This window comes from Lissotriton helveticus, chromosome 11 (assembly GCF_964261635.1).
Source record: "Lissotriton helveticus chromosome 11, aLisHel1.1, whole genome shotgun sequence".
In the NCBI taxonomy this organism is placed as follows: Eukaryota; Metazoa; Chordata; class Amphibia; order Caudata; family Salamandridae; genus Lissotriton; species Lissotriton helveticus.
In genome coordinates, this window is record NC_136072.1 from 237,757,728 (window position 1) to 237,829,816 (window position 72,089).

At 43.2% G+C, this 72,089-nt stretch overlaps 1 protein-coding gene across 2 annotated transcripts; it reads right to left on the reverse strand.

Annotated features, from left to right (window-relative positions):
* Nucleotides 1–6,694: 6,694 nt before the first annotated feature.
* COMMD2 (COMM domain containing 2) lies at nt 6,695–49,758 on the reverse strand. 2 transcript variants are annotated; one of them, XM_078668033.1, is made up of 5 exons: nt 49,570–49,758; nt 40,826–40,903; nt 34,465–34,547; nt 14,534–14,707; nt 6,695–7,493 (listed from the first exon to the last, which is right to left on the reverse strand). In XM_078668033.1, the coding sequence occupies exons 1-5, from the start codon at nt 49,634–49,636 to the stop codon at nt 7,296–7,298; spliced, it is 600 nt and encodes a 199-aa protein (XP_078524159.1). In that variant the 5' UTR covers nt 49,637–49,758; the 3' UTR covers nt 6,695–7,295. The 2 variants fall into 2 exon arrangements, with proteins under 2 accessions (XP_078524159.1, XP_078524160.1); XM_078668034.1 differs by lacking the exon at nt 40,826–40,903.
* Nucleotides 49,759–72,089: the final 22,331 nt, after the last annotated feature.

Sequence of the window (72,089 nt, forward strand, 5' to 3'; positions counted from 1 at the left end):
TGGACATCTGCTGCTGCCCATTGCTGGATATTAGACAGACGGGCTGCTGACCCTGTAAGGAACTGCTGCCTGGATTCCGACACTGCAAGTCAGCACGCCGGGATTGGTGAAGGGGACTACATCCCCCAGAACCCTCCAGTGTCGCGGGGTGTCACGCCATCAATCAGCGCCAGGAGGTGCTTAAATTCAACTGAGCACTCCCGCAACGCGGGACGCGTGCGGGGGCTGCCCGGGCCAAGGGCGGGCTCGTCCGCGCCCGTCAAAGCCAGGAGAAGGCAGGGTTGGGCCACCCCTCTTTACACTTTCATCTGGCGACCATATAGACTTGATTAGTGACTGTTTTTGGATTGTTTAAGAGGTAGTTTGTATCTATCTTCTAAAAGTGTGGTAATTACGTCCTGGGTCAAAAAGCCAATAATGAGTAAGACGAGTCAGAAGGGGGTCGTTGGAACACGGGATGCGTTTCTTCTACGAGCAGAATCTGTCCTCATAAAGGAAATTGAGCTTACTCAAAAAAGATGGTCCCTCGACCCCGGTAGGGTTTCAGTAGAGGCCCCCTTAATGTGTTCCCAGGAGGGGGTGGGACTTTCAGCTGATTTGTTGCAACAATTCACACCTGGGCCATCTTTCCCAGTTAGCTGACCCCACCATCCCCGATAGAGCCCATACTACAATTAACCCATCTCCCGATATGATGTTAACACGTCAGCAGCGCCAAACGCAGGCTAAAAAGGCAGAGGGCCGAACTGTAGCTTCATCTAAGAAAAGGAAAGTGGGTGGGCTTCCTTCTACCGCACACCAGGCTAGTAAACTGGCTAAAACTAAAGGGCCTGCCAGTAGCAAAAAAGTTTGCGCTCAGGAGGCTGCTATTGCTAAGTCTCCAAGCTCTGTACCTATCTCCCCTCCTCACCTTATTCAGATGCCATGTGACAAGGATGATAGGCTCTTAGCTAAGTTTGAGAAGAAATTTCAAGCAATGATTGAGCCGTTGGTAATAAAATTGACATCAATTGGCCAAAGATTAACTAACATTGAGGACCACTTATTGTTGACAAATGGTAGTTCTAGGAGTCTAATGAAGTGCTGGTTTCCGCTCATCCTGCTGCCGCTAGTGTAAATGGTGGCGATAAGGCGATGGATGGTAGTACCGTTGTAGAACTTTTGCCCCATCCAACGGGCAATCCAGCAGTACCGGATATATCCGCACCTCGTGGGAGTGAAGCCCTTGGGAGTACCATCAACACCAGGGTCTCACAGGGAGGTGTGAATAGGCATCATCCAAATGATTTTTTTAACTTACCCCCGAGTCAACACCTTACAGCATCGTACTTAATAACGTACCACATTTACATTCTGGTGCTGTAGAAAACTGGGCTTCCCTGAGGAACAAGGCTCTCCATCTAATTAATTCCAAAACTGGATTGGGTGGATCACTATTTGAGAGTTTCAAAATGGTACGTAGAATAAATTGGATAGGTAGCTCGAGGAAAACAAGCAGAGGCGATTGTGTGGTGGTCAATTTTGGTTCTCCTCACCTGGTTAAATTAATCCTTGATAGGGCTGGCTCAAGGTATTTGAATGAAGAAGGTGTAACTATTGTTCCGTTGGGGTTCTTTTACCAGGAAACACGGCGGTCAAATACGCCTATGGGTCACCGTAATCTTGCAACCCGGGTACAGGGGATGTATGAGTTTTCTGTTCCGACCTTTAACAGATTCGAACTTTTTTCCATTCTGGAGGACATTGACTGACTGGGCCCAGTGATTGCGCTCAGCAATGCCCATCAAAGTCGGGTCCAGGAAGTTAGTGGTAGTCGAATGGTTCATACAAGCAAAGGGGGCAACCCAGAGCCAATTGTAAGTGATTTTGGCTCCTCACCAATCCCGGGGGTTTTCGTCATTGATGAGGTTTTTTAGGTATGACTAGCAACCATAACCCACCAACCCTATTGACCAACCCTGCGATAGGCCAACCCATTATTGTACAAAGGGTACCCTGTCCTACTATTGTACCAATGGAGTCCTGCGCAGCTCTTAAAATAGTCTTGTGGAACATTGCGGGGATTGCAAGTAAACTTGCTACCACTGAATGGATCTAATTCATTGATGAGCAAGATATTATACTCTTACAGGAAACTTGGGCAGTGGGCCAGGTAATCTGTGAGGGTTTCAACAACTTCTCCAAACCAGCAGCACAGGGTGAGAGGGGCAGACCGAAGGGGGGCTTATTGATCTGGGTCAAACAGCTGCATTCGTACCGACTCAAGGAGATAGCTTGACAATAAGAATATCCCGAAAGTCAATAGCCATCACATGCCAACTCCCCGGATATTGTACTGATTAATGTTTATTCTATGGGGTCAGCAAGGTGGCAAGTCAAGTGATACGATTGATATGCTAGATTTCTTCTTAATGCATCACAGAGGCAACAGTAACATTATAATTGCAGGGGATTTTAATTGCACTTTTGAACCACTGGATGGTGAGGAATTGAATTTTAGCTTTGAGGAGAATGACCAGTGGTCAATTCCACCACTGGAATTACAACCAATAAAAAAATGGACCAGAGCAGCTCTCCAATTAAAAGCCTTCTGCCTGGAACACGGGTGAAGAGCAGCAAATGGCCGTACAAAGTCTGACAAAGCAGGGATTCCAACATTCAATAATGGTCACCGTTCCAGTCGTATAGACTATTTTATCATAAACAAGGAAATGTGGCCAGACTTGTTGGATATGATGGTGGTAGCCCGGCCCGAGAGTGATCACAACCCACTCTTAGTTACCATGCGGGCTATTGGCCCCAACCGTAGAGAAAGTATGCCAATTTGTCCAGACTCGGTAGATGGCCACCTAACTAATGACACAAGACGCCTTAAATGGTGCAAGGTCGCACTTGATCCAGAGAAACTGTTAGTTATGAATAATTTGGTAGCAAATACTATTTCTACTTTCCAGACAGAGGCTGAATATGGGCAAGTTAAGGACAGGATTTCCCTGACCCATGAGCATCTTTTTAACCAATTGAAAAGTTTTTTTACTGCTAAAAACAAAAAAGTACCAGCTTCATCCACTACCAAGGCGGCACCCTGGTATAATTCTATTTGTCGCTCAGCTTACAAGTCCTTGGCAGTGGCAATTAGGAGTAAGGATCAGGCCTGTATAAAAGAAAAAAGGCAGACTTACAAGGTAGCCAAATCCAAAACAAAACGTGATTGGGATGAGGCTCACTGGGCCGAACTTCTCGACGCTTGCTCGGGGAGGGATATGACGCGTTTTTGGCACCTGGTTAAATGAGGGAGTGGGAATGTCTGTAAAGTTCCCTCCAACTACGTGGAACCGGGCCAGTGGATTAGCCATTATAGAGGCCAATATCTATAAAAACGGGGATCCTTCACTACCAGGGAATTACAGGCCTATAAGCCTGATTGATTGCATTCAGAAGGTTGTGGCAAGAGTGATCTTAGGTAGAATGCAGTCATGGATGGATGACTTTCACATCCTATCAGATTTACAAGCAGTGTTTAGACGTTCCATTAGCACAGTGGATCAGGTGCTAAGGTTTATCCTTATCTATTGGCGCACGGTCACTTTGGGGAAAGGGTCCATATACGCAGCTTTCGTGGACCTCAGGTCTGCATTTGACCTAGTTCCGCGTTCTAAACTGTGGCATAATCTTCTGAGGTTGGGTATGCCATTGGAAATTTTAGCCTTTGTCATCAAATTGTACACGGATAACTTTGCTCAGGTTAGAACGGACAAGGCAGGTCATACCACTGAAAAATTAATGGTTGAAAAGGGGGTAAGACAGGGGTGCGTCCTTGCTTCCACCCTCTTTTCTATTTATATCCATGGGGTTCTGGAATATTTTGAAAACTGTCCTACCGATGCCCCTAGTTTAGGGGGAAAAAAGATCCCACTCCTAATGTACGCCGATGATACCCTTATCCTTTCCAAAACACGTCAAGGGCTTCAATGTGCCCTTCTTAGGTTTGAGGAGTTTTGTGCAGATCATGACTTGGCGGTTAATGTTGACAAAACTAAGTTTATGATTCTCCAGAACTCCAGCAAACCTATCGGTAAAGTTAGGATGAAAGAAGGTGTTTCAGAGCAAACCGAGATTTTCTCATATTTGGGAGTAACTCTAGACAAAAGGTTGAGTTGGAGGCCTCAAATTGACTGTCTTGTGACCAGACATACCCAATTATCGGGGGTGCCTCTTAGGGAGCATTGTCGTTTTTTTACCAAACCCGTAGCTCCTGTATTTCACATTTATAATGCTAAAATTAGTGCCTCAATTTTGTATGGTTCGGAGTTATGGGCGTATGTGAATTTGGACGCCCTGGCGGTGGCACAAAACAAATTTTTACGTTCATTAACGGGGCTGCCGCAATCAACTCCTTTGACTCCCATGTACATGGATTTGGAGTGCCACTCTATTCGGGACATCGCCCGGTATAGATTAGTTTCCTATTGGAGAAGACTATGGGTGATTCCCGAATTAGACACCTATGCATCGGCTGTGTTAGAAATTCGAGACATGGCTGTGAATAACAAAATTGAGTGGTTCAGGTGTATTAAAAATGTTCTTTGTGAGTTGGGTTTGAGTCGGTTATGGACTTCCCCCGCGGGTAGTCCTTTCCCAAGCAAATCTGAGCTAAAAGCAGCTTACTAGCATTTGGTCTACTCTAGGCAGTTTGCCTCCTCCAACAGTCCAACATTGTCTAGCACCTTTCTACAAATCAAATCGAACCTACCTAGGAATTGTATTGGGATCTAATCACTTCAACCCATGATAGAAAACTTTTGCACCAGTTTAGAGTGGGAACTTTACCTACTAATGTTTTTACCTCTAAGTGGTCTAACCTGCAGGCCAACTGTAGTGATTGTCCTTTCTGCACGGGCAGGGCTGAAACTGTGGTCCACATTTTATTCGCTTGCCCAGCGTACCAAAACCCGAGAAGTCATTGGTTGAAACCTTTGTGTCTATTAATGGGTACCAGGGACCACTGTGAGGCGTATAGATTACTAAAAACCGCAGTGGATGGCCCATTAGTGATTGCATCAGCCAAGTTCTGGGGTTGGGTATGGGTGATACGCTGGTCTCTAGGGAGGAACAGACAAACTCCCCTTATTATGCAAATTTTATGATCATTTCTGTATTTGTTCCTTTTTTACATTTTTATGTTTGATTGATGCTCTTTTTAAAAATGATATAGCTCTCTGGCCCGCTATTTGGTGTGTTTTTATAGTGTATTAAATTATTTATTGATTTATCTTTGTGTATTTGAGAGATTTTCCCAATCATGCGGCTGTGATAGTGTAATGTTACTGTTTAACTTAACCCATGTGTTTGTACTGTGATGACTTTTGTGATTTATTTTAAAATCGAAATAAAGTTTATAAATTGGAATTGGTTCTAATGGGCTGCCCTTCAAAGGTAGTTCACCGTCCGCACTCAATGATGGACAAGCTTATAGCATATATGCTTCTAGCAGCCAAATGGGAAATCTCTGTGTATGAGGGGACAAACTGGGCGTCAACTACAGAGACCTGTTTGCAGTAAATGTAGCATCTTCAAGGAATGGAGTAGCTTGCCTATGGGTTTCAGACAACGATAGAGAATTTACAAAGCTAGGGAGGCTGCTTCTGATGAACTTTACACATGACTTCTGTGAACTGTGGTGACCAAAGAGGATGAGGGTGTTCCTTGAAGTAGAGGAAGGCTTGTCTTGGGCATAGCATGGGGTCTACGAAGTATCCAAACACAGGAAAGGAAGTAAAGCTGGAAAGATGTAGGTCTGTGTGATTTGTTTGGGTTATAAAGTAATTCCATGTTTCAGAGTGGCATTCCATCTTTAAAGCTATAAAATGAAAAACATAAAACAACGAGTAAAAGATAAAAACTGGAAATCAAAATTTGTCTTTACACATAGGCATTTTTTTCGGAAAGACTTTATTTCTCGGTTTCAAATGTGTTATGGGATCACGCACATTGACAAAACTCAAGTGTTTATGAATATTGATGAAAATTAAATGATAAAGGACTTTGAGGACAACCGTGAGGAGATGTACATCCAAAGTTCAAGAAGCCCTGCAATCACATTAACCCCAAAGTTCAAGATTACTACAACCAAGGTCCCACCCCTCAAACAAATTCTTTTATCCACCATAAAATGTAAAACCCATGTCTCTAAAGCTCTAGAATTCTGATTTTGTATAAACATGATCAGATAAAACTTAGTCATGTTGTACGTGGTGTAAATTTTGCACCTAACATTCAATCCCTCAAAAGACTGACAACTTTGATGCCCACACTTCTTGAGTAACAATGGTACACATTTGCTGAAGGGACAGCATGGACGGCAGCAGACTTAGGACTTACTACGTTTTAAGCCATTCACATTCATTTCAACTTCACCACTCTGGACCCTGATCCTTTCATCATTTTAGTAAGGGTGAACGGACAATACATTCTGTGGAGAGTGACGTAATCTCCATTTGGCGCATGATAAGCAGGAAGATCAAGAGGTTGTTGCAAAAGCAACCCGGAAACGTAGCCCAAAAATGCTCCTCATTAAGATAAATACATTATTTGGGCTAAAGGGTACTGTTTTTAACCAGGGAACAGATTTCATGCATAGTTACTAGGGAGACAAATTACAATATCGTTAGCACTGTGATTTTTTTGATTTAAAAAAAAAAAAGTGTTCTCACAATAAACCATTGAAAAATCCCCTAAACACACCTTTTTCGTTGCACAATTTCAGCAACTCGCTGCACTTCCATTTTTATTCTTAAAATGTTTCTTGATACAAATAGGAGATTGTTTTTAGAGAAAGTCCCTTCTATTCCTAGTTAAATGTTCTTTAACCCATCCACAAAGGCCATACGTACAGCATGATCTGTAGAACAACCTTCAAGATGGACCAGTTGAAGATACGTTACAAAGTATAAAAATAAGACGTTTTTAGTGAATGGGAATGAGCTGACAAGAGAACAATATTATTTATTCATCAAGCCTTTCTACCAAAAGGTCTACCTAGTCATCAAAATATGACAATGAAACAATACCTTTTGATAATATACATTTGAATGAAATGTTCAACGGGAAGCCATGAGCCTTCGGTTTATAAACTTGCTACGCCGAGTCCGAGGAATGCCCTCCAATTCAGACCTCTCAACTGCTGAAAAAAAGTCCTTTGACTCAGGGGCTCATCTTCGCCTAATACCCAGAAAACCGTCTATGCACGGAGCTGTTACAGACATGATGCGAAGAATTGTCCATTTAACACTGTGCTATTTTATATTCCTGACTATTCTCCTACAGTGGTTCGTCTTCATCTCTCCCAGCGCTTGTTCTAGTTCCTGAATTAGGTGGAGCAATGTGGCAGGGTCTGTTTGTAATACTTGGGTGCATGGATCCCCATTCTGCTCGAGATGAAGCTTTAGAGTCACTGATGGTTTTATCTGCTGCCTCAAGCTTCTACTGGCAAGCTGCAAGGGAAAGCAGAGCAGTTATAAATATGGGCAGTTCAGTTCGAAGCAAACACAAAGGGGAATCACATTTTGTAAAATGCAGGAAACACATTCATGAGAACTGATGAGTTTTTAATAACTTGATAGTTGTAGGTAAATTGCAAGTACAGTGAAAATGACAGACTACAATGCTACTATGTACCGTTATTAGTGCACACCCAAGACCAGGGCCACTTGAATTGTGTGGCAGGAGCAGGCCTAATTATGCGGCAGTGTGGAGTAAATGATGTGGCAAGAAAAGGCAAATTATGTAGCATAATGCGGCATGGATTGTAACAATACTACTTAATTAGTTTGTCATTTTTAAACTTGGTAACACTCTCTGTGCATTGGTTGCACCTCATTAGTACCAGTTTAACACCAAAATATGGCTTTAAGCAACAGAGGTTCTTCAGTCGAGCTTTGCAAAGAACCTTCCACTGTGCAGCAAACCGTGTTGCTGGATTTTTATTAACTTTTGAACCATTTGAGCTAGAAACTATTGTTTTTAGTTCAAATCTGCAGATTATGCAGCAGATAATGAAATGTGTGGCATTCAGCAAATCTATAATAATGAGAAAATCGCTGCAGCCACACAATTTCAGAGGACCTGTCCAAGACTAAAGTTTATAAATGCATTTTCGCTACAGTAGTGAATTCTGAGAACACAAAGTCATTAAGACGGCTTAGTGTACTTGGCACATACCTACCCAAAGGTCATAGGGTAAAATACCAGCAGGAAACACCCACCCCATATCCATCTGTAGTCGATAAAATAATAACGCTGGATAAACAGAGCTAATATTTAAGCACCTAGAGACAATTCAGTTTTTTGTTGGGACCTAAATAAATGATCAAAATTAGAACTGTTGGCATTGCGGTAACGTGCAGATGCTTCTGTGATTCATTTACTAATGCGAAAATCATGAAGTTGGAGTTTGAAGATCATGTTTCTATTTAGGTAAACCAGAGCATACATCATCAGAACGGTCTACAGAAGTGACAAACCAGTTTATTTTTTTGTTTTAATGTCTTTACAGTAATAAAGCACTAAAGCATTTTTAGCACTGAAGTTAACCTTGGCTTCTGTAACCAGCAGAAAACACACAAGCATAGCAGGTACATTAGTGTAATTAGGAATCATAGAAATGTGTGTGTTAAACTAGGAGCTTGAAATTAGGACAGGAAGTATGGGATTGATGCAAAGGCAGTGCAAACTGATATTAATGGCCTCTAAGCACTTGAGGCTCGGTGTTTCTCCACAATATCAGGGTTATAATGTGCCCCGATTAGTCTTTGAGAATTATAGAGGCTAACCTTCTCACTCTTGGTTTACCATGTTAAGGAAGCACCATACTGAAGACAGCGGGGTTACCCCAGTCTGCATGTCACACCATTTTTGATCCTAACTTACCTAACAGTTGTAACAGAACCAGATTTGAAGGTGAGCCCCATCGGAGGCCGGTAACTGGCTCCTCTGTTAAACACTGTATAGTACTGGAGCATTTATATAGTACTTGATAACACTGGCGATGCTACAGAGTGCTATGATTAAAATGAGAATCTGGTGCCCTTTTTCAAAGTGTAGTAAGAAAGGTGTGGTGTGTAGTTTGTTCTATGAAGGAGTGAGGGGCATGAGGTTTAAAGATGTGTTAAAAAAAAGTGTTAATAGTTGTGTTACAAGTCACTAACACTACCGGGTACTGTAACTGGGTCAGAATCGCATGCATATTGCGCATCACCTCTGGCTTGTATGGATATTGAGCCCAGCCGTGGTTATATGAAGGCCAATCACAAGTGGCATAACATTTTATACAAATCCAGAACTTGTTTCAAAGCTCACTTCTGTGCAGATTTGTGTCTCTGACAACCACAAGCACGAAGGAGGAAAGGGTTAGTTCCTCTTCACAGTGTAACCCTTATAAAAACTGGAGGCCAGACATCCTCATCCAGGATGATATCATGGCCATCCAATAAAGTTGACCTGAAAATGGCTTTAACATTGGGTAATATATTACCTTTTATCTGTACATCTATACAACAAAGTTCATAAGGGGAGTTTACATATTCACTGGGTGTTTTTTAACTGAATGTATTCTTGAGAGTCTAGCGAACTATGGTTAGTTCTGCTGCACTGTCCGGACCCGATTCTGTCCATGTAGCGTTCCGCATAAGTACTCACATTTTCTGAGGCATGCTTCTACTTTTATGTCAAACCAGCCGCTTTTTTTATTCTTGTAATGACCTTTTCAATCAGAACATCTCTCTTCTTGCTTTATGCTATCCTCAGCCTCACTGTTCTTTCTCAGTTTTCTGACTTGCATACTTGACCTTTCTATGATACTCAGTCAGCAGTTCCGGAGCGCCTATTCTCCTCCCTCAAAGTATAACCACCCCCTCAAGACTCTGCTGTTGGGGTGATCCAGTGCTTATTTTCTCTTAAGCTTTCTGCTTTTTCTTGGCTTCAGGAGTTTTTTCCTTTACTGTACTCCTCCCTGTCAGTCTTAAGACTTAAGTTGTGGGTGTACAAGACCAGTACCAAAGGTATCCCAATCTAAAGACATGTACACATTAAAAAATATTTTGGGAAGTTCATGTTTACACTTGTTTGAAGGAACTTCAGCCAGACACAGGCTGCCATTCCTCGAATGTTACTAAGAACTATACAAACAGTGTGAAAGTATCATATACGTGTCATACTATAATCAACTGCCGGAGCAGCTCCATGTTCATTTTGGATTTGTTTATGAACATCTAGTAATATCGTTGAAGAGGGCGTGCTATCCGTAGTGATGTATATGCTAGCATATATTGTTCCCCATGTAGTACAATTTTTTATGGGCAGCACTATTTCCAAGGGGAGACACAATCAGTATTCTATTTTTATCTTGGGATGCTCTATGAAGACTGTCCACTTCTAATTGATTCGTTTTGCAAGCAATCCAAAATGGAATTTCCTCTCGCTTATTGGGGATCTTACTGGTAGCTGTATTTATAGTTTGCGGACTAACCTGTAACAGGTACTATCTGAGTCTTCCATACACAGTCACCGATTTCAATATTAAATGCTGTATTTGAGTTGCAGTAACATTTTGCAAATATGTTTATGGTGTTTAACCTGTTAATACTGGCAATGTAGGTCTTAGAAGTCTTTATGGGCCCATTCTAATGCACTCCACTACATGTGACAATCCTTCATCAAACCATAAGGCAAGTTCCGGATTGCTAGTATAACTTCCAGAGTATATAGTATGCAGGAACTGGTATAGATTGTATGCATTAGAATTTAACTCATTAATAAAATACTTCAAAAGGATAAGCTAGACTTGCTCTCATTCTCACCACTAGAATTAGTTCACCCTTCATGATAGGAAACTCTCACACAGTCAAATGTTGAGTCAAGGGATATTGGCCCACATGTCTGAATGCTTTTTGAGGTCGCAAACAGGCCGATTCACAGAATCGGTCTGTTTGCGAATGCAAAAAAGGGATATCAAACCCACATTGAGATTTGGTAACCTGCCACTGAATCAAAATTTGGGTTAGCAATTCGGTATTAGGAAGGGGCATATTTAAGGCGTCCCTTCCTAATACCGAATCACATCAGTATGTATGAATGTTTTGCGACTGAAATGCGGTCATGAAACATTTGCATTTCACCACCTACTTCAAGTAGGTAGTAACCCATTCGCAAATGGGAAGGGGTCCGCAAGGGACCCCTTCCCCTTTGTAAAAGCATTTTTTAGGAGCAGGTTCTGTTCTCACTTTAAGGAAAACGGGCTGCTTTACAAAAACAAAAAGATTGCTTTATTTAAAATCAAATCATAGACATGGTGGTCTGCTGACCTCAGCAGGCCACCATCCCTGTGAATTTTGCGATTCCTAATGGGTCGCAAATTGCGACCTACGTCATTCATATTCATGAGGTAGGTAATTTGCAACCCACTGGGAATCGCAGAAAGTGTTTAAAACACTTTCACACATGCCGTTTGGCAATATCCTTATTGCGAATGGAAAGGATTCGCAATTACGGTGTCTTCAAACATATGGCCCATTGTTTTTACAGTTCTCTTAGAAGCCTTGATTTCCATAGGAACACTAGAGTTGCAAGTAAGAAACGATATCCCTTCAACCCCAGGGTCTGTTCATATGCAGTCATAAGCACAGAACAGAGTATCAAGCCCATCCCTATGAAAGCCAGAGAAAAAGACATAGAAAAAGATCTCTATGCAGAAATATGCTGATCCCACTTGGGCATCTTTATTGGAATCTTAATTAAGATAATAATGTCTTGTAAAGGTTAGAATGGACCTCCAATTGCCACTATACACATTTCAGGAATGGCTACGTTCCTTAATAATGCGGTAGTAGCCAACGTATCCCTTATAGAAAGGGCTCTGGGGTTACCGACTAAGGTTTTGTTAGCATTATGATGACATTTACTAAACAATCCTTCTAGAAATAGAAAATTTTAGTGGCTAAACCAGTATGAACGGGCCCACAATTGACAAAAAGATGGTTAGGCTGTCTTACATCATTAGTCTAATAAAGGTAGAACTTTAAAACCATCTTGATGTACAAAGAAAAAAAAAATGAAAGTGTGTCCTCATGTAACGTAACTGGTGCTATGTAAAGCGCTCTGATAACTGATTCGGTTCGGTTCTAGTTCGCGCTATATAAAACTCCGGAAAAAAAAAAAAAAAAAAAAAAAAAGAATATACAAAATCTCTCCGCTAAAATACAGGGATTTTGTAAACAGAGTTGCTAGGTTGATAGACTGAATGGCATGAAAGACAGACATTAACATTTGGAGGAAGTTTAGGAGAATTCTCATAAACATTTTAATTCTGTAGAAAAAGTATATGGTTCACTATGTTAAAGCGCCTGAATGTCACTAACCCCATGAGTAAAAGTGTTGGGTCAAAATATAGGTGCTTTACAATATAAATGTTGCAGAAAAGCCCAGGGGATTGGTTCAAAAGAAGAGCATACTAATTTAAAGAACACTATATTAAGTGCAATTAAGAAAAGAGGAACTTTTATCAAGGAAAACTGAAACCCCACCAGGACCAAACATAAAAGATAAGGAAGTATTGCACCCACCCGGCATCTGGTTGGGTCAATACTATTCTCAACGTACCAGAGGCCGAACCTCTTCCATTTGAAAGTGTAGGATTTCCTGGTTAATTAACACATAGCATATTTGAAGAGTACACACATCCTTGTGAAATACATAATTGCCTGTAGTGAAAGAGGTCTGGAACCAGGCTGTCAAACTCAACAATGGGAGGTTGCGATAAACAATCTGACCTCCAAAACCTTAACAGGAGATCCAGTACTCACAGCAGCCTCTTGTGTAGGCACTCCAAGAGGAGAGGAAAGTTGTTAAACCACTAATGACATGGACATACCGGAGCTATTAGAATTATCCAAGCTAAGTCTTTTATCAATTTTATGATTCATGGACAAAATGAGTAAACAAACTTTCTCAATCAGCTTTTGAAAAGAGCATTCACCAACATGCCAGGTTGTTTAAACGTAGAGGTGTACGTTTGGCTTTTTATTTGGGCTAGTTGCATTTTACAGAAGACATCATGCAGCACTTGTTGTGTAGTACCTAGTAATGATGGTCTTGAAAATTCCTGCTGAGGAAATTGGTCTCTGAGTTTTGAACACATGAAAGATGGACTACGGAGATCTGTCGCAACAAGCCAGTTCAAGATATGAAAGATTTGAGAGGCAAGGAGGGATCGGATTGCTGCTTTTGAGAATTGGTCCTGTTGCCTGAGGAGTGACACCACTGGTCCTACATACATTCTTGTAATAATGGTCTCAACCAGGGCTGTGATTAAGTATTGAGAGGATACACAATCCATCAACATGAGCAGGGCAGAGAACTGATGTCGGATGCAATCTCTTCAGAAGATTGCAGTATTTCAATTGGACAGAAAAAAATATGTGATACATTTTTTATCTTTGTGTATCTTGGAACACTCCCAAATAATGAACGGGACTGAAACCAATGTGGATTTTTGTCTGAATTATTGTTAGACCCAAGCATTGAAGAATGGACACAATAGTTCAGAAGTGCTACTGAATCTCTGTCCAGGTAAGTTTAAACAGAAATCTTTTAATTACAGAGGTGCAGAGCCTCCAGCGCCACACATTTAAAAAAAAAGTTATTAACTCAGACTTAAGTCCAAAGGAATGGACTTTATATGGGTAATGATTTTTCCCCACCACCAACTACAACTCTATTGTGCATATCCAATCCTCTTTTCGTAAATGAGGATAGATCCGATGGAGGGCCAACATTCAAAATATTTTCTTTCTGATATTTATTTGTTTGCCATTTTGAAATAAAGAAATCAGCCTTCTTTAGAACTAGAAAACATAAGTAACATATTCATATTCTGTACAGCTTACCACTGTAACAGCATGTTGTCATTTTTCTGAAGTAAATCTTTTTGGAATTCATAAGAGCAATGGATGGAGAAGAAGATCTGTACCGCAGAGCAAAGCCATTCTGCACAATGTCACATCTATGAATGTATTGTGTAAGTATTGATTTGTTGAAGTTGTTTTTATGGCTTGTGCAAATTTTCCTGTACTTAATAATAAATAATACATTGAGCCTGAATATATGATTCTTTGGGTTAATATAGAAAATACATTGCCATGTGCGACTGCCTACTTTGTTTCTGAAATATAAGATTTGATGCAGACACAACCGTGTGAACTACCTTGTTGACAGTCTGGTCTACAAAAGACAAGGGTAATAGAATTAAAACGCTATTGAGTGTGATTTTATTCTTGACCAAATTAAACCAAAATATAAGTTCACTGATTATGAAGCAGCTGGAATGGATGACAGGATACAGGTTTCTATTTTCTTGCTAGGATTATCTGTACAATGATCATTACTAGTATCATGCTTTACATAGCTGGTGATTATGTTCAAAAATATGATTGCAACTTTAGTCGGTTGCTGCCAAACATTAGATAATTACAGACAGTACCTGAACATCTAGCCTCCATTCCATATTGTGGTAATGTGGAAGATCTGGGGCCAGTTCATTAAGAATGGTTCTGATCTCTTTTCTGTTATCAAGGTAAAGCTGAAGAAGCAATTTGTTCAGTTCTTCAGAGAATCCCAATACAAGCACAGAGTCTTGAAAATCTATTTCCGAAATCTAGGAGTAATAAAAAAAAAACACTTAATACAGTATGTAATATTTTTCAAAGTACTGTTCATATACAGTCTGTACTCTCTTACTAGACATTCATGCTTTTTAAATAAATACATGCTAAATCTCTCAGAGAATTCATCAGACTAAAAAGTTCTATCATTACCCTCATACACACATATCTATTTTTGATGACTTTTTACAGTTTGTGTGCAAAAACATAATTCTGAGAGTTTAGGACTACTTTTATTGGCAAAACCCTACTTTTTGTTGGCCAGCACAACAATATCCTTATCGAAGACTAAAACAGGTAGGGTTCTCTTCAAGAGTGGTTGTTTATCACATAATTCAACAGGGTTCTATTTAGATTATTTCCTTCAAATAAAAGCGAATATACACAAATAAGCCTAAAAAATAAATGTTAACTGTACATAGTAGGCAAAAAGAAGATAACTGTGCATGCACCATCAAACATTAGAGACTTCTACTAATGTGTTAGGCCTTGCTCTGCAAAACTACTTTGGATAATTTGGCTTCTTGCGATTTCCTCTGGCCAATAAACCCTCCAAATGATTTTACATGATATATGTTCATTTATTTTTGTAAACGAAAATAAATTCCAGTGCATCAGGATACAATAACATGCGTTTCAAAATCAACAATAAGTAAAATTATCTCTGCAGCATATTTGACACTGGGCCAACATCTCCCCAACAGGCTTCTTAAGCAATTTTCTCTCTTCATATTAAGTCCTCTAACTCAAAGAAATAGTACGTTTTCCAATGTTCCCAGACTTTTTAGGTCTCGGCTAGAAGCGAGCGAAGCTCGCTCTCGCCAAAGACCTATAGCTAGCGTGTCAGCTTTCGAGGAGGACAGCACTGGCCGCGCGCGGCGATTTGTGAAGGTCACGCGCACGAGAACGCGCTCGCGGCCAGGTGCTGTCCTCCTCGAAAGCTGCCTCCCTTCCCCGTGCAGGGCGGGCCGCCGCGCTGCCTGCGGCGACCCGGAAGCATTGCCGGCCAAACCGGAAGTAGAAGCAGAGTGACTACAGACATCAGCCCCCACTATCGGAGGAGGGAGTGTGCGAGGGGGGGGGGGGGGGGGGGAGTAATCCTGGCGTACATTGCACCCTTCCCCCGGGGCGTTGTGTGCGGTTCAGGAATTTCCCCATTTTGTATCCACACTGAAAATCTCAAAACTCCACTCCAGACACTCGGTGAGAGGCCTGTGTGTCACTGCCCTCCAGCCCAAAACGAGCCGGGCCCCTCCCTGACCGAGCATTAAGCAGAAAGCGGCCCCCTTCGTTCTGTCCATCCACGGCTGGGCTTCCCAGTGCTGCGAAGGGCAGCGGGTTGTAGATTAGACGCTATATTTACGGCGATATTACGGCGTAGATTTACGGTGCTCTGACGTGCACCAGGGATGATGCGAGCTGCTGCTGAGTGCACGGCAGGTAGGTGTGCGGAGCTCTAGAGAGCACGACGGGTAGACGTGAGCTGTTGAGGTGTTCATCCCAGGTGGACGTGAAGTTTTCTTTTACGCACCATGGGCGGGTATGATGTATTTTAATGCTACCCTATCTACACCACGAGTAAACATGAGGTGTTGTAGTCTGTTTGCAAGACCAGACTTACGTCGCTCCCAGTGTAAACACAAATGGAGTTGAGCCGTTATCATCTGCATCAAGGCAGAGATGGGCGGTAGCAGTTGTGCAGCTCGTTCAAAATGTGAGATGGCCCGGTGTGCACCAGTGGCAGATGTGAGCTATTTCAGTGTAAAAGACGTGATGTGCACTAGTGTGCACACTATCAGAAGCGGGCGTTCTAGGTGGCGCTAAAGGCAGAGTTGAGCTGTTCTTGTGTGTGTAACACTTCTGATGTTAGAGCTGTTCGAGTATGCCACACTTGTAGACATATGTAAGGCGCCACATAGTTCAACACTGACACACCTGATCTGTTCTCATGTGCAACACGCGAAGATGTGACTTGCTATAGTGTACACCGAGTCACGTGTGAAGCATTTTATGTGCACCATAGCCAGAAGTAAGGGGTGTAACGGTCTTGAGGTGTTCAGTGGGCACAACTGTTGCGTCACACTTGCGGTGTCCTACTAGTGTCTTGCGCGGGCCGAACACCGCACAGATGTGTCAACGAGGCAGGGACAGGAGCTGTCTAACGGATTCCCGCCTGGCCCCAAAACCATAACCCTGCAATTAATGTATCTCCTTTGTAATAGGTCACACGGCTGTTGCACGGGGTGCGTTCACCTGGTTCGTGCAGCCGCACTCAGAGGCGACGCGGTGCCCCTGTGTGCACTACCTGCGAAGCCCCCCGTGCCTTCAAAGACAGCCCCCGTGGGGAGTCAATGGAGAGAAACAATCGCCGCACTAATTAACATTCCTGATACCGGGTTCGGCGCGCCTGTCACGATAGATTCTGCGATGTCACGTGATTGGTGATTTTATAGGGATGGAAGGGGGTCTTCTTGAAGGCATGAAAAGGGAGCTCTCTCAGACCTCATTAACGGGGGCAGCTCCTTCTCTCACGCTCAATTAGACCTCAAAAGGCCCCATTTGTCCAATTTGCACACTTGGTTACAGAGAAGAGCATGGGGGCTTGACTGTGGCCCGGGCCGGTGGCGCGCTGCGCCCCCAATGGCTGGATCTGTGCTGCACATCAGTCTCACATGTAGATCACACGACCACGTGCCCCTGGTTGCACTGCTATAAACATGACGCGCGTGCAAAGAGATTCGATGGCCGCCAAGATACGGACGGACGCGATCTCGCAATCAGTACAAGACTTATAATCAATTGAGCGTTACATTTCTGCAGCGAGTAAAGCAGTTAATGCCACTACAGCATGTTTTACAAGAGGTGGCATTACGGAAAGCGATTTGCGCATATTCCCAGTGGCACAGGAGCACATACGTGGACACACACATGCGCGCACACACGTGCACACTCTCACGTGCTCCACATGGTTGTGGCATTCAGGTGAATAATAGAAAAAAGTTTTGATTTTTTTCTCCAGAAATGTATCGATTGTTGAAAAAAAGATTGCCGTTTGTGCCTGGGCATTTTTCTGGCGCACATTTAATGGTGCCAAAGTTCTTTTATAGGATTGGACTCAATTTACTTCTGCATTAAAGAGCAACTAACGTTAGAGGCACACAACCAGGTACAACCGGCCGTGTAAACGCCCATCACATGAAAAGGCAGCCAGATTGAGAAAGCGCCTCGAGGCTCCTACTAATGGTAGACAGCGCGGTGGAAATGCAGGTGCCAGAGTAAAGCAAGGAGCGCTTGTTTAGTCCACTGCTGCTCCGACATACGTGAATGTTTAGAGTATGTGCATGTGGGAGAGAGGGTCAGACTTTCGCTTACACACCTGCACTTTTCACTTCGAATTGGTAACATTGGGGCATCTTTAAATATTTTCAACAATCAGTGCACCTACTGGTTCTCTATTATCTTTCTATAATGACCTTTGCATTTCCGTCTTAAGTTCTTCACTCAACCTATTGCCTTTAGCGCTGTAATAAATATGATTATGGATTTATTATGAAACATTAACAATTGATAGGGCACCTAAACTGCGGAGTGTCCACTTTAGATTGGTTCAGAGATGTATACAATATTTTCCTCGGGCACACACCATCTCTTCTAATAGGCCTGGTGTTAGAGTTGACGGCTGAAGAGGTATTTTACTCCCACTAAGGTAGCTCAGTTGCTTAATGCAGCTACTTCTCTAGCAGGTTTGATTCATTTTGTGTTGACTCATCCTTGAATCCTTACAAAGTTAATATTAAGTGGTGTTGGTTAAACGGGCTATTGGGTGAATGATGTCATGATAATACTCAAAACCCCACCTGATATCGTCAAACAAGCATTTATAATGTCAACATGTTATGCTTTGATTTAGAATGCAATGGTTTTGTTTTTGCAGTCTATTAACATGTGTTCAGTTGTGTTGTTATAATGTCACCCTGTTGTGCCATGCTATACTATTTTGTATGCTGCTGTGATGTTATGTGCTATGATGGTGTGTCATTTGTTATAGTGCTTTCTGATGTTGTTTAATAGAACTGGACTCTTTGTTATGTCTCATAATGTTATATTATCGCATGTTATACGTCAATTACTAGGGAACATATGTATTTTTATTTTGCCTCTTGGTTATTTACATGTGTTTGAGATATTGACATTGCAAATGACAATGCCATTTATTTATCTGTTTTAAAAACCAACACATAAACAAACATTTTGTCATTTACAATGCCAATAGCTCTAACTTTTGCAAAGGCGAGACCGTTGCATTGTAAATGCTTGTTGTAAATGTATTGGGCACCTCCTTCCCTTGTACATTACTTTTTCTGCGAATATTCATTAGTGCATACCCCTCCATCATTATGTATTTTTGGCTCACTGGGGACATTCCTAAGCAATGCCTTATCTCCGTGGTTCTCAAAGTGTGGCCGGGCACACATTCCCTCGCGGCCCACAGATCTTGCTCTGGGACCCACCCCCCACCCCCCACCCCTCCCGGTAAGTAGAATAGCCACCCATCCGCAATTTACACAAACTGTCCGTTCTTCATGTTGGAGGTTTCAACAGATAGCATGTGTCCCTAAATTTAGCAATTGCGCTAGGGCAAATGTTAATTCTTACAGTTGAGATGGCTCAGCTGAAGTGGAAGGTAGGGAGTCTCCTGTGCTGTGATCCCTAGAGAGGGATAGAAAGCTAAACTAGAAACTACCCTCCATGCCAGAGTGCTCGCTCCTGAAAGAAATGTAGATCTGTACAATTAATCTGCAAATGTAAAAGGCTGCTTTTGAGCCAGTATCAAGAGATTTATTGTTTTTGAGAGGTATTATAAGGGTATTCGAAGCGGGGCTGTGGACAATTATAAAACAGCTGGCACTAGGTACAATCTGCATGTTACTAAAATTTACACCTTGGAAACACTTTTTTTGTCTTTGACCTTAATTAATTTCCATATTTAGTGGTAGCCTACCTCATACGGTGTGTAATCCTGGCACTAAAAATACATGTCACTATTCTGTGCTGTAACAAACAGGACTCAATTCTATTTATATATACACACATACATCTGCAGTGATCACATTAACTAACAGAAGTTTTTTTTTTTTTTTACATAAAATAGTGCTTTTCACACTGAATAGTTTAACTTGCATTTATTTTCCATTCAAGGTCAGCACTATGTTATATGAAGTTACCTGATGGTGAAAGATCAACAAAATAGTCACAGAATATGTTGCCCTTTTAGCCATGCCTTGGATTTCACCTCCACACTCACTGAACCCCTCCCCAATTTACTCAGGATGACCGTATCCATATATTTGTTTTTAATACACTTTGATCACTGCGCTAAATACCTAGTTAAAGTCTGAGAAAGCCAGCAATATTAGGATATCGTATTCTGCAGCCGCTCACCTTCACTGTATACCTTGGTTTTGAATATTCTGTCAAAATAACCTGTGATCTATATATAACTAACACCGTGTACTATTCATCTGGCAGAATTGCACAAAAACACCGTCCTCTAGTGAGAAAGGAGGGGGGGGGGGGGGGGAATTGAAAAAAAAAATGTATCGAGCCAGAGGCGTAATTGCACTATGTGTGTCCAGACAGAAAACCCGATTTCAAACACCGGCTTTGCAACATTACTAAATTGTATGATCTTAGTCAAATCAAGCTACTTCAAGGGACTAATTACCTTGATAGTGACATTTGAGAGCACTTCAAGTAATTCTGTGGATCCTGTACAAAAACCTTACTTGTATATGCCTTAAAAGCATGCAATATTCCACCACCTTTAAAATAAAACTGCCCATGCTAGAATGGACAGTGGTCCAAAGCAGTTCAAAGATAAAAAACCTTAGATAATAAGACAAGCCTTGATGAGCTGCTTATGTATTTATCCAAGTCCAGCCGGACATGGAATTTATTTTAACAATGAAGAAATATTTGTAGATCACATTACAGAAATTGTAAAGAGCACAATCCTGTGCCTTACAGCAGAACAGAAAAATTAAAGAGATGAGAGTAAGTGCAAAAGAGGAAAGGTTTACAGGCAAGAGAAAAGAAGAGCGAAACTGGACACTTTCAGATAGATAGTACAAGTGTTTTGCCAGAGTAGTGTACACAACACGAGATACACATTGGTTTATATTGTATAACTACTGTAAAAGGTCGACGTTTCGATCCCGCACTCTGAAATACAATGGGATCATCATCAGGACTTTGTACAATTATATTGCCTGTTTGAAATAATCATACGCCTGTGGGAGAACAGGAGAAAAGAAGAAATTTTTTTGGTTTTCAATATATTTACAAGAGAGAAGGAAGGAGAGTCAGCAACACTCCACATTTACAAGAAGACTTTACTCGGAATCGCGGTGCATTTGTGAAAGGAAAAATACATTCATGCTCACGGTGTCATAGTTTTGTTCTTAAATAAACGATAAAAACGGTTTAAAAAGCGACGCAGTGAGGTCTGGGCCGTGCATGCACGGATTTTGCCGATTTAAGGTGAAAAAGTGATGTGGCGGATACGGGGTGTACTTGTGTGTCTGATTGGTGAGGATAGTGAAAACTCTAATTAAAACATGCCTGTGAAATGTGGACAACGCTCTCATTAGGGGTATGCCTGTGATGTAACCAAAGCGTCCGCTTTGCAAGCATTGAGGTTGACTCTTAGACAGTCTTACAATTGCTTAAACCCTTGGTCCACAGCCAATTATAGGGTACCCCTTGTTTTTGAAAAAACATGCTAGAATGGACAGCAGACAATTGGTTCACCTTTGTTCACTCATCGCTTCGTCAGGAGAGATGGTTAATAATTCTTTTGAAGTTCATGTTTAGAAACTTTCACTTGCACAAATGTCAATACAATGAGGTGATCTAATGTACTAAATTGAAACTCTTCCATATGATACAGAAACACTTTCTACCTTTTAAAGTCTCTCTCATGTTCTTGTATTTTGTTTGTTGTGTAAAATGCATCCCAAATATTTTTAAGGTTCTGCATGTTCTTCGCCTCTTAGGGATGAGCCAGACCACTGGTTGGCTTTGGGTCGAATGCAGAGCCCTTTTAAGACATGGACAGAGTAGGCCCAAACTTCAAAGGGGCCCAGCCCACTCTCTACAAGCACTACCAATGGAGTGGTGCACCATCAAATTTGGCAGCGTGGGTGGGTGATGCTTATACCACCACTTGACAGTGCCTCTTCTGTTGCTCGCCTCTCTGCTGAGACTATTCTCCATGTGCACAATACTTTCCGATACTCATGGAGGAAGTATCTTGACTGATTTTAGGTATTTGTTCTACTTTGTTTTTATCTTCCTTATTTGTCCAGTTCTTAGCAATGACCCATTGAATAAGTTGCTGTGGATCTCCCAGCAGAGCTAGAATGCATCCTGCTCTCCAATTCTCATGGTCTGGTGGTACAGGTTCCCAGTTCTCAGCTAAATGTAGGGTCCTGGACGAACACTCTAATACGGCATTCAGGCCTTCTTGGTGCTGTGAGACCACAGACAACTTGTGGGTACCACACAGCCTGACCTTAAGTGTGAGACTCGCCCATACCATAGCCTCTTTTTTTTTTTTTAGGTTTGACGTCTAGTGGAGGGTGAGGTGAGCCAGATGTTTTTTTATCAACTTGTCTGAACTAGAAGGTGAAAAAGTTGGGCACCTTTACTTCCCTTAATGTTTCCCAGATTGTTTGCCATGGGTTTTAAACTGTTTAGAACTAATCAAAATTGTGCTGTTGCTTTCTCTTCAAGAAAGATTGGATAGGTTTGGGGATGGGTGATGCTCTTGACACTGTACTCAAGGGCATCAATTTACTATTGAATAAGGACATAATGCACCTTCTGAATGTAGCATACCTAGAGGCAATCTTCTACAGAGCACAGAGAATAAATAATGCAATATACAAAATAAATGCATTGATAAAGTAACAGGGTATGATAGCTGCTTCAAGGATGTGTCCATAAAATGTACCTTTCGAACTGCATTTTTGTCCTTAACTTTGACCCTGTGTCCTGAATATCTTTACAGTACTGCCCTAAATTTGTCTCTATGCCAAGTGGTCACACTGCTTGTAAGCAGAGAGTTGCAGCAGAGAAAGTTGCTCAAGTTCTGTTTTTTCTTTTACTTACATTAGCCAACCAACATTGTTTTGTGATGTTTCTATAAAATTGACCCCTTTACCAGAATTTTGACCTTTTGTCCTGAATATTTTTACAGTCCTGCCCCGATTATGTCTCCATGCCAAGTGGTCACCCTGCTGGTAAGTAGAGTTGCAATAGAGAAAGTTGCAAGAGTTCAGTTTGTTTTGCTTAGGTTAGCCAAGCAAGATCATTTTGTGATTCTGGGCTGGATTTCTTAAGTCAGTGTAGCTTGTTTTATGAGCAGGGCTGACCAAACATCGGCAAATCTTTGGCAACTGTTGTTTTGTTCTGTCATGGGTAGTGCAAACCTCTATGGTTGAAGATGGCAATCTTAAAATCTCCATTAGCTAACGGCAAAAAAGTTTTGGGGTTCCAAACAAAAAGCAGAAGAACATGGTAAAACCCCGACACAGAAGGGGACTACTTTTGGTTGTGGATGTGCTCCTCGTGAAAGGCATGCAGTAACTAAAGTGTGCTGACCCATTGCCACACGATACATGCTGTAGTAGCTGCATGAAAAAAAAGTGAATGACAACAACAGATTAATGGATTAAGTCAGGCTCAAATCCCCTATGAGTAACTATATTATACATATAATTCTGGTAAAAACCAAAAGGTCTTTGCTAACACCAGACCTAAAAAAGCCAATCAGTCTGGCATTGGCCGCCAGCCTCTTGCCGTAGCTAATTCTTTTTTGCAATATTTTTGTAAAAATTGCTTACAAATAGAGAAGCTTGCAAATATATATTTGTAAAGGTTGAAAGAGTTGCATAGTTAGGTAGATACGTTTGTAGAAAGTTGGATATATAGATATGTTTGTACAGTAGATAGAGTTGTATAGATATACAGACAACATGAAAGATAGGGCTGCATATATAAACAGATGGGTTACATAGATAGGGTTGTATAGACAGATCAATAGGATTGCATATGTAGGTAGGTAGATAGTGATGTATAGGTAGACAGTGTTGCATAGATAAATAGGGTTTTATATATATATATATATATATATATATATATATATATATATATATATATATATATATACACACACACATACACACACACACAAGGTTGTATAGATAGATAAATATGGTTGCATAGTTAGATAAAATGGGTTGTATAGATTTGTTTATGAAGTTTTGTATAGCGCTAACAAGACCCAGGAGGGTATCGGAGCATTTCACAGTTGGGGTAGGTAGGATAACAAAGTGGGACAAGTGCAATCGTTAGAAATAGGTTCAAGACGAGAGCATGACAACTGCACGATTCAGAGCATTTAAAAACAAGACCGGGCAGATCCAATAATAAGAGAAGAATAGGCAATGTACACAGTACCAATAAGATCATAGACTGCCAACACTATTAATCACCGGATTGCACAAATGTATAAGACAACGATCAGGTAATGGGAGAGAAACATTCCATAAATAACATACAAAGATGTGCAGTGGCCTGCTCACACTGTTAATCCCAGGAGTATAACTGTGTAATGGACAGACATAGCATCAGAGAAGAGGGTAGTATTGAAGTAGCTGAACCAACGACTTTAGGGCAGGAACTTCAGTATTAGGATTTTTTTGACTCGAACAGCTTGTGTTCCAGAGTAGGCACCGCAACAGCAAGACATTTGGTTTCAGCTGTTCTGTTTACATACGATTTCGAATCATTTAACCCGGTCAGAGGAGATAAAAGGCTTACCCAGTGGCAGTCACACTCAGGCATGTGAAAACCAACAGGAAAAAGACAATCTGTAGGGCAACTTCCATCTCATTCTGCAATTAACATGACCCAAAAATTGGACACTTTTCCCACCTTAATTATATTCCCATTCATGAACAGAAATGCGAAAAAATGCACCCCCTTACATTTTGGGGGTTTTACACGTTAATATACATCTGAAGATCATTCAGTCGTCACCAGGTACATATAATTACTAATACATCTAACCTCCCGAGACAAACCCAAAAAATGTAACTTTGTCATCGTCTATTAAAAATAAAAAATTTGGAAGCAATGTGTAAAAAGCTAAGTTCACTCTCACTCCTTCCTTATCAGTCAGGAAGGTAATGAGCATCTGGTGCCGATAACGAAATGCAGTGGATTATAACGATGTGACCCTACCTTTATACAAAGTCATACAATTACCAGTTTGGTCTGAGCATTCACGTAACACATTCTACCTAGCTAGAACTAAAGATCTGTGAATGTCTCAGAAGGAATGGCTGCTGCTCGTCATTCTGGGAAGGGTTATAAAGCAATTTCCAAATAATCTGAAGCCCATCATTCCACAATGATGGATATTATTTACAATGGAAGGAAGGGCATGGTAGTTGCCAATCTACCCAGGATTGAGTTCCCAGGAAATTCACCCAAAGATCGGACTGTATAATGCTCCTAGACAACACAAGAAACCCAAAACTATGTGCAGAGAACCTCAACCCGCAGTCAAAAGTGTAATTTTTAATGTTCTCGATTCTAACATTAGGAAAAGACTGAATACGTAAGACTTCATGGAAGGGGAGCCAAAAAGGACATTACTGTATGTTTGAAGACTGCAAAACAACACCTGCATGAACCACAAGACTTCTGAAAAAATGTGCTCTGGACAGATAAGAACAAAGTGGAGTTGTCTGGCTGTAATGGACAACAAGTTTGGCGACATCAAACCCTGGATTACAAAAACCTCTCGCCAACTATTAAATAGAACACTGTAGTGGTAATTATTTGGGCCAGGTCGCCACAGCAGAACCAGGACGACTCACAACCACAAATGCCCCTCTACAGCAGCACAGTCTGGAGGAAAATAGACCATCTCTTTTGCTCCACATGAAGCAAACGGAGGATCATGCAACAGACCAATGAATTGAAAGACACCAGTAAACATATGACTACATGGCTAAAAAGGGCAAAAATCAAAATTGTGGAATGGCCAGGTCAAACTCCAGAATCAACCCCATGGTGATGCTTCTTCAGGACCATCACAGGGCTTAAGCAATTTTCCAAAGAGGAGTAGGCTAGACCTCACAGGTGTTGCGAGAGACTGATAAGACTCTTACAAGAAACATTTACTTCAAATCGCTTCCGATTTAGCTGCTACTAAAAATTGTCTGTGTTTTTTCTTTAATCAATAATGACAAAATGAAATGTGTCTGGATTATTTGTCCTACAGGGTTACCTATCGACTGTTAAGATAATGGAGATTAAATAAATGTCAAGTATGTCTTAATATGTTTGTAACACTGATGTTTTTGCTTACAGGTTGCCCCTGACGAAGGGACGCCCCAGTCCCGAAATGCATCGGGCTTTCTTTTAAACACTTTGTACATTATTTTATGTGTTGCTCATGATGTATTGACTACACGTTATGTTTATTCAAGTGATATGATGTATACCTGTGAAATTAATAGATTCACCTGATGTGATTTTGATGCATAATCATGTATAAGAAGTTATAACCTGAATAAAATATCTGAACTTAAACATTGGTTTTATTTTGTTCATCATATCATTGGAACTTTGAATTAACGAACAGGGTTCTTCAGTATCCCATTACACAGTGCATACAACCTCGTTGGTTTGTAACTTCCTTCTTAATATGTTAAGACATAAAATTCCTTTATAATTTGTTTTTCCCATTATGTTATGCAAGCAGCAAAACATCACACATATACAGACGAAAGTTAAGGACTCCAGTTATGAAGAATGAAATAGGTTTACTCTTTCTATTTAATTTTCAATTACATTCAGCTGGAGTTTTATGGACCATCATAGTTGGTATTGAGGAAAAAGGTTTGTTAATCACCCTCCATCAATCATTTGTCTCTCCATAGTATGGGGGGGGGGGCAGAAGAAACCCATACTATTGCCAAAGGTACACTTTAGAGAACCACTTTCAAATAAAGCCGGAGCTCCTATCACTCTCAGTTCCAAATTATACTTTGCATGGAATCCACCTAAATCACTGCTCACCCTAGCTCTATCACCCTGGCACATTTTACTAATTTAAATGTGAGGGCTCAGCATCTGAAAAGGAAGACAGAGAAGCAGTTGATGTAGGATGCAAAAACAAATTCTCTCCTTCCAACCTTTGACCGTACTTTCCATTCACTTGGACATCACTTGGACACTCCCACTTTCAAAATGGTAGAGCTACAGAAGCAGCAGCTGTTATTTCTAGAGGCTCCTCTCCAAACAACAACATTGTTAAACACCACTACCCTCCATTAAGTGCAGCGGGACAGCAGAAACAGCTGCTGTCTATTAGCTGTCCCAGAGTGGCAACGGGCAAGTTAGGATTTGCATCCTGCAGTTTATGAGAGACACAAAGAAAGGTTGTTAACCACTGCCTGAACTAGTGTAGTATTTATGTTAAAGGCAGGAATTACACAAGTTATTACCCATCTCTGTCAAATCACCCTATAGAGAACTTAAGATGACCACGGTACATAATAAAAATTGGAGGGTGCAGAAGTGGGTGTCCCATTTCTCTACCTTGTTTTGCTTCCTTGAAAAGCCAAAAGGTACAACTATTTAGGATAGTTCAAGAACTCATGCGTTTTTACATGTACTAATAACGTGGGAGAAGCTGCCTAACTCATTTTTGTAAGATTCAATGTTATGCCTTCTGGTGGTAAAAGAGAAAGTTGTACTTTTTGGTATGGGAAGTAGCAATGAACTGATTTGGAGGACAAACAGCCAGATCTGGTGGCCTGGGGCTTGCCCGGAGGTTGTCTCAATGAAATGGGCTGATACGGAACCACAAAGGCATTGCAGCCAAGTTGCCTGAGCGAGCCAAGAACCGCCAGAATACACATACAGCACAGGACCTGCAGAGAGCATTCAAGGCCTATACGTATGTTGAGTTTTCATCCACCGCTTTGCTAACTTCATCAGTCCACAACTACAACTTAGTCATTTGGGTTCCCACCCCTTTTTGTTATATAATTTTGTGTTGTAATATTATATGTTCTTTATTGATTTATTCATTGAAATGTTTAGATGCATTTTTAACCTGGAATCTTTATAAAAAATGAAGAAAAAAAGATAAATAAATTAAAAACAGTACCTTAATATATAAATTATGGTTGGTCTCTATTAATCATGTTCATAGGTCACAGTGAATGTACATTTAGCTGAATCCCCTAGGTTTTGGCATTTGGTTCATTGTAATTCACTACTGCTCTTTTTCAAAATAACTATACGTATGTTGATCCTACATAATCTCTAAATTACCCTGTACCAATCCTGCATTGGTTATGAACCTGTATTGTTCCCTTTAAGCCATAGAAGAAAGCACAGTTTTTCCTCTTCACCCTAGGAATCAAGGCTGTTGGCTCAGGCTAGTTGTTTTGATCATGGAACCAGTTCAACCAACTGTTGTCGAATTGTATGAATTTATGTGTTTTTTAATTATAATATTTTGTATACAAACAAATAATAAATACATGTGATATATATTTTTTATATACTTTGTTGGTTTTCCCTTTATATATGGTCCAATGGAATGAAGCGTGGATAGGAAATATACATGAGCGTGTGAGGTGTGAATATGGAGGTCTAGCCTGAATAGGATTCACCCCAAGGGATCTTCTTTCACTTTAAATATTACACATAGACCAGGTCTTTTGCGAACCACGAAAAGTTGGCTTGCGACTCGCTAATAGGTTCCAACCCACAATTGGGTAAATGCTGATTGTTGGAATGGGTTGAGGGGAGTGAAACCCTACTCAAGCAGAAACCACAATCCCTGTCTGGGTGAAACACAAGCAAAGACCAAATTAACCTGTGCTTGACCCTCTAGTAGCTTAGCACGAAAGCAGTCAGGCTTAACTTAGGGACATTGTGTAAAGTATTTATGCAGCACTACAATGCGTTGCAGGATCCTGCATCAAGGATGCGTTGCACTGCGGCAGATCGAAAGTGAAGCCGCAAGGATGCGATGCGGGTCCTGCATTGTTGTTGAGGATGCCATCGATGAGGGGCGTGCAATGCCAAGGCTTACATCGAGGATGCATCTCACACTGGGCTTTTCAGAGGAGGCTGCGATGCAAGGTCCGAAGTCAGGGATGCATCGAACTGCAGCAGTTTCGAAGCAGAGATGCAAGGAGCTGCGTTGTGCTGCATCAGTTCTGCCCACAGGAACACAGCTGGGATTTCAGACCCAATTCAGGCCCAATTCCAAGGGTCCAGGACTGGGATGGCACCATTTGGAGGGAGAGGGGGGTAGGACTCACACCCGACAGAGACCAGGTGCTGGGTTCAAGGTGGTTGGAGCCTTTTCTGTTTCTGATGTTCTGATCAGGAGTCCAGTCAACAAGACCATGGAGTCATTCTGGTGGTTCTGGGCTCAAGATGCAAGTCCAGTCCCTTTCACTCATGCAGCAGGGCAAAAGAAGAACAGTCCTTCTTGCAGAGCAGTACAGCAGTCATTCAGAGTTCCAGAAATGTGATGAAGAGTTGGGTCTGAGGGGTGATTATTTATACCTGGTGCCCACTTTGAAATAGGAGAAAGTTCTGGAGGATTCCATCCCCAGAGGTGTTTGGAATTTCCTGCGCTGACCCCAGCTTGTCTGGGGTCAGAAAAGTCTAGTGTCAAATCCTTTGTGAGTGCGCTCAGGCAAAGGCATTGTAATGTGAAAGCATGGTAGGTGACCGCTCCTCCCCGATCCTGAAAACACCTGTTCCCATTGTCTCACTGTCCAGGAGAAATACACAAAGACCAACTGCCAGCTACACCTAGTCATATGACACAGGCTGTAGGGCATAAATGGTTCTAAAAGTGGCATTTTAAGAATAGTGACTTAAAATGCAACTTTGCCATTAAAGAGGTGCTTAAACTACAATTCCTTAGTCAACAAGTTCGCCATTCCTACCTGCTCCCAATCACTCATTAAATGTAATAAGTTAACCCAATGTTTTCCTATGGGAAAGGCAGGCCTTGCATAGTAGAAAACGTATTTAAGAGTTTTTCACTACCAGAACATGTAAAAGTTAAAAGAATGTCATACTTCTTTAATACATTGCACACTGCACGATGAGCTCTTTAGGGCCTACCCTAGGGGTGACAAATATTAAAAAGGAGGTTCTAGGCCTGGCAAAAGGTTTTTTTTGACAGGCTGAAATGACAGTTTAAAACTTTGCACACAGGATGCAATGGCAGGCCTGAGACATGTTTAAAAGGATACTGAAGTGGTTTTCACAGTCAATGCTGCAGCACCACTCGTAGCATTGTATTTAAGACACTTGGTACATGCAGTACCACTTTCCCAGGAGTTTACAAGTAAATTAAATGTGCCAAATAAGTGTAAGCCAATCTTGCCATGTTTTAAGGAGTGCGCACAAGCACATTAGCACAGGCTAGCAATGGTAGAGTGCACTGAGTATTAAAAGCTAACAAAAACTGGTTCATAAAATGGGAAGGTGAAGGCAAAAAGTTTGGGGATGACCCCACAGAGAGGGCGAAGTCCAACACCGATTTAGAGGGTCGCTTATTAGAACGTAAAATGCATGCCATCCTGTACAAACCTCCTTGGTTTCAAAGCAAATTCTAGCACTACAAAGGGGGGGGAGGGACAAATGGACATACAATGTGTACTGAAGCAGGCACCGGACAACACCTAAATATAGTATTGCTATGATGGATAGATCATTTAACAGTGCTTTCAAGAGGTGAACAAGCTTTTAGCCAGGTCATTGTTTCAGAGCAGAGGTAAAGGATATGGATAAGTAATTTACCCAACCTGCTCATAAAGACTAGTACGTTTTCTCATGAGAAGCTAAATGGATGTGGTTCGGACCTTCTAAAGCAAAAGCAGCGTAACAAGGTCTCTATCTTGTGCTGCAATTAAAATGTTCTCGCAAAGGGTATAAGTTACACAACATATAGATTCTCTTCACAACAGTCATGCAGATGTGAGTGAAGGGCCTTAGTAATGGGGGAATTACAGATTTTTCCATCAAAGAGGCCCTTTCCCAAGAAAAACGAGCTGTGCTCCTTCATCCACAATCAGTTAGCACCAATTGTCAGAAGCCCTAAAGGCTGGAGAGATGGTATTTGTGACGTGCGCTCTAATAAGGAGCTAGACATAACTATGGAGTATCGTTGGAGGACTAGAGGATGTTGAGTTCACTGGATGAAATGTACAGAACAAACCTGAATAGCAAAATATCAGCATATAGGTGCTAGTTCCACCAGCAGAGTGGCTATGTTAAGCAAATGCCTGTAGGTACTTTTTAGAAATGGGGTTTATATTTGGCAGTAGTTTTCACACGGTCCCAGTTGGGACCCTCAATCTAGTCAGGGTAAGGGAGTCACACAGCTAAGATAACCCCTATTCAGTACCTTGGTAGCTTGGCACAAGCAGTCACTCTTATCTCAGAGGCAATGTGTAAAACACACATACAAGTTTAGAAAAATAACCCATATGTAACTGAATAAAACAAGACCACAATGACAAATTTCCAACATACACAAGTCAAGTCATTTTCAAACGATTAAGCAAGTTTAGTCCATAGTTGCATTTGTTTAGGATAAAGTAAAAGCAAAACTATGCTCTGTTACTTACTACGCAGGGGTGGTGAGGCGTCAGTTCTGTACTGCTACAGGGGAGGAGAGGCGTTGGTTCCTTACTGCTAGGCAGGGGAGGTAATACGTTGGTTCGTTACTGCTAGGAAATGGAGGTGATGAGTCTGTTTCTAGACACGCAGCCTCAGCTACTTACTGCGGTCAGGGGTCGATGAAGAAACGGCACCCAGGGATGATGCATCGAAAATCCAGATGCACTGCGTCGATTCAACAGCGGCGAAGTAGGCGCTGGTTGCTTCCACAGCAGCAGAGCAGGCGCTGTGTTGGAGTCGGAGCGGGCCTCAAGGACTTCAGTGATGCGGTGCTCTAGACTCATGCAGCAGTGACTCTTCTGACACACTGCAACGGCAACCTGGGGCCTGTGGTGTAGGCCGTGGTCGATGTGGCAAGCGGGAACCATGCTTTGGTGCAGGCAGCGACAATGTGTCAATCTTTACAGTGCTGCGTTGATTCGGACAAATGCTGGGAGTCGATACGTGGATTTTGTCCTTAAGATCATCGGATTTCACTTCCAAAGGCCCACAAACTGGATTTGGCACCACTTAACAAGCCATAACTCTCAGCAGAAGAGTCCAGGAACTGGCAGGTAAATAACTTGTGTTGTCAGACGGTGAATTGACTATGCGGTACAGCGGTAACCTCGACACTGACGTTTAGGACTTATCGCAGTGCACATCAACAGCAGGGTTGTAGAGTTTCTGTGCTCATACATCATGGAACTTCCTACCACGATTACTTACTCACCGCACTCTGTGGATCTTAGAGCCAGGATGTATACATTCTTATCTTTCACAATTGGAGGAAAATTCCTTCATTTCGTTAGGGATTTTTATCTGCCTCCTGTTCATAAGTGAGAGTAACCAAAACTTGTGGGTTGGAAAAGCCATACTGGAACATAGCCTTGAAAAAGTCCCTTTCGGGTGAAACATGTATTGGCTGAGATCATCCATGAGGAAATAACAGTAACACTTTCTTAAAAGGTCACAACAATTACTGCAACTGTGAAACAAGAATAATGCACAGCAATCCACACATAATCTGTTATCAAAACAGTATACATACGTATGATGAAGGGACAATACAAAGTACGGAATATGAAGTTATTATTTGATGTACAACGCTTTTGTGACACTAATTGAAAATAAAAACTAAATACAACATACCTGAATGTCTAAAGTTTTATATAAGATAACATCTCTTTACTACTTAAGTAATACAAATGTTATGTATACCAGGATGCATTAATGGACATGGTTAACTGTTTTGGAACATGATGACATCAGCTACTCTTATGTGAGGAGTGCTCCACTAGTTTGTATTAGTTGAAGTCCTTTGATGGCCATGAGACTTCTGAACAGGACCCAAGCTCAGCTCAAACCCTTGGAGAACTCTGGAAGCAGGATACGGAAAGCAAAGTCCAGTCTTTTCACTCCCAGAACAGAAGTAGCAAGCAGCAGGTCAACAAAGCAAAGCAAACAGCAGAGTGGCAGTCTCTCCTGACAGCTTATCCAGCTCTTCTTCCTGGCAGAATGTCCTCAACCCAGAAGTGTTCTGAGTATATGGTGTTAGAGGACCAGTACTTACAGCTGTTTCAGCCTTTGAAGTAGGTAAACTTCAAAAGAAAGCCTTTGAAGGGCACAAGACCCTAACTTTCCCTGTCCTGGCTCCAGTCACACTACGGAGGTGGAGATGGCTTTGTGCGAGGACAGGCACAGCCCTATTCAGGTGTCAGTGTCAACTCAACCCACCACTGTTGCTCAGGAAGACCCATCAGCCTGGTGATGGACCATCAGGATATTCAGGGCACACCTCAGCTCCCTTTGTGTGACTGTCTGGAGTGAATGTACAAGCAGCCCAACTGTTATCCTCACCCAGACGTGTAGTCAGCAGTCAGGCCGAGAGAGGTACAGAATGGTTAAGCAAGAAAATGCCCACTTTCTTAAAGTGACCTTTTCAGACAAGCAATTTAAAAAAAATAACTTTACCAAAAGATTTATTTTAAAATTGTGAGTCAAAAGACCCCAAACTCCGAATCAATATCTATTCCCAATTGGAAGATACAGTTGCAAGATGTTAAAAGGCATTCCAATGCTAACCTATGGAAGAGATGGGCCTTGCTACATTAAAAACGAAATTAGCAGTATTTCACTACCAGGACATGTAAAACACAATAGGACAGGTCCTACCTTTTAAATACATTGCACCCTGCCCATGGAGCTACGGGTGCCCTAAATGTAATAAAAGGGAAGGGTTGCACCTGGCAACTAGCCAGGTCGACATGGCAGTTTAAAACTGTTCACACAGACACTGCAGTGGCAGGTCTGAGACATGTTTGCAGGGCTGCTCGTGGGTAGCACAATCAGTGCTGCAGGCCCACTAAAAGCATTTGATTTACAGGCCCTGGGCACACCTTGTGCACTTTACTGGGAACTTACTAGTAAATCAAATGCCAATCATGGATAAACCAATACAATTTAGACAGGGAGCACTTGCACTCGCACTTTAGCAATGGTCAGCAGTGGTAAAGTGCCCAGATTTCTAAAATAGGAAATGTAAAATGATGCAACAAAGAACTGAAGAACCTGATATGCTAAATACTTGGAGTCCATGGCCAGGGACTCCTGCCTATACATCTTCAAGCTGGAGCTATTAAGTGACAGGGCTAAAGATCTAAAGGTAGGAATGCAACTGGCAAAGGTAAAATCATGCAAAAATCATGCAATGCACAGTAATATTTGATGGCTTTTTATTTTCCAGGTAAGGACCATTTGCAAACAAAAGTGAACATTAAACCAGATATGTTGACACTGCGGTCTTCAATTATGAATCCTAACTTTAAATATGAAGCAACTAATCACAATGGACCAGTACTGTGTATAAATCGAACTATGAACAAAACATTTTTGCTTCTCATTTTCTTAAATTCCTGTAAATAAAAGAAACAATATTGGTTCAAGGAAAGGCTAAATAGTTACATACCATGAGCTTGGAACTCTCGGTTAGAAGGTATGTAAGTCCTTCTACACCATGCTGTATTGTGTCACTGCTGACATTAAGTTTCCCTGAAAAACATATAAAACTGCTTCATTAACAATTTTCAAATATGTGATGAAACTTACATTTGTGTTTATTTACAATGTACCAATCCAAATGAACAATAGTCAGTATAGTTTTAGTTCAAAGTTTCTGTCACCCACTCTAAATTCATTATCCGTGACTGAAGAGGATTCAGCTTTACAACATTAAAAGCTAAATATTGTTTTACTGGACTCTTAAACAGATGAGTGGGTCACGTATAGTGTATACAAGAAACTACACTAGGAATTAAATGCTTACAAATTGACATCTTTTGCTCCTTACCTATAAACATGCCTACCAGTAGTGTTACGACTGTACCTAATACTGTCGATCTATCGGTTGCCCCATCAGACTCAGACCCGTCCTCTGAAGACCTGGAGGTCACACCAGACCTAGAAACTTGTCAGTCACCTGACAAAGCGGGGCTGAGTCTGAGCGGGTTTAGCGATGCGGAAACAGTTCCCGTACCTATTGTTCCCCGGGGAAGGGCTCCTAACCCTCCTAAGGTTACATTGAAGGGTAAAAATAAAGTAAAAGCACCAGTTAGGAATCACAATTTGATTTCCCCTACTCCACAAATGACATCAGGCATCCCATGCTGGGTACAAAATATGGTAATAGATTTAAAACTAGACCTTGAAGCCACTTTAGCAGCACAAATTAAGCCTCTAATTTCTAAAGTGGACAGGCTTACTTCGTTAATACATTCTAAATGGCCACACAAAAAGCAGGGACAAGGGCCTGATCAGCTACAAGGATCCACAGACTTAGCCCCTGAATGTTTATCGAGCACACAGCCTCCTAAAGATGAATTAAACAAGGGTCAAGTTACTGCAGCCCCTGGGAACCCAGTTATATCCCTTGTATCGCAAGCAGGGAACAATTTTGACCAACCAACAACTGTACTGGTTTCTAAGGAGAAGGCTCCGGTTCAGGCGAATCAACACCCTGTTACTGATAATATTAACACCTCTTCTATCCAAGCTAAAGATGTTGTCGGAAAACCCAATCCTAAATCTGCATCCCTCCCTATAAATAAACCAGAAGGGTCTAAGCAAAAGCAGGCGCGCTTTAGGTTCATTAATCTACCACCAGAGGTTTCCCCTTTTGTCGTTGTGTTGACAGCTGTTCCTCCATTGAAGGAGGGAGTAAAAGAAACGTTTACTGAGCTTAGAAATAAATGTGCTCAATGGCTCCATCTACACAAACCCCTTCCTAATAACATGAACGGCGAAATTCTCACCGTGCGTAGAGGGGACTGGGTGGGCAGAAGCAAGAAAACAATAGTAGGGGACGTAATCACAGTTAATTTTAGGGATGTAGGGGCAGCAAGCTACATATGTAATGCACCCAATAGTGGTCCTGCGACTCAAATCAATCCACTTCCTTTGTCTTATTTCTTATCAAAGCCAGCACGACCCAACCCTCCATGTCCTACTTTTCAAAGTAATAGAGGACCTGGGTATTTTCCACAGCAAGCTGCCAAACCTTGGCTGCAACCTCCTTATCCACCTCCTTATTTCCCACATTATGTTAATTTACAACAGCAATTACCAAACGCCATACCTTTTCCTATGCACCAAGTTAAAGCCCCCTGGCAACATCCATTTCATTTTCCGTCACCTTTACCCCAGTCTGCTTATCAATGGCAGCAACCTTTCCCGCCACCTCAATTAGATAAACAACCGTGGCAACAACCATGGCAGGACCTGCCCCACTCCCAAGATCCTATGTCCTCTCAATTCGCCCATCCAAATAGATATGCCGTGTTAGATGAGGTAGACTGACTCAGCCCTCCAGAAGCATTGGATTCAAACATTTCTACGCCCTTTCTTGATATGGGGAGTTCTCTCCCCCTTGTCACCCCACCAGCCGAACTTACTATATTGACACCCCTAACACCTCTTCAGCATACAGGTAATCGGGGTAGCCCCGACACATGCATAACTACTGCTAGTCACAGCATAAGCCCAGTCACCATCTTTCGGGAAGATAGTCCTGCTTTATTTCCACCAGCAAATCAGTCGGAGTTGTCTGTTGTTGGTGACTATGGTAAACCAGCAGGAATTTCTCTTATTTCCTGGAACATTGCTGGCCTTTCCGGCAAATTAGGTACACCTTTTTGGACCAGCTTTTTAGGCGAGGGATTTGACCTAATCCTATTACAGGAAACATGGTGTCCAGACCCTATCTATATCGAAGGGTATGCATCCTTCTGCCTTAGAGCAACCAAATCCAGCTCGGGCAGGGCTAAGGGGGGCCTTTTATTGCTTGTGTCCACCAAGCTGCGTGACTGCACGGTCAAATATAGTTCGACCGTGGGGACACACAGCCAAGTTATAAGGATGGAGTGTAGGAAGAACATTGATTTAGTTATTGTTAATTTTTACAACAATATCTTTGATGCTACTAGGGGGGATATTTTACTGCCTCTGGAAAGGGAAATTATTAAGGCCCTTAATATTTCGAAGGGAAGGGCTGAGGTGGTTTGGGCTGGAGATTTTAATTTGCAGCCCTGCCACTTGTCTAATGGGAACATCTGTGGCTTTGATGCAGCATCAAATAGCCACTGGGGAGACCTGGGGGTAAGGGAGGATTCTCCCCACTTCCAACACTGCAGTTATGGTTCCACGTTAAATAATATACTAGTCACGCTGGACATGACCCTGTTAAACTGCAACGTTGATAAACGGGCAATAAAATGCCCTACATTTACGGGCAGAGATGCAGGTTCATTCATAGATCACATTTTGCTGTCTAGCAGTGGAAACTATACTGATTTGTACGTAAATGAAGAAAGTCTTAGTGACCACAATAGCCTACGCGTTACCCTTCTGGGGCATGGTACCTCATTAGTTCCAGATGGTAAATGTACAATTGACATAGTGCCTACCAGACCAAAGGGCCTAAGGATCAAATGGACTGGTTTAAATTCTAAAGTTAAGCAGAAGGAGGTCCTTCTTCAATGCAAGAAACAAATTAGCTATTGCCTGGACGATGACTGTGATTCTGGCTGCTTAACAGAATACTTTGTATCTATGAACAGTATTATCGACGGTATTTTTACTAAGATCCCGTCAGCCAATAGTGGTCTTAAGCAGGGGTGGTTTGACAAGACCTGTATAGTTGCCCTCCGCGACTTAAAGAGGGCTCTTGGCACCAAACCACGTGTTAAGGTGGACATACAATACCTCAGGGCCAGTTACAAAACAGCTATCAATAAAAGGAAAAGGGTATTACAGACCGAAGCGTGGGATAAGTTGAGGGAGGCTGCTGAGACTAAGAATAGTAAACTCTATTGGGAAACAATTAATAGCCCGTTTCTCAATAAAGAGAATGTCCCAGAACTGACCTCATATGTGGCATGTAATGATTGGGTTAACCATTTTTCCAAAATATTTAATCCAGAAGGGTTGACCTCTGAGTTACCACCATCAGATATAAACCCATGGTTGCCCCTTCCAATGGCCATAACATTGGAAGAATGCCATGAAGCAATCTCTTTAAGTAAAGGAGGCAAGGCCCCTGGTCCCGATGGGGTCCCGTTGGATTTATATAAAGATGAAACAGTTTTATGGGCTCCCATTCTGATGAGAATTTTTAATTGTGCGGCTGAAAGTGATTTTCCATCCACGTGGGGTCAATCGACTATCATTCCTTTACATAAGAAAGGTGACAAATCAGAGGCCTCTAATTATCGTCCAATTTCACTATTGGACGCCTCTGTAAAGGTGATGAGTAGGATTTTGCTGAAGAGGCTAGAAGACTGGGCTACTGATTTTAACATCTTAACTAGAGTCCAATATGGCTTTCGCAAAGGCCTGGGTACACTGGACCAATGCGTAAATCTGGACCTTTTAATTAGTAAATATACTGTGGCTAAAAGTGGCAATCTCTTTTTATGTTTTGCTGATTTGAGCAGCGCTTTTGACTTGGTTAACCATAAAATTTTATGGGAGGTTCTGCTCGATGCAGGGGCACCAAGGGAAATAGTTTATTTTTTAGCTAGACTGTACGAAAAACTTTCATGCAAAGTCCGCTATGGGACCCTTGGTGAATGTACCCCGTTTTTTAAAGTGTCTCGGGGTATACGCCAGGGTTGTGTTTTAGCTCCGCTTCTATTTTCCCTATTTATTAATGGTGTCGACCGAACCCTGATTGACATCCCAGCAGATGCCCCCCTGATTGGTGGTAAACCTGTTCCGCTGTTACTTTATGCGGATGACGCTGTTCTTCTATCTCGAACACAGATGGGCCTACAACGTCTAATTGATAATTTCATGCAGTTCATCCAAGCTAGGCGGCTTTGAGTAAATAAAGCAAAGACGTATGTAATGTCATGTGGTCAGGCAACCAAGCAGGTAAAACATACCTTTTTCCTAGATAAGACAAAGTTGACCTATGTTAAATCCTTTTGCTATCTGGGAATAACATATAGTAATAGTGGGTCCTGGAACGAGGAATTTGATGCTGTAAAATTAAGGATGCTACGGTCTACTAGTAGTATATTTCGCTTTGCCTCCAAACTTGGCTCACGAAGTATCTTTGATATGATGAACATTTACAATGTATGTTGTGTTTCCTCTGCTCTGTATGGGGCAGGGGTGTGGGGACACTGTGAGGGTATTTCCCTGCAGAAGGAGGAAAACAAGTTTTTAAGGAGATTGTTATTTGTTCCCCCCTCTGCTTCCATCCAATTGATCCATAAAGAAGTTGGGATCGAGTATATCTCTGACTTAGCAGCAGTTCGGCCACTCTTACTGTGGCGTTCTATTTGGGCTAAGCCAGAGACTCGATTCACCCAGGATATTATCCTTGACTGTATAGGTTTGGATCACTCCTCACGTATATCCTGGTTAAGATACATCCATCGCTGGTATCTTCTTCTTTTTAACATTGATGTGCTCCGTGAGCCCGAAAGGGTTGTCTCCATTTCAAAAAAAGAAGTTAAGACAACATTTTTAAATTTTCGTAAAGCTGAGCGAGATAAAGCCGTTGGCAACCTTGTTACCGTGAAATTCTACAAAGATCTAAATTTAGCTCCTGGACTCCAATCTTATCTTGTATATGTGACACGCCCCTCTCACCAGTATGTTTTAACACGGGTTAGATTGGGCATTGCTCATCACTTGGTTGCTTTTCCAAACACAAAAACCAGTTCAAACATGCCCTGTCCGTGTGATAGTACCTCTCGGCAGAGTAGTTGCCATTTTTTACTTTTTTGTAAATTTTTTCAGTCCCTTAGGATAAAGTACCTTAAACCAATTTTTATCAAATATAATATTCATACCACACAAATAGCATTGATATTTTTATCTTCACTAGAGAACGAGGAGATCTGTTTCTTCTTGGCCACTTTTATCTTAAAATGTACAGCTGCCAGGAAAAGTATTGTACTATAATAATGTTTACCTACCTGTCTGTACTTATGTTATACAGCTGCCAGGAACTGTTTATGATATTACCATTTACACTCCTGTCTGTATATATATGTTCTTAAATTTGTAAACTTTATATCAATTTCTGTAATTAAGGTATCATTATATATGTAGAGGTCCACAGTATTGAATGATTATCTAATAATTTTAATGTACAGTTCCCAGGAAATGCCTAGTGAGTAACCCCTTTTGATCCCCAGATTGTCCATATAAGAATGCTTCGTATCTTATAATAATAGGCTGACCTAAAGAGGCATGATTATTTATCACTTTCTGCACTTTAGCCTTTTCCCCTTTTAGGAGAGATTATATGGTGATTTTAATATTTCAATTATGTATTTTGCTTGTATGATTTGTATGTGCAAATCGAATAAAAGCTTTTTGAATTGAATTGAATTGACATCTTTTGTGTGTGGTTTTTTTTTTTTAAGCGCTTGCGTTGTACATATTCACCCAACTACCAAGTGCGGCACAGATAAATTAGCATTTGCTGAAGATATTCGTAGAACAGATTAGGTTTCATGGATAAACCTTGAAATGGTAGGAAATGGTAATAAGAGGAGAAAAACAATTAAGATCATCTTAATTTAAGAACTAATCTAATAAACAATGAATAAACAAAGCAAATTACGCTTTGACAAAATAAAGAAATCAGTTTTCAAACATGCATACTAAAGGCACCCATTTTTTGTCTGGGATCAATAGAGGATGATAATGAACTATAAAATTGTACTGTTTTGACATGATCTGATACAATGAATGAAAAATATATTCCGGTGCTACATCAACTAGACAATCAAACAAAGAAATAACTTTCAGCTTACTTGATGCTCCCTCATAAATTTTGGGATTAGAGCCTCTCCTTAGAAATTCCACTGCAATTCGACCAAATTCAGCAACAACTAAAATAAGAAACCAAAACACATATTAATAAACCCTCTCTACTTGATGTGTAGCTTGCATTTCTTGCATGTTTCAAAGTCACATTTATTAAAAATTTGTGACAATAAATTATGAGGCTAGGAGGGCTAGCCCTGAAATTAATCTGTACTTTGTACGAAACTCTCACATTGAAGAATTGAATGGCCAGACCAGGCCCAGCCCATCAGATGAGTCCTAGTGTTGTACCCTGCTGGAGGGATAGGCTCTAAAAATTCGAAAAATGACAGGCGTTGCTAATCCTGATAGCAAGAGTAAGCCTTCCCTGTCTAGATCTCCGTGGAGGGGGACTCAAAGAACTGAGCCGGTCTTGAAGTCATTTGAGTCTGCAGCCAGATAGTCATTATAAACCTGAGATAATTACATCACCAGAGGGTGAAGGACAGTCACAGGTTTTGGGTCCGCATTATACTGTGCACTCTAGGGCTTGTTGGGTCTCTATCATCCCATATTTATTCATAGGACTGGCAAAACAAACGGCATTTCTGCTTAGCTGTCAGGGAAGAGAATTGTTGGCTGCAGTCAGTCAACATCTGAAAACGACTTCAGAACCGTAACGTATTAAGATCACAGTGAAACTTAAACGTGTTGTATATCTTTTTACTCCAGCAGGTCCTCCCCTTCCCCCTGGTTACCTGATGATGTTTTAGAGCAAAACACAAGAGGTATTGAATGTGTTGATGTGTGAATATACGACCACCATTTTACTTGCTGAATTCCCTTGTTCGAATCATATTGACACCCCAGTCATTCTTTCACCAACGAAGCAATACTTTGTTTAAATATGATTATCGCGTGCTCGAATACTTGCCTAAGCGCGTTCTCCATCTTTCATATTAGGCGTTCTCGAACTTTCACATTATGCATTAAATTGGCCACAAAACCGCGCACACGCGGTTTACACATAAACAAGCCAACTACAGTGCGTAACTAATGGAGAACTTGATCTCAGAATATGAAGACCGGTCTCACTAGCAACAAGTTATGCGTACTGAGTCCTTTTATAACCTTACTATTGATCTATGAGAGCGAACCTTTGCCATAATAGAGGAGCAGATTTTGCCAACAAAGATTTGCCATTTATAAGCTTGTTTATTTGTTTGTCTTTCTTCCGTTTGATTTAGCAAGCATCTAGAGATTTAGCACATTGTGCGACTCTCTATTTATGTTGTTTGTGTATTCCTTTTTTGTTCACAGGTACTACTAGACCTCCACACCGGCCAGGCACAATACCTTGACCAACCTTGTTAAAAAAAACAGGTACACAATCCTTAGGTCCTGAAGAAAGCCCAATAGACCCCTGCTGGGCTACCATAGGGCTGAAACATGTCGAGCTTTTTATTGGACATGCAATAGTGCGGAAGATCCCTAATTACTCTTCCTACGCACGCCATTATTTTAATAAGCCCCAAACTAAAACTCAATAAAATTCACTTTCTATGGTTGTTAAGGCTTTTTAAATAATTTTCTTTAATGTCATTTATCACAATTTTCTCTCATCACTACTGTATTAACCAGTGGTTCACCTCCTAGTGGAGGAAGCACAACAACTAACCCTATGATGATGCTATCACGTAATAAGTGAGGCGGAGAAACAAGATATACCGCCAACCGATCCTAAGTACGTGAATGAGGGGTTTTTATCGGCATAGGAACGCAAATTACAAATAACCCTGGTTACTCAGGACAAGTGATCCCTTCTCCCCCCACTATTGATTTTTTGTTTGTCATTCTTGTCAGGTGTGTATAGACCTCTTCTTTAATCGCTACAGTTACACTGCAGTAGGGTCTTAACCTGTAGTCCGGGGACCCCTGGGGATCCTCGAAGGCTGTGGTCCTGGGACCCCTGGGGATCCTCGAAGCTACTCAGGAGTTCCTCGCCTGCTTAGAAAATTAAACACAAACTAGACATCTTTGATCTACTCACAGATAAAAAGCTTGTCTCTTATTCATCACGGAGACCTGGCTGGACTCCGACTCCGAGACAGAAATTATTGAGGCCCTTCCCCGGGGGTACATGATTGTTAGGCTGGACAGGATATCTGGCAGAGGTGGTGGGATAGCATTGTTTTTAAAAACCCTTCAAGCTGCCAAATGGAACCTATGACTATAGCTGATAGTGAAGTAGGTGCATTTACTATTGGGGTCAGTCCACACCTAACAGTGAAAGGACTTCTGGTCTATAGACCTCCTGGCCCACATGCACGTTTCATCCCCAGCCTGCTGGAAGGCATTATGGAGTCCGCTCTACTGAAAGATAAATTCTTACTATTAGGGGACCTTAATATTCACTTGGAGAATCCCCTTGATAGGGGGGCTGTAGATTTACGTCAGGAACTACAGACATTGCAATTTAGCCTGAATTCCATGGCCCCTACCCATCAGAATGGCCATTTATTGGATCCAGTATTTGCCAATTGGGGGGAAGTTGAAGTGAGTACTCCTATCCCTATCCCCTGGTCCGACCACTTATTTGTACCCTTTGTGGTAAAGATTCTAGAACTTAGAGCCCCTGAACAACCTGTACTCAACCACCCGTGTCGCAGGTGGGCTGGCTTCTCACAGCTGAAGTTTAACGAAGCTTTGACCAAAGGGGGGCAGCCAGGGGTACTGATGTTGAATCTGTTTGCTGTAACTTAGAAAGACGTATAAGAGAAGCCCTTGACAGCGTAGCTCCACTACGTCTGAATAAAACAGTGAATAGACCACAGAAATTTGCACCTTGGTATAACGACGATTTGCGCCTAGCTAGGTCAGAGTGTAAACGGCTAGAGAGGCAGTGGAGGATAGCCTTTCTTAGTCAGGCAAAGTTGGAATCCCATACAAAGCGGAGGAACTATCATGGCCTTAATAGACGGGCCAAAGCCACCTACTATGCTGAGAGAATTGGGGCAGTGGGAAATTCCACAAAGGAATTATTTAAGATCTATAAGGAGATTTCCTCTCTTACAGCGTCTGCCATTCCTACAGAAAGTTCCGAGGAATCCTGTGATCGCATTGCGGGTTTCTTCTCAGAAAAAGTCGGGAAAATGTACTCTTCCTTCCCAGGAGCAAAAAAAGTGAGTGCAGAGTTTGTGGAACCTATTGGAGGTGCTGGGGGAAATCAAAGACTGGATAGTTTTATCACCCCTCCCCCTGAGTCGCTCTGCAGAATCTGCAGTTCTATAAAATCTGGCTCACCCAGGGATCCTGCCTCACCAAAACTACTTGGGGAGAGTATTGCCACTCTTGAGCCGTATATCAGGCATCTTTTGGATGTATCATTTAGAATGCACACGGTGCCTGATAGCTGGAAGCAGGCTGTGCTATTGCCACTTCAGAAAAAGCCTAACCTCAGCATCGAGAAATTTGATAACCTCCGACCCATCTCATTGCTACCTTACTTGGCGAAAGTGGCCGAGAAGGTTGTAAATCTACAACTTATGGCCCATGTGGAAGAAGCTAATCTTCTCCATCCAGCACAGTTTGGATACCGGCCACTCCACTCTACGGAGTCAGCTCTACTTATGGCCACTGAGGCCATTAGGCAGGGAGCTGACGAGGGGCAGACAATGGCCCTCATCCTTTTGGACCTGAGCGCCGCCTTTGATACTGTAGCACATTACAACTTGCTGTAGTGCCTGAATAAGGGCGGTGTCTTGGGTGCGGCGTTAAAACGGATGCAATCATTTTTAACTGATCGCAGTTTCCAGGTAAGACAGGGTGTTCACTACTCTAGAGCTGTGAAACTGGATAAGGGTGTGCGGCAGGGCTCTGCCCTGAGCCCCATCTTATTTAACTTATATGCTTCCCCAGTGGCGAGTATTGTGGAGAGCTTTGGAATCCAGATCGTGTCATATGCCGATGACACGCAGCTGGTGATCTCGCTATCACGGGTGCCGGATCAGGCTGCCTCCAACTTCAGAGCATGCATGCAGGAACTTGCTTCCTGGATGGCCAACAAATGCCTGAAGTTGAATGGTAGCAAGACAGAGGTGCTCGTGGTGGGGGGGGGCCTGTCTGTTCGGTCATCGGCATGGTGGCCACCCTGCTTAGGCCCAGCCCCGACGACGTGCGCCCAGGCTAAGAACCTGGGTGTATGGGTAGATTCTGACCTTACATTTGAACATCAAATCAGACGGGTGGTGGGGACGTGTTTCGGCGTCCTCAAAGGTTTGCGTAAAACCATGGACCTCCTTCCTATAGAAGTTAGGAGGACGCTGGTGCATGCTCTTGTTACCTCACGCTTAGATTACGGCAATATATTGTATCTAGGTGAGATGGTCAAGAGTCTTGACCGGCTTCAGGTGCTGCAGAATGCGGCAGCTCGGCTGGTCCTTAGGCTTCCAAGAAGGGCCGCTTCCAAAAGGGCCTTAGACGCTCTTCACTGGCTTCCTGTCAGGAAGAGAATTGTGTTCAAGGGGCTCTAGGATCTTCCACTTACTACAGTGCGGGGACACGCCGGTGGGCGTAATCAGGTGCTTTATAAGCTCCCTTAATAATAATAATAATAATAAATATGAACATTTAATAAAACTGTGTATAAAGAAGCAAAATGTACAGTCAGTGCTTTCAATGGGAAAAAATAAGTGCAGGTACTCAATTAAAATAAGCTAGAGGTGTAGTGCGGGGGCGGGGCTAAGGGCAAGACTTGATGATACTTAACGACTTCTATATTAGTTGCAGCACATACCAAAACACATGAGAAATGTGTTTATATAAACAAAGCATGTTAACTCATTACACAAAATGAAAGAGAAATGCTATAATGTTAACATTTCCTTTTAAAAAAAATATTTGCACCTTCTTAATGCCATACTGTTAATTGCTGTTGTTTGGCACAATACTATATATTTTCAGCACGTGAGTAGGAAGAAACTGAAAATACCCCCACTTCGACCAAAGCTCTTATGACACAAACCAAATTAAGCAAATCATCATGACCCTCTCTAGAAGATATCTCATGTCTCTTCCATAGATCAATCCATTAATCCTTTCATCCTACCATTTACCTGCTGATGGCCACCATTTAACCTTTACATTCTGTCGTCTATTCAGTCTTTCATCCATCATTCAGTTTTTCAACATTGTCTGTCCACCCTTCATATCCAAACCTATCCATCCATCCATCTCTAACCCTATCCATTCATCCATCTCTTTATCCATCCTTTCGCTCATTCATCAGTTCATTCGCTCATCTATCATCAACGCTTTCACTCCTTTACTCCATCCACCCTTTCATTCCATCCACCCTTTCATCCATCCTCCTTCCCTTTCATTCATCCATCCAATCTTTCACTTATCCACCCATCATCCGCCATTGTATCCAATCATCCACCCTCTTTCACCCAGCCACCTATGCTTTCACTCATCCATCCATCTATTCATCCATACATCCCCCCTTGCTCACTCATCCATTCACTCACTCATCCACCAACTCTCCCTACTATGTTATTTATGAATCCTTGTCGACAAACAGATATGTACGCACAAAGTGCCACCCATTTTCTTTAAAGTTAGAGTGTTTTGATTCTCTCTCTCTTTCTCTCACTTTTTTCTTACAATAAACTGGCATACGGATGCAGGCAAACACACAAACATAAGCAGGTACACAAATGACTCGGGTAGATAAAAGCCATGTTATACTCTTCATCTACCATGGCTTTTTTAATTGCCATCAGGGCAGGACTGGCCGTAGCCTGATGGCCACTGCCAGGGGACTGCCATGATTCCTGTGTTTGTACAAGCGAACAGGATAGTGAGACTGTGATTGACAGCACAGGGCCTGAACAGACACTGCTCTGTCAAACACAGCGTGATGGTGAGCACCCGGACATTATTCAAATGAGCCCTGCTGAATAGTTTAGCTGGGGCTCAGATCGGGGATACAGAATCGGGGATACAGAATCGGTGCATTGGCTGCCAGAGACACGTTCCACCCCTGCTGACCAGCACTCACAGCCAATGAGCCTACCTTTTCATGAGTACCAGAACCCTCCTCAGCAGAAGAGAAGTGCTGGTACTCAGAGTAATAAAGCTAAGAAGTGCCGGTACTCAGTACCGGTGAGTACCGGCCCATTTAAAGCACTGTGTACAATTGAAATTTTTAAAACATTCTGTTAATATGAAGGAACTTGAAATCTAAGGCTAAACATTAGGTTAGTCTCCTCAGATTGATTCGTGGGAACAGTGCATCAGACATAATGTAGAATGGTATGATAAACAAACACAATTGAATTGAGGAAAGCTTCAACCTTCCTAGAATGTTTTTTAAAGTTTTATCGTTTTATATTTGCGTGCTAACTAAATTAAATATTTCATCATGTGTATAGATAAAACAAAGCACAGAATGGCACACAAAAGAATCACATAAAATATGCCAATAATGATGAATCTTCACAATCTTCGATGTGGAGACTTCTTCTTTCTTTTTTCAAAAGGATGAGGGATAGCCACAGCCAAAGCATTTCACCCCAATGGGCTGCCTCCGTGCTAAATCCAAAACAGATCGCACGATAGATCACGGACTGCTATCCGTTCTTCTATTCAGTACTTTTTCTTCAAGGAAAAGTACCCAAGTCTTAGGCAAATTGATAATCTCATTGACGAGGAATTTGGGAAAGCACCTACAGAAGGACTTGATTACTCGTCAGTCTGGCGTTTTGCTTTACTCGGTAACGACAGCCTGAGCTCAGTGTTTACGTTTGTGCTTGCCCGAGTTCTTCAAACATAGTTTTGTCTCGTCAAATGGGATTATCAATTTGCCTAAGAGTTGGCTACTTATCCTTGGAGAAAAAGTACTTAATAGAAGATAAAAGAACAGATACCAGTCTGTGATCTATTGTGCGATCTGTTTTGGATTTAGCCCTGAGGAAGCCCGTTGGGGTGAAACGCGTTGGCTGTGGCTGTGTGTATCCCTCATCCTTTTGAAAAAATAAAGAAGTCTCCACATCGAAGATTGTGAAGATTCATCATTATTGACATATTATATGCGATTTTTTGAGTGCCTCTGTGCTTTGTTTTTTATATGTAAACGTATTAGGTATTGTGGCAGCGGACCTCAGAGGTGGGGACGCACTCTACTAAAAATCTGTCTAAAATACATCTAGCGATTAGAGGGTTAGTGCGGCTTTAATTATCCCTTGCTGTCATTTTTTCTAGTTGACAAATGTTATCAGTTGTGCATTTGTTTAAAGAATGCTTCTTTCTGTATTGTTTGTGAATTGTTTTGCAGTTACAATCATTGAAAATGCCTATGTTGGGGTCCCAGGCTTCCAGTAATGACTAAGTGGGGGTCCACAGAGGTCAAAAGTTCAAGAACCACTGGCATAGAGCGCTTGCCGAGCAGAATCTAGTTGAGTTGAACCTCCAAAACCCATGAAATGATTCAAAGCATCCATTATATGTGTGTTTGTAATACATATTATCATCGCAAGGGTACTTACTGCCGACCATTCCAAACAAAATACTCAGCCCAACCAGCAGGATCCAATCTCGCCTAACGGTATAGGGCTCCTATCGACCGATTTCTGAAAGAGTTGAACCCACCCAAACGTATTAAATGGTCTGGGACCTCAGCTGCTTTTGGCCTTCCTTACTGTACCGTTTTGTTCTAATTCACAGAACAAGCAAAATAATATTTTCTTCTTTCCAACTGAACCATCCCTTTTTACGGTCCTTTCTGACTCCGTGAAGAAACTTAAGAGTGCACATTTTGCTTGGGATACCTATGACAGCTACAACCAGGTTTGCATATTTCGTTCACGAGGTATTTTACTTTATTTATTTTAAAAGTTTTCTGTGGAGCAAACATAACCACAGGGGGTATCAGAGCGCTTCACAATTTATACATCAAGCGGAATACAGATACAAGCATTCAAAGCAGAAGCAACCGAGCAGAGGATAAAGTCATGTGGAGCAAAGGGAGTCTCGAGACCATATCAGCTGGGCCACAAAACCACCACTGTGACCTCCATAACAGATTGAATAGCAGACAGAGGGCTTTACAATTTATACACCAAGCGTAATATAGATACATGCAATCAAAACAGAACCAACAAAGGAGATGAGAGAGTCATGTAGAGCCAAGGGAATCTCGTGACCATATCAGCTGGGCAATAGAACTATGACTGTGACCTCAGTAACCACTTGAGGCTCCTAGAAGTACTCGGAGTTCTGGCCGTTATCATTGGGCATAAACATGCTTATGCCAGGAGAGTGAGCGACAGTATGTTAGCACTCTGTCACTCCCTCTCATGGCATAAGCATGCTTATGCACAATGATCACGGCCATGACTCCAAGTACTTCTAGGAGCCTCATGCCTTACCTGTCAAGTGTCTACGAATAATGCCCGACTGCTTAGGCCAGTCCACTTTTTATTAGAACGCTGGACTTGTAGACCTCGATTAACACTATGACAATAAGACTAAAGTAACGGGATTCTAAGGCAAAAACGGGACTAAGCCATTTAGTCACGCATGGCCCAGGAACACGTCATTAAACATATAGCATTGAAAGCTTCCATTCAATCACACGCTTCCTAACCACGCCCTCCAGGTTAACAATGAGTTCTATCACTTCAGTTACTGTAGGTTGTGCCCTCTGCTACGAAATCCAGCCCCCTCAGAGACTCAGGCCAGCCCCTCTCACCCGCAGCCTCCACCTGGCACAGGAAGCTCAGGTGCTGCTTCTGCTCCTCAGTCAGCACCAGCAACATCTCTTCGCGGACTGGAGAATTTGTTAGTGAGAGCTCGGAGCAGAGCAAAGCCAAAATGCAATACTTTCAATGCAGGAGGAAGAGTCCCTTCTCGTGACAGGAGGCGTCACGTGACAGACGGAGTGGCGGAAGACAGCACATGCGCAGTTAGTGTACTCTCGGCAGCAACACCGCCCCATGACAACTGTGCTGCCCAGCAACGACGTTCACTTCCGTTCATTACGTGAACTCACGAACCGTGCAGTATAGTGAATGCGCCATGCAAATTTGTAGTCGGAAGCATAAAGGTGTAGAATGGGTACATAAATTGCAGGCAGGGTGCAGAATCATTTAAATCACACACCGTGCAACATTTTTGTATTTGCTGGTTTACATAGCGCGAAGGTCACCGAAGATATTGGAACCAGTGCTTTAACTGGGGAAAATATAGTGCAGGTACTCATTTAAATGTAGCGAGTGGGCGGGGCTAAAGGCAAGACATGCGAAGTTTATTGGCTTATATACTAGTTGCAGCGCACACGAGAAATGTCTTTATATAAACAAATCTTGTTAATTCGTTATACAAAATGAAAGCCAAAAAGTGATATTTTAACCTTTCCTTATTTTATAATATTTCTCTCACAAAAACACGCACACACAAGCAGGCAAACAGACACACATAAGCAGACACTCACACTAAAGAATCAGGTGGGATCAAAGCCCTTTTAACCTCCCATGGCTTTTCTCATTGTGCTGTCACTGGGCTGCCTCGATTCCTTGCAACACAGCATGACTGCGAACATTGGGATATCATGCACAGCCCTGCCAAGCATCACGCATCAGGCGTGATACTAACGCATTTCAGTGTGGTGCTCCGCATCACCGCACTGAAATGCATTGTCACGCATAATTAATGCATGTCTCAGCTGTCACTGAAGAGCTGCAAAGTGTGTGTGACAGCTCTGGCAGTGTGCTGCCGATGCGCGCTAAACCGGTGGGGGCTTGAGGCACTCCCAGGTGAGAAAAGGCCTGGCAGATAGCCCATTGCGTTTAGCTACGATGTATTTTTTTCATCAATTTTCCAGGGCGCTTCGGGGCTCTGAGTCATTCAGACCACCTGCTGACGTCACAGCTAGGGTCCGGTCAGGATTGTCTGTATGACACAAAAAACCGTGGCCGTGGCGCTACGGAAGACGTCACTTCCTGTGCCAGAGAGCATGGAGTTTGCGGCGGCCGGCAATGCTTGGTTTGCAGCGCTGCTGCTCGTACCAGCGTGCCCACACTGTTTGCAGTGGTGAGCCCAATAATGGCCACCAGCCGGTGAATTCATTGGTGCCATTTAAAAGGGAGAGTGCTGTACAGATAGTGGACGGGGCGGATCATCAGTGATCGAGTCATGTCTGACCGTCACTGGGTTGCAACAGCCGCGGCGCTAGTAGCTTAGGACTCACTGCAGCCTGGATCGATAGGATTGCCCTGGAGTGGTTCGCTCATGACCTGAGCCAGATGAGATGCCTTGAAGAGAGTCTGCACCGATGTGCCAGCCATGCAGCGATGTCTAGCTGAGTCAGATCATTCAAAACTGAAGAACGGCAAGTGTTGTTGTTTACCAGCTACTTGTTGCCACCCACCCCAGTGTGTGACAGACAGTCCGTGTAATAATAATACAAATTAATGGTAGTGCGCGATCAGGTGAGGCTGCTGCCACTCCTGTAGTCTCAGACCGTGTGCGTGCTCACTTAGACAATCATCCGTGACTAACAGTCCATGATGATGTTTGTAATATTCCAGCGTGTCCTGAAAAAAATTGAATATTCTAGAGATTAAGCAGATGCCATTGTTTGAAGTCGGGGAGTGTTGACAGGACGCAATGAGGGACAGAGGAAAGGGGTCGCCGGGTGGAGCTGGGGTGGTAGAAATGTACCCCTCGCCAAAAATGGAAAAAAATGAAATTACAGACTCAGAATGTCTGCGCAAAACACCTCAGAGGTTAGATAAACCTGCAAGCTATGGCTTTAGACAGCAGAGCTACCCCTATAAAACCGCCATTCCAGGGTTTAGCAACTGATTTAGGGTTTTAATTCACCATAAAGAAAACCCCTCAGCGTAAACAACTGTAATAGGAATTAGTTTACAGAAAGCATTTTGAGGATTCGCACTCCTCACAAGCACACACCAGAGTCATCCTTTAAGTGGCCTTAGTAGCAGCACTATCTGCCAAGTTTACATAGATCGTACGAGTTCTTGGTTTAGGGGTTATAACTGTCCCACAAAAGTTTGCACATGATGTGACAGCACAGAAGTGAGCAACGCTTTCTATCCAGCTTTCTACATATAACTTAAAAAGTCAGATCTCTGACAGCTGAGCTATCGCTCAGGTTCTATAGCTGTAATTTATTTATTTATTTATTTATTTCATATACTTGTAGAGCGCAAGCCTGTCACCCAGAGGGCATCCTGGCGCTTTGATCAGAGAGCCAAGCACTAGACTGAAGCAGTCGCGCAACCCTTACTTAGGGAATAGGTGCGTCTTTAAGGCCTTTCTGAACGGAAGATAGTCCTTGTAGCTCCTAAGAGAGAGTGGGAGGGAGTTCCATAATTTAGCTGCAGCCACGCTAAAAGAGCGACCGCCCATCCTCACTCTTTGAAACCTTGGCACCACCAGAAGGTGAGCCGATGAAGACCGCAAAAGCCATGGGGCCGAGTACCATGCAAACATATTTTGCAGCGGGATAGGGCCCAAAAGGTGTACAGCTCTAAACACCAAGCAAGCCGCTTTGAACTGAACCCGTAGATCTACCGGGAGCCAGTGCAGCTCTCGTAACGCAAGAGTGGAGGAGCTAGACCTGGGTCGGGAAAGGGCCAATTTAGCGGCCATGTTCTGAACTCGCTGAAGCTTCCCAATCAGATTTTTTGGGGCCCCCAAAAGAAGTCCGTTGCAATAGTCGAGCCGACTTAATATAGTCCCACGGACTACTTCCGGCCTGGCCTGAACAAACTGTAAATGTGACATGCACGACCATAGACAGCAGAGCTGCCTGTCATCCTACAGAGAATTTAAAAAGTCAGGCCTAAAGGTCTTCATTGACTCTTACTGAATATCAGGTGTGATTCGTTTTTTTAACCCAGGTACTGCACTGCATTTATTTAAAAATATTTTTGTTTTGTACCATACATTTTCTTAATCCACTGCTCGCCATAAAGTATCACTGAAGGTGTCACACATGAGATTTAAATGTCAGTCATAGGTGCCTTTGAAACATAAACATAACTCATGCACATACTGAAAACTTGGCAGCTATGTTTGGTCCGCTCTGGTGACGGTCCGGTAACTCTGGTAAGTGGTGACAGAGATAGTGTCACTCATAGTCGTTGAGATGTCACTCATAATTACACTGAAATTATAAAAAATGTCACTCATAGCAATCTGAAACCTTGGCAGCTATGCATGCAAATGAGCCAACGCTGAATAGTTCAGCAGGGGCTCCGCTCAGGGCTATAAAAGTGATTTGGCTGAACAAAGAGACAGGCTACTACCACTAGAGGCCAATGCGCCTACCCTCCATAAGTACCAGTACTCTCCACGGCCATAGAGAAGTGCCGGTACTCTGGGTGATAAAAATAGGACGTGCCGATACTCAGTACCGGTGAGTACCGGCCCATTTAAAGCCCTGATTGGAACGCTTTACATGAGCACCAGTTACGTTACACAAGAACACATTCATTTTTGCTACGGCGTACGCACGGGGAGATTACGTGTAAAATTATAATTTGCAACATAGTAATTATCCTACTCTTAACAATGAATCTGAAAGGATGCAGACAGCTGCCAAATACATTAACAGATTTCTTCATGCGTGTTCTGTTTTTGGCTGAGAAGGGGCATAAAGTCAGATTTCACTGCTTCTCCCAAAATATTTACTGGCCTGTGAAAAGTGCTGGTTGCTAAGCCCAATGATTAAGAAATGATACACATGGACACCCTCATTTAGGTACTGGTAACTGGCCCACGGCACGTGCGCCCAGCCCCTTTTATTTGCAGGGTCACCTAACTGTAGGGTGACCAGATTTTTAAAGCCAAAAACCGGGACATTTCACGAAAATAGAAGAGGGACTAAGGTTTTACTTCAAGCGAGCAGACAGAATGACAGCGCTTCTCAGCAGAAAATTACAGAACAGGAAGTTAGAACATACACAAAATGCTATTTTTAAAACTAGTAGCTTGCCTGTTAATTAAATTGCTTTCTTGAAACAACTGCTAACTATCCCTGCTTTGTAAAGTATAAAAAGCACCTCCCACAGTTTTCAGTCGTCCCTCACTAAAAACCGGGACAGAAGCTACATTACCTGAAATCTGCCGGGACAAAAGGTGAAAAACAGGGACCGTCTGGGCAAATCCAGACCGCCTGGTCACCCTACCTAACTGGTGACGCCTGTGATGGGTGGGCGTTCAGAATGGGTACAACAAGAAGCTGAACACTAGAAAGTGTACAGAAGGACACTACATCCCTCCCAAACTTTAATGGAAAAGAAACAAACAAAAGTCCAACTTATAAAAAAAATAACAACAAAACACAGCACCAATGAGTCTCTTCAGGCCATCTGCCGGGCAGTGCTGCAGCTCTGGAGTCCACAGTCAGGATGCGTTAGTCCACCTCGGCGATGTAGTTCAGACCGGCCTGGTCTCCCGATGTTGGAGTCCATTTACATAGTTCCACAAGCGGTGTATCTGGAGCGGTGGTGGAGTCCACTTAGGAGATCTTCTTGCAGGCACTCAGGTTCCCGTAGTGGCAAACCTGCAAATACGGAGGATGACCTTGGTGGATGAGGGCCTTCCTTGTAGGCGATGATGCTTCCTAGTTCCCGCTGGCAGAGCAGCTTCAGACTTATTTCTGCTGCCTGGACTCCCCTCTCACAGGAGGAGGGCCTTCCTGCCGGGCTGCCATGGGACCATGTGGACGGTGCGGGCTTCTCCTAGGCTTCGCGAAGGCGTCGCTGAGGAACTGCCAACAAGACCACAGCCAAATAATTCATGCAGCTGCAAAGGGTGGTGTCTTAGTCTGTGTGCTCTCGCCGTCAGGACTCTGGTTCTATGCCTTCCTCAGGTGGTCTTTGGGTGACCAGTCTCCATCTGCGACCTCCAGGCCCCGGTGCCATTCATAGAGCTGCTGTTGACGCATCTCTCCAATTCAGATTCCCTTCTCACAGGAACTCCATTGAGGCCATTGCCGCTGGATTGCCACGTGACCCCGTGGGCTGTGTGGGCCTTTCGTAGGCAGCGCTGAAGGGTCACTGCAGAACTCCCAACAGGGCCACGGCCAAGCCTTGTGTAACCCCAAGGGTGGATAGTCCAAAGGTCGGGTATGTTCTTCTTTGGCAGGCTTCAGGTTTACGGGGCCACACAGAACGTTCCTGAGTGGCTAGCCTCCCACGGCACCAGGAGTGCCTCGTTGAACTTCGGATGTCTCGAGTGTTTGGATCGACCCTTGTGGTGCGATACTCTTCAGATGTTCTTGGTGATGATGATGATGCACCTGGATGATGAATGCAATCATTTTTTTCAGTTGGGCAAACAGGCGGCGATCCCTTGCTTTTGGGGACTTCGTGGAGTGAGGACTCGAGCAAGTTTGTGGCCACTTACTGTTGTCTTCTGGCAGGTGCACTTGCTAGATGTTGTGGCATCGATGCCAACCATCCGGTGACAGGTGAGAAGACGGTCGCACGGTGAAGCGTGGGGCGTGGAAGCAGATCAAGCTTACTGACAGCTTACGGTTTGTCTTCCCGTGAAGCTGTCTCCAGTGATGTCCCTGCACCCCGTTGGCTGGCTTGTGCTGATAATCACCTTCTCCAGTGCTGGCACGAGTTCTCTGTCCTGTCGCTCTCCTGTTCCCTCTTGCACGGCTGTTGTGGTTGTTTGCCCTTTGGCGTCGTGCTTCTCTCCTTTCCTCCTTCGCGGAGTGGCGTCCTGCCAGACGCTTCTCCTTTGCTAAGTGGCGTCCAGCCACGCTCTTCTCCTCCTTCCGACCAGGTTCCTCACTCGGATGTAGCGCCCTGCCACATGTCCCATGGTTGCGCCACATTGACATCTCGTTGGTCGTGTCCAGTTCTTAGGACTGTCTTTACTTGCTGTGGACTGTGGCAGGCCTGTCCTGTCGCTAGGACATGCTTCTTCTCCTTGTGGACCTTTCACGGGCCCCACCCCCTCCATAGGGATTTTCGCAGTGCTCCTCTGCCAGGATGACAGGTTACCTCTTCGCTCAAGGGCGTTGTGCTTGCGCCTCGAGCCTGGGCCATTGTGGCGCTTGATTCTGCTGTTGTTCTGGCGTGCTTGGCAATGTCGGTCACTTTGTGTGACGTGCTCCTTGCTTAGGATGCGATGTGGCTTCCAGCCACATGTTGCGTTTCTTTGGAGCACAAGTTGCGGTGGTAGCTTGCCACGTGGAGGGTGCGATTCTCCTCCTGTCTGTCTTGGGCCACTGGTGACTCCGTCTCGAGGTAGTGTGGGGGAGGACACTCTGTGCTGTCTTTGGCCCACTGGGGCTATGTTGGGGCAGTGAAGGTGTAGAAGCTCTCCCTGCTGCCTCCAGTATTGCTTCTTCTCTTCGGAGAGGTCTCTGTCTCCTGGGCTCCTGCCCATGCTGTCGAGCTCACTGGTGCGGCCTTCTGCGTACCTCTGACTGTGCGTCCTTCGTCCACTTCATGGGCACCATCTTCCGGCACTTGACGTGCCGGCTTTTCTTTCTTGTGGTGGTGGCCGTTTACTACTGAGGGTGGGCAACGTAATTTCCTAGCTGGTTCTGTTGTTAGATGGTCACTGGGGGTTTTGTGCGAGCTGTGCACAGTGGTCCTTGTGGCTTACTAGCTGCGTAGCGGGACTTGCTGTCTTTATGTGATATCCTGCTGCTCAGCCAGAATGAATGCTTGATGGAATGTTAGTGTTTGGAATGTGTGCGTGCGTGAATCAGTTGGATGAAGGGCTGAGCAGCAGGGAAGCTGCTCCTGGTGGGGCTCCTACTTAGACTCTGACTTTACCAGTCTATTTATCTAATTTACCACCTCAATAAATCTACGTGGTAAACTACCTGGCTTGCAGTGTCCATTCTTCAATACTACATTTTGGTACCAGGAGTGTTTGACTTCAGTCTGGGAAATCACCCACTTCAAGCATCAAGCCATCGTTCAACTATGTGAAGCTATAGAAACCTCCAGCCCATGATCAAGGTAAAGAATTCTCTACATATTTAAGCTGAACTTTTCAAAGCTTACTGGCACCTGAGCCCCACCAGTGACCTCCCACCGGTCGCCCTCTTCACCTGATGTGCCAGTCTCTGCTTGATTTTCACTTCTACTGCTTCTATTTACAGCCACTACGAGTCAGGAATCAAACCTGTTTTAGTAAATGCAGCTGCGTTTTTACAGCATTTCAGCAGCCCTTTCCATGACAAACATGATTTCTGACTAACTGGCAAACTGCTGAACAGTGATTATTCTTCGTGCTACTTATGAAATTTTTTCATTGTGGAGGAGTTGTGGTTTACAATTTATACAATTTACGTGTTAATGTTGTTTGGATTGGGACTTTAAACCTTAGCTATTTACATCTTGTGCATGAAACCTGCTCCTGCATTTAAACCAGCCTTGTGCATCTTTGTCGTATTTTGTTATTTACAACATCGCTGAGGCTGCATTTTTGGTGTGCTGTGATACTGTACACTTTGCCTTTTCAATTTGGTGCTGCGCCAAAAAAATTAAACAAACCGTCACCTTCTCGAAGCGTTTGTTGTTGACAGGCATGAGCTTCTTCTATGGCGCTGCACCCTCAAGCTTGCTAAGTGACGCCTGACTGCATCAACGTGCTGGGAGCCTCCCGGCCCTGCGTTGTGCTACGTGCCTTCATTTGGTGTTTAGCACTACCGGAGCACACTGAAGTTGAAGTGCTTAGAGTTATTCTGCTATGCTGTGAGCCTCTGCCAGCCACGCTTCTCATTTCTGTGGTGCACTATAGTTACACTGCCTCCATCCTTCTCGTCTGAGAAACTTAATTTTTCAGGGGGTATTATTATTACGTCTGGCACCTCCGGAGCATTTTTGACTTTGTACAATCTTCTGGCCAATTGTTTGGACCACAATTTGTTATTGTCAAAGTACTGGGAGTATAGCATTTACAGTTCTATTAACTAGGTAACAGCGCCACCTAGCGGTCAACCACCATCACGGCATCTTTGCAATGAAAACTGAAGTGCACTCGTTTTGCGGCACGATTTCTTATTATTGGCAAAAGTCACAAGTATTTAGTTTACACCACGCTGTGTTTTTGAAAAATAAGCTACAACAGTGCCATCTACTGGCTTTCCAGCACCACCGCATCTGAACATTCGATATAATTTAAACAGTTCTACAAGTTCTTCATTGGAACTGTCCTACTACTTGTGTGAAAATTCGCTAGGGGCAAAGAGTAATGTCGCCCTGCTTCACTAAGTGTACTTACTTCAACCTGCTGCGCTACAAGGCTTCAACCTGCTGTGCTACAAGGCTTCAACCTCCTGTGCTACAAGGATTATTAATTTTATTTAATTTTCTGATGTCTTGAGCAGTTTATATTTACATGCTACATGTTTTTCTTTCCTTTTAGGGAACCTTTCTTTGAGTGATTTGTATTTCTGCAAACGCCATGTGCTATTGTGCTTCTTTGATTTGCATTTTGTTTTATGCCGTGTGGTCTTTCTCCACACATTTGACACGGTGTGGTCTTACTCCACACATTTTACCCAGTGTGGGTTTCTCACACTTTTCACCCAACCTGCTTTGGGGAAGTTTTGTAGTGTGGCGTTTCGCCACACATTTTACACTGTGTGGGTTTCTCACACTTTTCACCCAACCTGCTTTGGGAAGTTTTGTAGTGTGGCGTTTCGCCACACATTTTACATAGTGTGGGTTTCTCACACTTTTCACCCAACCTGCTTTGGGGAAGTTTTGTAGTGTAGCTCACCTTTCCATTTCACCTTCCATTTCACCTTTCCTTCTTTGTGAGCTTAACACACGTTTATTTATTTATTCTACTGTATATGCTTGTGTGAAGGACAGCCTTCATTTCTTTTTCTGTCTTCGGCTGACTCTTTCACTGTTATCTGTACTTATTTCGTCATTTCACTTTTCCAATTTCTCTTCAACACCCTGTACTTACTTCCTTGTTTGCCTGGCCAGCATACATGATGTTAGTACTTGGTTTTCTTTTGAGTCTGTTGTACAGTTCTGTATTTATTTTTGTGTTTCTGTGGAAAGGAAGATGGTGTAATAGTTGTTTGTACTTTTCTTTTCTCTCACTTCCTATCCGCTTTACTTCCTCTGCTTGCTACTTCTATATTTCATTTTACGCTTTCTTTCACTGTACCATTCACTACATTTAATTCTTTGATTGTCATGCCTCTTTTTGATGCCTTTTAAAATGTCCTTCCTTTGCGTTGTAAAGGGGGGAGATGTGTGATATCCTGCTGCTCAGCCAGAATGAATGCCTGATGGAATGTTAGTGTTTGGAATGTATGCGTGCGTGAATCAGTTGGATGAAGGGCTGAGCAGCAGGGAAGCTGCTCCTGGTGGGGCTCCTACTTAGACTCTGACTTTACCTGTCTATATATCTAATTTACCACCTCAATAAATCTACGTGGTAAACTACCCGGCTTGGAGCGTCCATTCTTCAATACTACACTTTAGCTGTGCTGCCTGGGTATAGCTAGACTCCTGGCAGCTTTTGCAGTTGGGGCAGCTTTGGTCTTCCTGAGGCTCCTTGTGAGGGTTAACAGTCTCTATCCCTCCAACGTAACAGGCAGCCACAGTGGAGGTGTGGTGCAAGCCATACGGTGTAGATCCGGTAGGTCGAGTCTGGCAAGAGCAGCCTCTCGACGGATCGCTAGGATTCCTTTCCAGGTGAGTCTTACTGGGCAGCTACTCCTTTTTACCACGTGTTTGCTTGGCGCTGGGAGTTTGGCACTCGTGATGGGGCAGACAGCAGAAACTTTACTCAGGGAGCCTCTTGTCTCCCACACAGCAACCTTTCTTTCTAGCCCGTGCTGGTCTTAAAAGGTGCGTGGTAGTGTTCTTGTCCATGCTGGCAATGTGGGGAGCATCCTCTTTAATTACTGGGACCACTGCTACTGAACATTAAGATCCAGCGGGCCCCTCTCTCACCCTCCATGAGAACCACCTTACTGCCAGCGCGTGTGTATAACGCTTACTGTGTGTGTTATGTTGCGGTGCAGCAGTCTCATGTATCTCTGTTCTCCCAGCCGCTATGCTGGGCTAAGTTCCCCTTATTCGAGTAGCTCTCCTCCTTTTCATCAGGATTAGTAGATCAAGGGCAGAAAGTCACACTAGGGGCCATGGACAGGTACAACACAAGCTCCAATGTGCAGAAGCTGCAACAGCGCACTTCGAACAATGCGGGCGCCTTATGTTCGTGGCGGCACTTTAACCCCTTAATCTTGGCACTCACTTCTTTCCCTGCCTGTAAAGTGGAATAAATGCTGTAAATCTAGTAACGAGGTCGACGAAGAAGGTGAGTTACAAATAAAGGTTTATTCCAGGACAGCAGCATAACACAGAAGTATTGCTGTCCTCGTTGAAGCACATCTGCCGAATGGCAATTCATTAGTTGTTGGCTTCAGTGGAGAACAGAAGCTCGAGCGATGTACTTTCAAACATAAACATGTTTGGAGGTGCACGCCAGAGGTTTGCAATGTGGAATGTAAGAATGTGGAACATAGAATTGGAAGTATAGAACATAGCAGAAATGCTGTAACAATTCATGAAGCAAAATCCATTAAATACAGAATGAAAGCCCTTTACACTACCAGTCGGCGTGTGGAAAATGACTAAAATCGGTATACATAAGCGGCGTTCATTTATGTTCACCATAGCCACTGTTGAGCGTATAGTGAAAATCATGAAACATTGGCCACACCATCTTGTCCCTTTTTAGGCCCCTTCGTGCGCGTAAATGGCAGCCATTTTGAAAACCATGGTCTCCCTGCCCAGCGCCGCTAGCTAGCGGCGCATCTCTCCCTATGACCTCGCAAGCATCCCCCGCGTGCTGATAGCCCCTGCTCTCTCATACCTGAACCATAAAACTCCCCTCCAGCGCTACTCTGCCTCGGAAATGCATTCCGTTCCCGGCCAACACCTCCCCATCCTTTTGATGAACCCCCTTTCCTCTGTGCCCAATCTTCCTGCCCGTTCCCAGGGCGCCACCTGGCCCTGCGGATACCATTTATTGGCCCCCTTACAGTAAGCAGCTGCCCCGATTCAAAGGATCTCTGACTGATCAAAGCCCCCTCACCCCATGAGATCCGATCAGATACACATTCCGGGAATCGACGGAATGTCCTGGTGTGCGATAGTTATCACCTACTGTGACCGGGGTGGGGACTCCTACTGTAAATGTGTGTGGGAACAGGCCCAAAGTGAGGATTCCGAGGATGTCTTTTCCGTACATCAAAGTATTGACAAGAATGTGTTTCATGTAATAAAGCAATAAACCTGTGTATAAGAGGCCAGGCCTCAAGGAGGCGTTTAGAGCACCTCGAGAAGATACCCTGTTGTCTGATTTGACGTGTTCTGCTCCGTCGGAATAAACTCCTGTTTCATGCCTTCTGTCTCCAGCGCCTGCCTCTTTGTTTGGTAATATTGAATGGTATGAGAGGTGGCTAACGCCGGGCAAATACTGAAGGGTTCTTGGTCGAATTCGGCCCTACCTTTCTACAGGCGTTTTGGTTCACAGCAGGTAGTCCGGAGGGGGCCCCTTCACGTACCCTGCAGGGGGGCCCCCTCAAGGTTCGTTACGCCACTGGTAGTTGCTGCGGATGTAGAGCCCGTAACGGTGGACTCCGGTGAACATGCTTGATGGCCACCACCTCGCCCTGCCTGACCTCGGTCACACCCGTGGGGATCGGCCCGCTCTTTGCCATTGTAAAGTGCTGGGCACTAGGCTCACATGCTTAAGAAATAATGCACACGGACACCGTCATTTAGGTACTGATAACTGGCCCAGGGCACGTGCGCCCAGCCCCTTTTATTTGCAGGATCACCTGACTGGTGACGCATGTGATGGGTGGGTGTTCAGAGTGGGTAAAACAGGAAGCTGAACACTAGAACGTGTCCAGCAGGACACTACAGCCTGGACTTTAAAATACCAATAAGGCAGGCATAAAATGGCTAGGTGGTAACTCCAACTTCTGAGGCAGTTTGTGGAGGGCAGGGGTGATAGAAAGTCGATGATAGGGGTATTGTGGGAGTTAGTGCGACGTCAGGGTGATTTTCAAATAGAGAAGTATCAATAAAGTCAATAGATCTATCTTTTTTTTTGTCCTCATTAGCCACTTAGTCGATTCAGGGGCATTCCAACCGCAGGACACAGTCGCCTCTGTACCGTTAAGATGCCATCAAGTATTCCAGGAAGGCTGACCTGGTGTCACAGCAGGGAAAGATGACCCCACACGAACTGACTCCAAAACCAACCCATTTTAGGCTGATAGTCCAATGCTACTGTGGCTTGGGGTGCCTCCCGTTGGACATGGAGACTCAGGCTTAATCATCGGACCCGGGGGAAAAAACAAAAAAAACCCGGGCTCCTAGTTGTTCCGTCTCCACTCAATTAGGAAATTCCAAAATCTCACTGTACGGGGACTACACGTTCTGGCCAAATCTACTTTTGATGTTACATAAAGTGAGGACAACCCCTCTGCATGGATCGGTGGATTGATATTAACCCAGTTTTTGCAAATGTGTCTTCTTGCTAGTAGAATGGCATAATATAGGAATTCTCTTTCTAATCCCTTGATGTTATCGCTTAGCCCAAAAATTACTAAAGACCAAGAAAAAGGGATAGAGATTTTAAGAATTGACTCAAGTGATATCTTGATTTCTTGCCAGAAAGTAGTAATGTTCGGGCATTCCCAGAACATATGCAGGTCTGAGGCAGCTGGAAAAAACCATTTACTGCAACACTTCCCTGGTTGGAACTTAGACAGTCTTTTAGGGGAATAATACGCCTGATGTAATGTAAATAGTTGGTTGCGCCTCAACCAAGCTGATTTTATGATCTTATAGGAGTGTAAAGGATTCTATCCATTTCACTTCTACCTGGGGTTCTCCCTCTCCACCCCATAATTTTATCGGAAGATTAAGCTCACACTCCCTTTCTTCCATGATGCTCCAGTAGTGAGAGGCAACCTCCTTACCTCCATAGGATTTTTCAAATAGATTCTTTTCTAGGGAGTTATATCCTCCAAATTTGATCTTTTTATTAGTTTGAGAGCGCAACCAACTAGAAAGCTGTCTATAAACAAACCAAGATAGGGGTGAAGTTACACTGTCTGAGAACATTCCCCATTCCATATAGGAGCCATCTACCACTAGCTCTCCCCAACGTGTTATTCCTGCTTCTTGTAGAGCTGTTTTAACCGTCTGAGTGTAATGCGGTGAGAGCCCTGGGAAGTCCCAGATCGGTGCGTAGTTGGAAAACTATGTAATCCCCGCCTTCGATTTGATTTGAGACCATTCTTTTATGGGACAATGTAGTGTCTTTAGCCTGACTTTTTTGAAAAATCTCTGATGCCCAAATTTGAATAGGAATCCGTCCAGAGGAAGATCAGAGCCCAGTAGCATTGCTTTGAACATACGTCCGTTCAAGTTGTCTAGTGGGGACTTTAATAACATCCTGGAATGGGTCAGGTGGAAAGCCCAAGCGTAATACTCCAGGTCTGGCAAGGCGAGTCCTCCTTTTTCCCTTCTCCTTCTCAACTTCTTCCATGCCAGCCTGGTTGACTTATAGCACCAAACAAATGTATTGATATTTTGTTGACATTTTAGTAATTGGTTGGTGTCAAATATTAAAGGAATGGTGTTGAAAATAAATGTGTATTTGGGGAGAATGGACATTTTTACTAGGCTGGTTCTCCCGTAGATGGTGAGAGGGAGAAAAGACCAAGATTTCATTAATGAATTAGATTCGCGAGAGATACGATCTAGGTTAGTCTGTGCCAGAAGGTTGGGATCTTTTGTGATTTTTATGCCCAGGTAACGCATTGAGGTTCTGAAAGGGAGCTGAAGATTTGTGATGTTCCAAGCCATTATCTCTGTCTTCCCTGCATTTATTTCGTGGCCTGAGTGTTTCCCAAATTCCTCTGCGCTTTTGATGACAATAGGGAATGCCTGCGTCGGATCTGTTGTGTAAATAAGAATGTCATCGGCATACAGCCCGACTTTCTTTTCCCACCCGGAGAATGAAAAGAGCGGAATATTAGTATCCTCTCTTATAGTGTGAGCAAATGGTTCCAGATAAATATTAAATAGTATGGGGGAAAGAGGATACCCCTGTCTTGTTCCTCTATTAATTTCGAAGGGATTCGTACGTGTGCCGTCAATTAACAGACTTGCCCTCGGATTTTTATATAATAAGCCTACCGCTCTACAGAATTTAGGGCCTAATTTAAACTTTTCCATGGCAGCATTTAGATACGACCAATTTACCCTGTCGAATGCTTTTGTTGCATTGAGAGTCATGATTGCAAGGGGTAGAGCAAAGGTTGAGGCAATATCTATAGATCCGACTAGATCACATGTTAGATCGGCTAGTTGTCGGCCTCTTATAAATCCCTTTTGATCTTGATGTATGATAGTTTCCAATCTCGCTTCCCAAACGAGCAGCCAAAATTGACGAAAAGATCTTATAGTCATTGTTGAGAAGCGAGATTGGACGATATGAGCCGCAGTCTATTGGGTCCTTGCCTGATTTTAAGATTAAGGCGATGTTTGCTTCTCCCCAGGAACTAGGCGGTCTCTCCCCTCTTAATAGTATGTTATTAAATAGCTTCGTTAACACCGGGGTGAGTGTGGAATTAAGCACACAATATAATTTACCCGGAATCCCATCCGGTCCTGCGGCTTTCCCCAATTTTAACTGTTTAATAATACTTTCGACTTCCTCCTCAGTTATCTCTTTATCCAGATTCTCACTCTGGTGCTCATTTAACCCAGGGAGGTTCATCGTTCCCAGCCATTCATTTCTTTCCTCAGTATTAACAATTATTTCGTCTGTATAGATATTATGAAAGAAAGCGCTGAAAGCTTCTCCAATCTCGAGATCAGTATTCCTACTGTTTAATTCTCCAGCTACTCTCACTTCTTTTATATGATTCCTAGCCTGGTCTGCTTTTATTTTCCAGGCTAGCAGCTTCCCTGCTGATTCACCATATTCAGAGTTGGAAAGTTTACTGGCCTGCCATCGTTTGTTTAGTCTCTCGTGTAGTAGTGTTTCTAGCTTATCTTTTAGCTCTCTTTTCTTTTCTGAGTTAGCCAAGGGCGCTTGATCTACTGAGTCCAGTCTTGCCAGATCTTGCTCTATTGATAGTAGTTCCTCTCTATATTTCTTTTTTCTGTAGGACGCCCGATTGGTGATGCAGCCCCTTATGTACGCTTTCCATGTTTCCCACACGCTGACCAATTGAGCAGAGTCTAAGTTCTGCTCTAGAAAGGAGATGGTTTCAGAAATAAGGTATTCTCTTTCTGTTTCCTCTAATAATGAGGTACGGTCAAAAGACCATGAGGCAAAAGTAGGTTCTAAGTCTAGTGTTGACGAGAAGAGGATGGCAGAATGATCCGATAAGTGCGGTGGTAAATATATTATGTTCTTTATAAAGTCTTTTAAAGAGAAACTAAATAGAGCATAGTCTATTCGAGATTTATGCTTGTACCTGTAATTATGGAAAGAGACCCCCAATGTTTTCCCGGCTCTCTGTCTCCAAAGATCTTCCAGTCCCAAATTGGACATACAGCACAAAAGTGCGTCTCTTGCTTTGTTATGGATTATTGCCCTAGAGCTAGGGGATTTATCCAGTTTGGGATCTAATACTAAATTGAAGTCTCCCATCCAAATTATTGGATTGGTAATAGTGATCAAGTGATTTTGTATTGTATTTAGATAGGAGGGGTCATCCTGGTTAGGGCCGTAGTAACCCACTAGGGTAAATCTCCTTAGGTCTAGCTGAACGTTAGCTATCAACCATCTACCATTCGGATCTGTCTTCCAATCTTCGATCTGGGCCCTAACGCCTTTTTTTAATATAATGACTAATCCACGAATGCTAGCGTTATGATCTGTGCTAACGAATTTATCAACCCATTTCAATTTCTTAAAAGTGTCTGTGATCTCTTGCTTATTTAAGTGTGTCTCCTGGATCGTTATGATCTGCGCGGGCGAATCTCTGAGGTACTGCATAATTTTATTTCTTCTCCCTCGTACGCGCAGGCCGTTTACGTTCCATGAGAGAAATTTAATGTCTCTCATTTTTCTCTACTAGTCCATTGCCCTGCACTCCCCGTTTACTCTTTATTTATTTTTTTAATTTTTCCTCCAATTGACCTTCCAATATTTATCCGTTTATTATTTTGGATAGCGACCACTCTTATACAATGTGCCCTGGAATCGTTGAGTTTACGAATTTTAAGGTTTTGCTTACAAGGACTTTTTTGTACTACCCCACCCCACCCCCCAACCTCTCCTGGAAACCCCCCCCTACTTACTCTGGCCGGATGACTGGCCAGGTTGTCGCCCCAGACGAACTCCTGCCTGGGGCCCCATTTATCTCATCATTCGGGCAGTCTGATCAGTATTATATGGTGGTTGTTTTAGTCGAACTTATATTTTTTCTTCCCCTTTTCCCCCTTTTTCCTTTTTTTTTTTTTTTTTAAATAATCCTGATTGACATCTTAAAGAGTGAACAAACGGTAAGACAAGATCAATTCTAGATCCTAGATCATAGATCATAGATCATAGATCATAGAAAAGAATGAGGGGAGAAAGAGGCGGAAGTCTTCCTTTTAAAAAAAAATATTTTTATAAATTACCTTTAATATTCTTCACCCTGTGTTTTTTTAACGTATCTTTTTTTTTTTTTTTAAATGCGCGTGCTATGTGCCTCCCTTTAATATTTTTTATTTTTTGGGGGAATCAGTTGTAACTGTCTATTCCATTACCCGTTTTTTTTCTTCCTGTTTATCTTTATGACTATAATGCCCGGCCTTTTATATATTCTTTTTAAGCTGGGGAGCACAGTTGTTATTCATTTAATTTATCGGTTTTTCTTCCTGTACCCCTCCTTAAATCAGGGAGTACGGGAAAATTCACTGATGGAGACTAGTAATTCATCGGCCTCGAAAGGAGCCTTGATGTTGTGCATTTTGTTGTTAAACATGATCCTCAAGAAGGCGGGGAATCGCATCTGTACCGTTGCACCTAAGGCTCTAAACTTTTCCATCCGTTGACCAAGCTCCCATTGCCTATCTAAAGTAGTTTTGGATAGGTCTGACCTTACTTCGAAGGAGAAGTCCAAGGTCTTCACTGTTTTAGCTTTGAGTGCTAAGTTAAGAATCATTTCCTTCGTTACATAGGTTAAGAAATTTACAAGAATCTTCCGGGGTTTGGTCCTGCCTGGATTGAGACGGAAGGGGTCACGATGTACCCTTTGTATATCAACTTCCAGATCTGATACTGACATCTCCAGGTTAAGAGTATCCTTAAGCAAGGTTGCAACATATTTCTTAATCTCGCTTCCCTCTTTTCCTTCCGGGATTTTTAAAATCCTGAGGTTGTTCCTTCTTGAATAATTCTCTAGGGACTCAACTCTTTCTTTTACTGCTTCCCCCTCTCTTCTCAAAGTCAAAATCTTCGTTTCAGCATGGTCTAGCTTTGCTTTAAGCTCGCCCACTGTGTTCTCTAAACTCCCTGTTCTTTCAAAGAGCCCATCCACTTTGGTTTCCAGATTCTCGCACATGGCCCGGATCTCTGATTGGTTTTGCCTTGACTCCGCAAAGCACACTTTAGACTCTTCAAATCCAGATTTAATCTCCTTACTCATGTTAAGGAGTATGCGCTGTATAGTGTCTTCGCTATCTTCTTTATTGCCACCTGGGCTTTGGTCCGGAGTGCTATCTATAATCGCAGTTACTATACTTACTGAGTTAATGTCCAAGCGCTCTGTTCCTGGTATTGTGGCACTATTCATCTTTCTGGCATCATTATCCAGGCCTGAGTTTTTTAGCTGTTCCGTGCTCTCTACTGGGAGCTCAGTGCTAGATGTACTTGGCAAAGCAAGGACTTTCGTTGTAATGGACATGACCGGTGCGGTAGTCAGGACCTGTTGTTCCTGATTTATGTTTAAGACCTGGGGTAGAACCTTAAAATAGGACTTCAAAGAAGGTGTAATTCTTGGAGCCTGTTTTTTTCTAGGATTGGTTTCTCCCTGGGCTGGGTCCCTCAGATTGTTTGACCGCCCGCTGCTGTTTTATTAGTATATATTGCCGGGAGCTTCTTTTTACCGCTTGAAACTTTAGTAGCTAGTGGTTGGAGTGAGTCTGATTCTGACACAGTTTCTGACTCTATTTCTGATTCTATTTCTTTTTCAAGGCTCTCTTCAGGCACTTTCTCTGAGTCTGAACCAAGACTATTATCTACGTTTCCCAGGTCTGTGTCCTTCTGCCTGCCTTTCCCTTTTCCCTTTGCCTTCCGCTTCCCCAGGTTGTCGGTAGTAAACACTATCTTCGTAGTTACTACCCTCTTCTTTTTGGACTGTGCCTTACTATTATTCTGAAGTAAAACAGCGCTGGAGAGGGCTTGCAGTTTACTCTTGACGGTAGTTAGATCAGGAGCGGGATCAGATAAAAAGTCTCTTCTCGGGAGGCGCCCCGGGCTTACTGTTCGATTTTGTGGGTTAGTATTCAGAACACATGTGGCTGTTAAATCAGTTTCTGCGTGGACACTGTTGGCGCTCGAAGCACTAAAAAAATTAATATTACTGGCCCAAAGGACTGGGTTACTAACCCCCGATTGCTCCTCTTTTACAGCACCCTCCGCCCGAAATCCCCGCTTACCGCACCGTATTGTCGTAGCTAAGCGCGGCTCCTTTTGTGAATATGCTGTGAACAGCTGCCCTCCTACTCCTCCGCAGCTCCACGGCTGCCTCGCACCAACGAGAAGGGGCGGGGAGAGAGACCCGCCCCCAGCACATCGGTTGCTCTGAACACGGCAGCCGAGAGGTCCGTTGAGCCGCTGAGCCTCGCCGTCGACAGCTGCGATATGCAAGCCTCGCGGGGGGAAGGCAGATGCCGACCGCCGAGTGACCAGCAGGCGTACCGGAATTCACCTCTGCCCGGGGGTCAAGACTCACTCAGTCTGGTAATACCACCATAAACAGTGCCATATGTGACCGTGTGGAGGCTTCTACAGACGTGGGGGCATCAGGGCAGGAGCCTTCGTCGGGACGTGCGCACCGCGTAAGCTAGCGGCCGCCATGTTTTCCCGACAACTGTCCGATCTATTTTATAGACAGTGCTTTACTGTGTTTAGATGGGTGAAGGGATGAATATGAGAATGAGCTACTGCATTTGGATACATGAAAGAACATAAACTACATGAGTCGATGAGTAATGAAGTTCATGGATGCAGAGTTCTCAAGTTTTCCATGTCTTTGAGTGAGTAGGTAATCTGGTTCAAATTTTATGTCTGCATTCTGGTACATTCCGTGGTTTGTCCGCCATTATAAAATCAGGACTACAAGTCCTGAGAAGGCAAAGAAAAGCTTGTAATAGATAAGCTACTCAAGCACAGACATCTTACACTTTGGATCATTTTGTATCGTGGTCGGCTTGAACTTGTGACTATCACCCGGTTGTGCACAACCAGACTTGCTGCCTTGACTTGCAACTGAACTTGCCTGAGCCCTACTGGCCTCTGCTGTACTGAGAGTCTAATCCCCAAAAAGTGCCCCTCAGGTCCTGGACCCTGGTGTGGCATCAATTGCTCTCCTCCCCAAAGAAAATAGAAATCCTGAAGTTTTGGGCTCTTCATGACCACGAACAGGCCTGTTTTGCACCAAGATCTTGCCAACACGAAATTCCGGTGCTACAGAGTCTTTTAGCCACAGCGACCACCAACAATGGCTGGCAACACAAATCTGCAGTTCACTTTACAACATCGACAGCCCACAGTGACCACCAATGGAAACCTCCAGTACCAACTGTCCTCAACGCCCGACAGCATCTCCGTGTTACAGCAACAACAGTCCATGACACTCAGCCTGCTCTTCGTGCTACAGTGAGGACCGTCTGTGTCGCTCTCCTTGCTCCTATGGCCCCTCCACCACAAACTGGACTTCTCATGCTAGACTTTGAAGGTAACTCTTTCAGGGGGCCTAACCTGAACTATGTATCTGACCCACGCTGAACTTGTGACTTTCACCCAGTCTCACACGACTAGATAGCCTTGTGTGGCGCTTTGTGCTTTTAAGCGCTATTTTACCTAAATCTTTAAAGTAGTATATCTCTGGTTTTACTGGTTGTGTTTTTGTTGTTTTGGTTTCGAATCATTTATTAAAATGTACCTTATTTTTCTAAATTGGTGTGGGATATTTTTTCTGTTGTTTTTTTACTCTAATACTGTTTGAAGTGCTGCATACATTCTTTACACATACCTTGTAAGTTAAGCTTTAATGCTTTTGTGCCCAGCTGCTAGAAGGTTGAGCACAGGTTAATTTGGGGTTTGCTTATGTTTCACCTGACAAGAATTGTGGTTTCTGCTTGAAAACGATTTTGCTTCTCACAACCAGTAACCCAATTTTATAAATTTAAATTCAGTGGTGAGATTAGGACCTGTGTATTTGCAGTGCCATAAAGCAACATTGTGCCACACAAAAAATTCAGATAAATAATTGGATACCAATTCAAGTTTTTAAAATTCTCTTTGATTGGCCCATTTTGCTCATTCCAAATTCATCTTCACTCAACTTGACTGCCTGTGCCTTTGACTACACCTGTAACTATGGAGTTTTAGCTTGCCAACCTGGATAGCTGCAACATGGTTGAGCTCAGAGTACTTCAAGGAAAGGGGACTGCCAGTCCAAAAAACACCAGAAAGAAAGCTCATGAGTGCCTGGGTGGAAGTTCATCATTCATTAGCAGGAGCAGAGGATGACCAGTTTGAGGATGATGAGAAGTATGGCCTAACCCCAAAAAAGTAAAAGCAGAAGTTTAGGGATGGCCACAAGCTGCCCCATCTGTCCTGGGTGGATTGTGTGGACTTATTTTACAAGGAACTGGGTAGTTGGATGAAGGGCAGTTAAGTAAAAGATTACGAAGTGCTGTATACTTTGATGGCAAGAGACCACATGATCAGTCTTTGTTTCCCAGAGCTGCACCATCACCTTATTGATAATTAGTTCACTGAACCCAGGGGGCTTGCTAAGGAGGCGGACATCTGGCTGGACACAATGGTCCATAAGAAGGTACCTGGGAGTGAGCCCAAGAAAGGTGGTTCAGGCTCCCGCCAACAGAGTGAGGGGGAGGTCCAGGAAAACACGGACAGGTCGCATCTTAAGGTGGGGGGTTTCCCATCCCTCTTCTGAAAAACAGGGAGGAGTTTCTGGTGGGTGGTGGCCCAGGGTGCCTGTTAGAAATGGGGGTTTCTCGTTGGTAGTGGTTTGCACCCTGTCCAAGTAGGGACTCTTCTTTCTAGTCAGGGTAAGGGGATTACATACTCATATAACCCCTGCTCACCGCTTAGTAGCTTGGCACGAGCAGACAGGCTTATCTCAGAGGCAATGTGGAAGGTATTTGTACCACACAAACAGTAACATAGTAAAAACACTACAAATGGACCCCACACCAGTTTAAAAAATAAACATTCTTTACCTAAACCAAACAAGACCAAAACGCCAAAAATCCAACATACAGAACTTAAAATATCACTTTTGAAAGGTATAAGCATTTTTATCCTTAGAACTCTATGTATACAGTGATTGCACCAAAATTCAACATGAAAAACAGCCTCAAGAGAGAATGCATCATAAAACACAAGTGAGACGTCGATTCCTGAGTCCCAGAGGAGTGCTTACGTCAAATCGTTACTGCGAGGGGAAGCGATGTGTCCAATTTTGGACACGCTGTCTTTCTTCTTGGCGGTGGAGCTCCGTTGACAAAGACTTGGTGCACAAGTGTGATGTGGCACGAGGCAGCGGTGAAACAGGTATCGATTTCCACAGCTGCAGACAGGTGATGTGTCGATTCCTTCAGCCACAGAGCAGGGCCTACATCAAAGTCAGAGTGGAGGTCTCGGACGTTCGAGACCTGGTGCTCTGGACACGGGCTGCGGTGGTTCTTCGGGCTGTGAGCAGGCGCTGCGTCGACTTTTCAGCGGTACTACAGCGATACGTTGGTTTTTCAACTGCAGGGCAATCTTGCGGCGGGAAAATGGTGCTGGAAGGGTGATGTATGGATTTTCGGTTCTTGGAGCCGCAAGACAACCTCCAAGGGCACAGCACTGGAGTTGGCACCACTTGGCAGGTCAGAACTCCCAGCACTGGAGTTCACGGGGCTGCAGATGAAGTCTTTGATGGCTCAGAGACTTCCAACAGGAGGCAAGCAGACACAA

Excerpts from the sequence above, each read along its gene's own strand:
- COMMD2 (XM_078668033.1), bottom strand. The coding sequence starts at position 49,636 with ATGTTGCTGGTGCTGACTGAGGAGCAGAAGCAGCACCTGAGCTTCCTG. Across the intron at positions 34,548-40,825 it reads AATTTATGAGGGAGCATCAA|GGAAACTTAATGTCAGCAGT; the intron begins GTAAGCTGAAAG and ends TATGTTTTTCAG. Across the intron at positions 14,708-34,464 it reads CCGAGAGTTCCAAGCTCATG|ATTTCGGAAATAGATTTTCA; the intron begins GTATGTAACTAT and ends TATTACTCCTAG.